At 32.8% G+C, this 51,041-nt stretch overlaps 4 protein-coding genes and 1 pseudogene across 9 annotated transcripts; all 5 read left to right on the top strand.

The window, feature by feature from the left end:
- Positions 1-1,779: 1,779 nt before the first annotated feature.
- Positions 1,780-5,156, top strand: LOC114742164 (cysteine-rich receptor-like protein kinase 29; annotated as a pseudogene).
- Positions 5,157-6,116: 960 nt separating this feature from the next.
- Positions 6,117-43,853, top strand: LOC114742166 (uncharacterized). 2 transcript variants are annotated; one of them, XM_028930432.1, is made up of 3 exons: positions 6,117-6,436; positions 6,796-6,919; positions 43,818-43,853. In XM_028930432.1, exons 1-2 carry the CDS (start codon positions 6,130-6,132, stop codon positions 6,912-6,914), a joined length of 426 nt encoding a protein of 141 aa, XP_028786265.1. In that variant the 5' UTR covers positions 6,117-6,129; the 3' UTR covers positions 6,915-6,919; positions 43,818-43,853. The 2 variants fall into 2 exon arrangements, with proteins under 2 accessions (XP_028786265.1, XP_028786264.1); XM_028930431.1 differs by lacking the exon at positions 43,818-43,853 and having other exon boundaries at positions 6,796-7,441.
- LOC114742163 (cysteine-rich receptor-like protein kinase 29) lies at positions 16,942-17,619 on the top strand. The gene has a single exon (XM_028930424.1). The coding sequence runs from the start codon at positions 16,942-16,944 to the stop codon at positions 17,617-17,619; it is 678 nt and encodes a 225-aa protein (XP_028786257.1).
- Positions 28,314-31,089, top strand: LOC114742165 (cysteine-rich receptor-like protein kinase 10). Of its 5 annotated transcripts, none has more exons than XM_028930430.1 (8): positions 28,314-28,480; positions 28,554-28,859; positions 29,025-29,138; positions 29,315-29,436; positions 29,515-29,725; positions 29,844-30,081; positions 30,204-30,354; positions 30,491-31,089. In XM_028930430.1, exons 3-8 carry the CDS (start codon positions 29,072-29,074, stop codon positions 30,836-30,838), a joined length of 1,137 nt encoding a protein of 378 aa, XP_028786263.1. In that variant the 5' UTR covers positions 28,314-28,480; positions 28,554-28,859; positions 29,025-29,071; the 3' UTR covers positions 30,839-31,089. The 5 variants fall into 5 exon arrangements, with proteins under 5 accessions (XP_028786263.1, XP_028786260.1, XP_028786259.1 ...); XM_028930427.1 differs by having other exon boundaries at positions 28,314-28,673; positions 28,773-28,859; XM_028930426.1 differs by having other exon boundaries at positions 28,314-28,688; positions 28,773-28,859.
- LOC114742162 (uncharacterized) lies at positions 33,204-41,560 on the top strand. The gene is made up of 14 exons (XM_028930423.1): positions 33,204-34,241; positions 34,400-34,513; positions 34,673-34,806; positions 34,883-35,093; positions 35,212-35,449; positions 35,573-35,723; positions 35,863-36,179; positions 38,417-39,297; positions 39,467-39,580; positions 39,738-39,871; positions 39,950-40,160; positions 40,279-40,516; positions 40,640-40,790; positions 40,935-41,560. Exons 1-14 carry the CDS (start codon positions 33,362-33,364, stop codon positions 41,253-41,255), a joined length of 4,095 nt encoding a protein of 1,364 aa, XP_028786256.1. The 5' UTR covers positions 33,204-33,361; the 3' UTR covers positions 41,256-41,560.
- Positions 43,854-51,041: the final 7,188 nt, after the last annotated feature.

Here is a 51,041-nt window from a genome sequence, read left to right as displayed (position 1 = left end):
ATCAATATATACATATTTTAATCAAACTTGTTCGTATTGACATACAAAGATATATGACTTCAAAATGTGCATTGTATGGATAATTCTAACCAAATAAGATGTTTCTAGTTTCGGGTGCTAATTTAGAGTGTAAGCGGAAGAAAAAAACAATGATATATTCATGAAGATATCCTCGGTCTTCTAGACTTTGCAAGTCTTTGCTCTTTTGAAATTTATGAACATTGCATATTGCTAACTATGGCCTCAATTGTAGTAATGCTGAGCAGTCACTTTTTCTCTCTCCCATTAGCTTCGAAACCTTCGTATTTAGTGAATACAGCAATTCAACTGAGACGCATTTGAAGGAATATACTTGATTCTTAATATAAGATCTTGTTTGACTTTTATTTTGGTCCTAAATATCTCTCATATTTATGTATTTTTTCCCAATATAGTCTTTCTGATAATGGTAGTTCTAACAAATATACTTGATTAGCAAGGATATTATAGGAAAGACAATATCTATTTATTACAAATAATTAATTTAAATTTTTTTCTTAATCTCTTCAAATTAGTCAACTAATTCTCATAATTTAGACCGGAGGTAATAGGCAACAAGATCAAGTGTTGAAGGAGAAAGCACCTCTGTTCAAGAGTCAATATATATGAGGTCTCAATTACTCAGCTTTATCCTCCATAAATTTAGCCTTGGATGTGACACATATTCACTATACGTGAATATTTTTAATCTGCAAATCGTCCGGGAAAAGAGAAAACATAAAAATAATATAAAAAAATGGATTGTAGTTCACCTAGAAATAAAAACGACTGTCTATATGTTATAGCCTAAAAGTTTTTATATACATGTAATTATACCAATTTCATAACCTATTAAAAAAAATGCAATTGTATGTATCCAATATCAAATTAACTATTTGTGTCTATTGTAACATTTATAAAAAAGTTTATGTCACTTCTATTTACCCCAAAAATAAAAATCTTTTGTAATCATTTGTCTAGGTTTAAAGTGGCATTTCTTTTTGCTATTTTTCTTCTTTTGCTTCATGTGACTACTCACATGTTACAAAAAGTTTGCAAGTAGTTTCAATCAGATGATTTAAGAAGGTATTTTAAGGAAATAACATTTTTTTAAAATAACTAATTTAACTTGTTTACTTAATTTACCTAAATTAATTAAATAGATTTTATATTAAGAAAAAGACAGTATGAACTATGAACCTTCATCCATTCATTTACTTACGTTGAAACTCATCTTTCAATTTTACCAATCCGTCTTATTTGCAATATTGTGCTACCAACCCTATATTTGTACATCTAAAAAAATAGAAATGTCTGTGAAATATATATATGTCATTTTTGTATTTGTATATGTTCCTTATTAATATATATTATATAAATTCATTTTTCAGAGCCTGAAAGATCTTGACTTATAAGAATTTATATGAAAATGCCTTCCCTTCGTTGAAGAAATTTATTGACGGTGCACCAATATTGTTGTCTTATAGACGTCATTACGTGGGGAAGGTTCCCTGCAGCCTGCATATTTCAATATTCACTTTCACAACCTGCAATTTAGGGATGACAGAGAATGACATAAGTCAATCTATCGTAGTCAATAATACCCATTGATAGATTGTTGAACCAAGAAATAGGTGCTTTTTGTCCTCGTTTTAATATTCTTTATTTCGATTTGAAGAATAAATTATAACATTTATGACTTGGAAAAAGTGTGTTATGATGCTGATGATTAGCGCAGCAGTAAGACAGAGTCATAGAAAAATTGTATCTTGGCATCAGAAAAGACCATTTACGCGTGACAAATTTCAAAGACGATAAAGCTACCTTTGAAATTTACCCATAATTAAGTCAAGTCAACTCTGGGGATGAGTCTTTTACAACAAAAACCTCATAAAGCGAAACGAAATAAGAAATGTACGAAACAGAGCTGAAGGCTTTAGACTTTAAAACTTCCCTGAATGCTATAATACTCGGACACAGTTCAATGGCCGGAGCTTATTTAGCATTGCTTCAATTTCTTTGTGTACTTATCGCTCAATTATTATATGGAGCCAGCAGCCAACCAGAATTTCGAGATTATTATTGCAGCAACAGCAGCAACACAGCAAATAGCACCTACCAGACCAACCTCAATACCTTTTATCAAATCTCGCTTCTGACAAACAAATAGATTATGGCTTCTACAATCTCTCTTATGGTATTTACCCAAATACAATGTATGCTGTTGGGTTATGCAGGGGAGATGTTATGCCAGATTTTTGCCGTAGCTGCCTCAACAATTCATCAGTCCTGCTGCCACACCTATGTCCAAATCACAAGCAAGCTTTTGGGATGTACGATGAGTGCATGTTATATTACTCAAACACTTCCATATTAGGCATGCGGGTGCCTCCTACTGATGCATTCTACATGTGGAACGTAAACTCTGCGAAAAGTTGGAATCAGTATAATCAAGTCCTTTCTGGTTTGCTGCGAAAGCTAAGTAGCAGTGCTGCATCTGGTGACTCCAGTGTAAAGTTTGCTGCAGGAAATGAAGAAGGACCTGACCTTCAAAATATATATGCTGTTGTTCAGTGCACACCTAATTTGAACGAGTCAGAATGCAATACCTGCTTGCTTTGGGCCATCTCAAAAATTCCAGATTGCTGTAATGACAGGCCAGGTGGTAGGGTTATTACACCCATTTGTAACTTTAGATATGAAAGTTACCGCTTCTATGCAATTACAGCTGATGTACCCTTATCAGCTCCGTCGCCGCTACCATCTCCCCCTCCCCGTACTCTGCTTACACCTCCATCACTTCCATACACCAACATAACATCTTCATCACCTCCTCCATACGCAGATACAACATCCTCAGAAGGTACTTTCATTAGCAGTTAAGCCACCAAAACTCCCCCTTTGTTGAGATTTCACATTCCAGCAGGGAGGAACGGGTGGTTTTTAGCAAATAAGTAAGCCTCCAAAATCAACATTTTTTTCCATTATTTCTCTTAATGAACGGGGATTTTTATTTTCCAGGAAAGAAATCACAAACTGTCATTGCCATTGTTGTGCCAACTTCTACATTTGTTGTGTTGCTTCTCTGTGTTTGGATTTGTGTAAGAGTGAGAGACCAAGGAAGAAAATTTCCAAGTGAGTACACGTTGATATATTGCTAACAGCCTGACAATGTTGAGCGAAGTCAAATTTTATTAAATTTCTTGTGGCTTTTTCAAGGCGTTTGTTCTATAGAACTTGCATCTTTGATTAAACACCATCTAAGGTAATGGCTTATAAACATATTTTGCCCAGGTGATATTGAAGCTGTTGATTCAATTGACGTCACTGAGTCAATACGGTTCGAATTTGACACCATCAAAGTTGCTACGAATAACTTCTCCGATCAAAACAAGCTTGGACAAGGAGGATTTGGACCAGTTTACAAGGTAGACATGTAACAATCACAAAATTACAAGGTCAAATTTTGATACTTGTTGTCCAACTTTCAGGGCAAGCTCTCCAGCGGAAAAGAGATTGCAGTAAAAAGGTTGTCTATGGATTCTGGGCAAGGGGACATTGAATTTAAGAATGAAGTACAAGTAATGGTCAGGCTTCGACACCGAAATTTGGTTAGACTCCTCGGGTTTTGTTTGAAAAAAAAGGAACGGCTTCTAGTGTATGAGCTTCTTCATAATAGAAGTCTTGATCACTTTATATTTGGTAAGTTAGACATTCTATTTCTACATGGAAAATGAAATTCATTACCCTTTGTCACAAGTATAAATAAGCAAATACCCTGACTCTACTTTATATGATTATGTCTTGAATTGAGATATAGATCCAATTAGACGTGCACAATTGAGATGGGAAACACGCTACAAAATTATAGAAGGAATTGCCCGAGGCCTTCTTTATCTTCATGAAGAATCTCAACAACAAATTATTCATCGTGATCTTAAAGCAAGTAACATTCTTTTAGATGAAAGGATGAATCCTCATATTTCAGATTTTGGTATGGCAAGACTATTTATTAGTGATCAAACTCAAGCCAATACAAATAGAGTTGTGGGGACCTAGTAAGTACCAAAACATATCATATCTAATTAGTTTCTAAATGTCATACACCAAACAGAAGAAAAACTTGAATATGATGGTCAAGAGAAGTGTAACATATGGTATTTGATCACTTTGACATGTAGTGGGTATATGGCACCAGAGTATGTAGGGCATGGAAGATTCTCAGCAAAGTCTGATGTCTTCAGTTTTGGTGTACTGATTCTAGAAATGGTGAGTGGCCAGAAGAATGGGGTTCATAATATGGAGGATGTAGAGCATCTACCAAGTTTGGTATGTTTTGATCCTTTTCACTATTTATTCCTCCTTGGCTTTGAAATTCTCAAGAGTTTAGGAAATTAATCATTATTGGTCCGCATGAAACTTAGAAGTTTCGAACTAATACTTACCAAAATTGAGCAATTTGTCGCAGGCGTGGAAAAGCTGGAGGAAAGGGATGGCCTCTAATATTATAGATCCCACGTTAAAAGATGGTTCAAGAAATGAAATAATGAGATGCCTTCACATTGGTTTACTGTGTGTTCAAGAAAAAGCTGCAGAAAGACCAGCCATGGCTTCCCTTGTGCTTATGCTCAGCAGCCACTCTTTCTCACTTCAAGAACCCATGAAACCTGCATTTTTTATGGATGACACAAGTTTATCAGGCAGACAATCCGGGAATTACAGATATAGTAAATCTGCAAAATCATTGTCAGTAAACGAGGCCTCAATAACTGATATACATCCTCGGTAATTTGACTTGTAGAGGTGACACTCTCAATCATAATTGCTGCCAATATAACCGAGTGCTTTAAGTGCTTTAATTTTTTTTCCAATGAGAACGATAGAGTGTTTTGAATTGCATAAACAGGAAAGGATGCAATGTATTTTAATTCAAAAGTTCCCTATCATAAGTAGAGAATTTCATATCACGAGAACAATGCAGGTAAAAACAGTAGTGATTCTGATTATTCAAGGTTAGTTGATAGTTGACTTGCAGAAATTGTCGCTTTTTGTATGAATGCTTATGCTTAATAGAATCTCACCTGTTTCAAGCATTATTTTTCAACAGACCTGGCAATTGTTACTCGTTCCACAAGCTATCTGCATCCCATTTATCCAGCAATTCAGAGTTATAGAAAACGTTTAGTAAAGATTTATTGTTTGTTGGAAGGCCATTTGAATCTGCCAAAGTCAATGAAGTGCTCATACAAACTATCGATGGTTATTGAGTTCTCCGATGTTATAGTACTAGCTAAAATAAGCTGGTTAGTTCATCTCATCTAAACAAAATATTAGCACCAAAATTTCCTTTACTATTTTTTAAGGCTAAATTGAAATCTTGTATAAAATTAAAAGACTAAAAATATATCTTAGTCTAAATTTTTTTGCGGTTCCTCTATATCCAATTGACAGCTGAAGGATTTAACTTTTTATTGTTGATTTGATATACGCTTCTCTATTTCATTCTTTTCTAATAATATCCCCCAATCTCAACTTCGTTTCTTACCTGGTGTTTTTTTTTTTTTTTTATCTTGTATTAATTTCTTTTTTTTTTATTTCTTTACCATATACATTGAATTTAACAGTATATTCGTTGCGCCACAAGTGTTCTGCAGAAAGCCGGAGCAAGAAGACGACTGCAAACATGATTAAGAAGGTAGAAACTTCGACACCCTATGCTCAAAGAAACTTCACTGCCGAGAAACTATTCAGTGAATGATGGTGACGATCCCTGTCAAGTCTCCGGGAAAATTCTGCAACAGAGAAGCAACTACACATTTCCCCATTGAAGTTGTCATGAAAGCTCACTTTTTTCCCACCTGTCATCTCTCTATACGGCAATTTCTATCATTTCTTTTACCCTCGTTTCTCTCCTTTCTCATCTCCCCTTTCTCACCGCCTTCGACCCTAACGATTTCCAACATAGCCACTGTTTCGATTTGAAAAGTCACTACACATAGAAGCAAGTATCAAACTAACCTTCATATGCTTCTTTCGCGCCTCAATTCGAACGCAAAAGTCAGCAACTATGGCTTCGTCAATATCTCTCATGGCTAAAATGCTGACGGGTTAATGCGGTTGGGCTCTGCAGAGGCCGGGTTGAGCAAGACGAATGCCGTAGTTGCCTCAAGAATGCCTCAACTCTTCTCCCAAAGTTGTGTCCAAATCAGAAGGGGGCAGTGGGAAACTATGGTACTCAGATTGTTCGATATCAGAGACGGCGGAATCCGATTCTCCGTCCCATTTAACAGCCGCTATGAATCTTCTGTCTCTTATTCTCTCATATTGAGAATGCCAGGGAGGCAGTATCACATTACCCCTTTTATGATCCCGCAACTGATGGCTCGCCAAAACCTTCTTCCAGCGTCAGCCTCTGGAGGTACGTACCAGTCAAACTATTCTAAGAAAATTTGGTCCCATCACTAGGTGATGAAGTTTGATGGAGAAATTGTGATGTAATTTGAAAATTTGTGAAAATTTATTCTCTTTTTTTATGGACAACTTACAAGAATATAGAGATAGGAGAAGCTTTGGGTTCTGCTTCTTTGAGTCGGCTTTGAACTCTCTGTTTCTCTGTAATCTTCGTCTCCTCAAACGATAACTTTCTGGTGGGGCTTCCCTTTCCATATATGGAAGGAAAGGAAGGAAAGGATGCAAATTTTCAAAGATACCAGCATGTCATATTAGGCTTCAAGATTTAATGTACTTGGGGATGTTTTCATGGAAACTTCTTTTCAGGAAAGACCAAGACATTACTAACAGGTTGTCCCTATAGTTGTGCCAATTCTTGCCTCTATTGTGCTGCTTTATATTGTTTGGATCGTTGTACGAGCGAGAATGAACCGGAGAAGACATAATCAAAGTAAGTTTACATATTCTGTTATCGCAAACCATATAAATGTGAATCAAAACATGGTTAAATTTCTTGCAGCTTTTGAAAAGAGATAGAAAAAAAATAAGGAAAGTGAGACACTGAGACCTACTTGACGTTCTATGTCAAAGCAAGTTGTTGTCACTATGAAGCTTCTGGAGATGGGATTCACCTTTTCTCTTATGCTTGTGCCTTCCATTTTTCCTGCTGGACATCTGGGAATTCAAATCCATTATTCATTAGGATCCTACTTGGGAAGGAGTAGAAAGAAGAGAAAGAATTGAGTCACACTTTCCTCTCTTTTTTTTCTCTATTTCATTTATTCTCTCATGCAAAAGTTAATCTTGATACATTATGAACAATTATAAGCCCATTTAAATTTTATATAAGGAACTAGCTTAAATTCTATTTTCTAGATGAATCTGAAAGTTGACAGTGCAATCGAACTTGCTGAATCAATATAATGTGCACTTGAGACCATCAAAGCTGCTACGTACTGATAACTTCTCAAATGAAATGAGAAGGCGGATTTGGACAAGTTTACGGGGTGAAGAGAGAAATAAAACTCATGTTGAAGGGTCCGTTCGTGTGTGTATTGTCTAACATTAAATAGTGATGCGCCCTGGTTGACTTCAAGTTAGGCTCTCCAATGGACAAGACATTAACTGCAGTGAAAAGATTGTCTGGGAATTCTGGCCAAAGGCTATATTGAGTTCAAGAATGAGGCGTTATTAATGGTCCAACTTCTGCATCGAAATTTAGATAGACTCATTGGTTTTTGGTTGAAACAAAATGAGCGGCTATTAATATATGAGTTTCTTCCTCATAAAGTCTTGATTACTTTTTATTTGGAAAGTCTTGAATGAGAAATTCATTACTTCCTTGCTTTCTTACATGACTGAATTCGTGATTTGTTATGCTCACTGCACTTTAAACTACGTTATTTCAAGGGAAGATTATCCATAAATCCAGATAAAAAAGATTAAATGTAAAGAGTTCATGTGAAATTCAATTTTTAACAAGTTATATAAGTTTGATTTGTGCATGATGCAATTTGACATGTAAATATACAACTTTAACTTGTAAATATAAATTGTTGAGTTTGTCTTGGAAATATGAATTTGTTCTTGGAACCTCCTTATATTTAATTTTTTTTACCTAAGAGCTATGGATAATTTTCCCTTATTTCAAATTAACATGCATAGGTCCTACCAGACGTTTACAATTAGGTTGGGAAACTCACTACAAAATAATAGAAGGCCTTGCTCAGGGTCTTTTTTATCTTCATGAGAAATCTCAACAATGAATTATTCATCATGATCTTAAGGCAAGTAACATTCTCTTAGATGCAAAAATGAATCTTAATTAAAATATCTGATTTTGACATGGTACAATTATTTGTCTCAGATCACACTCAAGTCAATACAAATAGAATAGTAGAAACATGGTGAGTATCAAATTATAGCATGAATACATAAATGTTATGTATGCCAAACCAAAGAAGGTTTAATATAGTTGTCAAGAGATATATTGATGATTATATTATATTAATGGCAATGATTTGCCGTAGATATATGGTACCAGAATATATAAAATGTGGACAATTTTTAGTAAATTAGATGTTTTTAGTTATAGTGTGTTGATTCTTGAGATAATAGGCGGCCAAAAGAATGGAAGCTTTTACTACAACGAGAATGTAGAGCATCTGCTAAGTTTTGTACGCCTTCCGCCTTATTGTCATGATTTCTCAACCTTCCATTAGAACTATCGGTTTAGAAAATCAGTCATTATAAAAAGCCGGATGAAAGAGACTCTTTGATGTTGTAGATTCCACATTAAACGATGTTTCAAGACATTTTTTTTCCCGATAAATTTATGAACTTTATTGATATATTAACATTGTTTTTCTTATGGTATTCCGGTTGATATATTTTTGGATTATATATATTAATTAATTAATTACAGTGCATGTCAATTATTTGATTATGCTCAAAACTGTCAAAAGAAATTAATTGAATAAATTATTAATGAATCTTTCATCCATTTTTTTAGCTGAATCTTTCATCCATTTTTAAAACCTACATTTTGTTCAATTTTTAATATCATGAAAAATGTTCTGCTAAAAATTTTAATGGACATGGATTTTGGGCTTTTGGGTTTGTTTTGAGCTTGGGGCCCAAGATCAACCTTAAAGTATTGAAATGTTTAGAGTATTGAAATGATGCATACCATGATAGTAGCTCTTCAAGGTTTAAGTGTGCATTCAAAGGTTTAGATTGTTTTAGGGATAAAAGTAGAAATTGAAGAAGATAATTGATTCTTTAAATTAAGGAATAAAAAGGACTTAGTACTATTCATCCCTTGTATATCATAATCTTCAATTTATCTCGTTTCATAGGTTTTTTTTAATGAAAATATGTGCTAATGATTTAAAAAGTAATCATAAAATTTTTCTCAAGTCAACAAGTGTTTAATTTCATTAATTGCTCAATCTCTTGTTGTAATTAATAAAACAGAATTTATCTAACCCTCTTAAGCATCAATCAAGAGAACCTAATAATCTCATCGGTGCAATCAATAAGAAGCATTAAGCAAAAAGTAAAATAAACATATATGTGTCACTAATCAAAAATAGAGATAAACAATCAAGAGTCAATCTATACAAAGGTTCAAAATAATCTTACAGCAAATTGTTTACCTACTCATAGTCAGCCAGTAGCCAAAAATACATGAGAAAATTATAGCCATAGCATATTACAAAAGAGGAAAGGAATAAATAGCAAAAAAAAAAAAAAAAAACCAAGAAGAAGGAGCTCCAAATCTCTTCCATAGCTCGATCTCTCGCTTCAAGGCCTTTAAGCACCTAAAACCTTAGCATAGTAGCTCCTACGGATGACTAAGAGGTCTGGAATGAGTGAAAATATCGCTTCCCTTTGATTTACACAACATATGGAGTCGCAGGATGCATGTTGTCTTTAAAATGCAGAATTTTAATAAAGGGAAAATTTCAATCAAAGACCTCAGTAAGACAGTCATTTCAAACAGCCCCCAAAATATTCTGAAATGCCACTGTTGGACCAAAGGAGCAAACTGAAATTAATTTAGTAAAAGAAAAGACATTTTTACCCCTCAAAACTTTGTGACCTGAAGCTTTTCCCCCTCTCTCTAGAAACATTCAATAGCTCCAACTCTTCTCTCCGCTACAAAAAAACAGTTGATTAGTGACGGAATTTGTGATGGAAACAAGTTTCGTCGCTAATTTCTGACAGAATTTGAGACAGAAACAAATTCTGTTGCTATTTTTTTTTTGACAGATTAGGGACAGAATTTTTCCATCGCTAATATTAGTGACGGATTAGCGATGAAATTTCTGTCTATCGCTAAATTCTGTCACTAATCCGTTAAAAATCAGTCAATAAATATTTAGTGATGGAATTTTTTCCGTCAGAAATTTTTGTTGCTAAATTGTTTGTTACAGAAGTTTTTGTCGCTAATTCTATTCCGTCACAATTCCGTTGCTAATCCGTCACTAATTTTAAATTTCATTATTTTAAATTATAATATGACAAAAATTTATATAATAACAATTAAGAATATAATGATTTAAAAACATTTTAATTATAAAATAAATTGATATATTTGTGGAGTTGGTGTTAATGAGGATATCATTATCATTCATGTCATAATTATGTATATACTGAAAATAGAAAGACAATTTCTTAGAAAACTTATTTATATTTTGTTTAAATAAATTCCTCTCAAATATTAATAATAATTTAAAAATATAATAAGAAATTAATAACTTTCTTATACAAACTGATATAAGAAAGAAATAATTTTATCATATGTACAATATATTGAAATATATAATATATGATAGAAATTCAAAACCAAAAAATAAATTTTATATGAACGCAAACTAATATTGAAGTGGATTTTGAATTTCAATCATTAAATAATAAAATTTAATCACGATATAATTAATACCCATGATATAGATTGATTTTGGTCTTCAATAAAAAAAATGGTGTGTACAAAGAATTTTAAGAAAATAAATTACATAGGATATATATACAAGTAGGAGAATATTGTTTATCTTAATCTATTCAAATCATTTAATTTTTTATATAGAATAATTTATTAGATTTTATTATAGTAGTTATTTTTGAATAACAAGATTTTTTGACTAATTGTAAATGATTTTCTTCAAACATATAAAACACATATAGATAATATAATATAATGTAATATAATACATATATAATTAAATTGTATATATTATTAATGTTAATTAAAAATAAATTTAAAAATATTTATAAAAAATTATTTATGATTTAAAATTCAAAATTAGTGTCGTTAGAAACTAAAATTATATTAAAAATATTTTTTAAAAAAAAAAATATTATAAAAAAATAGTAAAAATTATTTTTTCATTAAAGTAGTTATGATTAAAATTATCATATAGTATGTTTTTAGTTTTAATAATATATATAATTGTTTGTGTAAAATAATATTATATATATTTAATTTTACATAATAAGTCAACAGGTTCATTGCAGCTCAGCTGGTAAAGCTGTACGAGCGCACAAAGGAGTTCAAAAGTGACATGTGATGTGGCAGGCAACGGTGAGTTGGCAGCACAAATGGCAAGCAGAGGTGAGATGGTAGTACACGTGGAGGTGGTCACTGGTGATGACATGGTGATTAGTAGAGGTGCCACATGGCATTTTAATTTTGTTTTCAAAAATAAGGTTATTCCATCGCTAATTTGTGACGGAAATTTCTGTCAAGAATTAGCGACGGAAAAATTCCGTCATAATTAGCCCATCGCTAATCAATTAGTGATAAAGGAATTAGCGACGGAACAAATTCCGTCACTAATCCGTTTCTGTCACTAATCCGTCACTAATTCTATTGCTAATTTAAAAATTCCATCCTAAATTCCGTCATTAAAAGCATGTCTTTTTGTAGTGCTCTCACACTCTCTAAAAAATCCGCTATTGCGTTGAGAGAGATCATTTTTTGTCTTCATAGTTTGGGTAAGGAGAGCCTTCATCGTTTCTAGTATGGAGGTCAGTGCTATTTTGGTGATAAGAGCCTTCGTTGTCCTCATAGTCTCTCTCTCCCCCCATACATGACCTCTTTCACTGCCTTTCCATTCAAAAATTTCTGCATATAATATTGCAAATCTTTCTCCATTTCTTCTATTATAGATTATGTGCCTGTTTGGCATCACTTATTTTGAGCTTATAAGTAGCTTATAAACTCTATAAGCTCTATAAGCTCGATTGACACAATTAGGTCTGTTTGGATCAGCTTTTCTGTAATCGGACTTTTGTCTGAAAAGCTACAATAAGCTATAAGCTAAAATTAACAGCTTATGACTTATAGCTTATGGCTTATGGCTTTTGAAATATGAAGAGAGAAAAAGTTAAGAAATTTATTACCTCTTTTGGTTCTTATTATAAGCCTCAAATAACTAATTTGTAGATAATAAAAAATCAGTTAAAATTAGTTGAAAGTAATGAATAAGTTAAAAATATATTTTTATTTTTAAATATGCTCCTAAAAATATACTTTTATTTTTTTATGTTTCACTTTATATTTAAAATATTTTTTATGACTTCTTCATATTAAATTATTTTAATTTCATTGTATTATGTGAAATTATTTTTTTAATCATGTTTCATTATTTATTAAAACTCATATATTTTGGTCATTTTACAACCAAACTTACTTTTACTCAATCATAATCCAAACAACCTTTTACCAATCTCATTTTTGCAATCTAGCTTTTCTGAACTCTAATCCAAACACAATTCAGCTTATCCAATTTAGCTTTTATCCAATTTCACTTCTTTAGAAGCTACTTTTTCAATAAGCTACTTTTCCTATCACTGATCCAAATGGACCCTATATGGGTTTGGTTTAGGCTGTCATGAAGTTCTAAATCAGCAAGAAATTTTTTTACTGCTCAGATTTGAGATAAAATTATATAGTGGGTTGATTTCAGATTCACACCGTTGAGTATTGAGAGTAAGCCATTCAATTCTTATCGTGAATTGTATTATGAATTTGCAAATTCCACTTCTCCAGAAAAATAGTGATTTTGTATTATGAAAACTCATATTTTTGTTGTGAATTCGTAAATTTCTATTATAAATGTATACTGTGTTTAATTATTAAAAATTGATAGAAATTAATACTTGAATGATGTGCAGCAACATATTATATATGACTAGCGACAGTAGAATTAAATGTTTATGAGTTCATTGATTATTTTGAGTTTTTATTATTACACCTGTGCGAATGTACTAATGGGTTTTATCCTTTTGCCATAGAAACAACACACCATACTAAAGTCTGAGTTGTTGTGGTGGCTCATTACTTACAAAAAAAATACAAAGTCAAGTACTGTTGTGAAACTATTTCCACAGATAAAGACACAACAACAAAAAAGGCAATGACATAGCGATTGTTATATTTCTATCCAAGATATAATTTAACCTACTTTAGAATGTGTTCAAATTTGTGTATAGAGAATTTGTGCAATTTCAATTTTAAGGGACATATATTATGAGTATGTTTTATGTCAATTAATTCTAATCTTCTACTTATCCCTACTAGTTTATAAGTATGCGATGTGCTATTGACAAATGAAATTAGGGAATTGGCAACAATGATACATTGCTTAACAATTTCATGTTTTGTAAATATGGCTGTCATATTGACAATTGAAATTAGAAAATTTGCAAACAAGATACGTTTATTAACAACAAGAATATATCTATTTGCAAGTGAATTAGTTGAATTGAAGAAGATGAACATGATAATTCACAAGTCTATGCAGGGATTATTTACAAGTGGAATTAGGCAATTTGCAACACGGATACGCCCCTTAACAATTGGAATCTGTCTATTTGCAAGTGAATTTATTTAATTCATGAACACGACAATTTAGGAGCAATAGTTCACAAGTGGAATTAGAAGATTTGTGACACGATTACGCCCATTAACAACATAAATACGTCTATTCATAAGTGGATTTATTTCATTCATAAAGTTGAACAGAGCAATTCACAGGTCTGAAAGCGATGGTTCCCAATTAGGATCAGGACATATGCAACATAGATACACCTATTAATAGCATAAATACGTCCATTTACAAATGGAATTATTTTATTCATAAAGTTAAACAAAATAATTTTCAAATTTGAGACCAACAATTTACAAGTGAAGTTAGAACATTTGCAAGACGGATATGCACATTGACAATGTATACATGTCTACTTGCAAATAGATTTATTTCATTCATAGAGTTGCACAAAACAGTTCATAACTCTGGGAGTGACAGCTCAAAAGTAGAATTAGGATATTTGCAAAATGGATATGCCCATTAACAATATAAATACATCCATTTGCAAGTAGATTAATTTATTTTACATTTGCATAGTTGCCAGCCAATTTCAGTGTAGTACTTCATCTATCATTTTACTTTCTAAGGTCTTCACAGATTCGCCTCCCACATGGAAGAAGCAAAATAATTGGTTTCCACTACCACTTGCCATATATAATATGTTGTTGCACATCATTCAAGTATTAATTTCAATTAATTTTTAATAATTAAATATAGTATACGTTTATAACAAGAATTTGCGAATTCACAACAAAAATATGAGTTTTCACCACACAAAATCACCATTTTTCTAGAGAAGTGGAATTTGCAAATTCATAATACAATCCATGATAAGAGCTGAATGGCTTACTTTCAACACTTAGCGGTGTGAATCTAAAATCAACCAATTGTATAATTTTATCTCAAATCTGAGTAGTCTAAAAATTTCTCGCTAATTTAGAACTTCACGACAGCCCAAACCAAACCCATAAAATCTACAATAGAAGAAATGGAGAAAGATTTACAATATTATATGCAAAAAAATTTGAATGGAAAGGTAGTGAAAGAGGTCACGCGTAGAGAGAGAGCGAGAGACTATGATGACAGCAAAGGCTTTTATTACCAAAACAGCACTGACCTCCATGCTAGAATAGTAGTGACGGCAAATGCTCTCCTTACTGGAACAATGACAATGGCGAATGATCTCTCTCAACGTAATGGCAGATTTTTTAGAGAGTGCGAGAGAGAAGAGCTAGAGCTATCAAATGTTTCTGGAGAGTGGGGTAAGTGCTTCAGGTCATAGAGTTTTGAGGGGGTAAAAACGTCTTTTTCTTTCCTAAATTAATTTCAGTTTACTCTTTTGGTCTTGCAGTCACATTTCAGAATGTTTTGAGAGCTGTTTGAAATAATTTTTTTACTGTGGTCCTTGATTGAAATTTTCCCTTTAATAATCTTCGTTAGCTATAGCCAAGAATAACGAAGATTTTTCTTGGCTATGGCCAATGACTTTTCTTGGCTATGGCCAATGACTCTCTGTCTTTTTGTTGGCTAAGGCCAATAAATCATTATTTTAGTTTCTTCTTTACTTGATTTTTGCATTATGTAATAGCTTCCTAAATAAAATTCCAACTTCCTGAGCAATGATATCTGCTTCAAATGGCTCCATAAATAAACCCAATAACAAGTTTCAACTACCTAACAAAACAAAACAATTTATGAAAGCCAATATTGATAAAATAGGGGCAAAATATTCACGATTAACTAAAAATCCATAACTTTTGCCTAAATATCAACTAAACATATTTTCCTATCATAAATACTTCTAAATATGTATTAATTCACCAAAAAACATACTAACTAAAAAATTGTGCTGAAATAGTATGAATTTTACAAGGTTAACAATATATACACGTATACAAATATGTCAACGTCAGACTCGAGCATGGATCTAATTCTGTTGACAAATCCATTATTTTTTGTGTTGCCACTTGGCGAGAGCTAGCAGCATAATTTATTATTTAGTTTGTCAAAAGTAAGGCTCAATAATACCCACTACGAGTCCATGCATGGACACCTCAATGTAACGTGCATGCCCCACTTTGTAGAAAAATAATGTAACGTGCATGCCCCACTTGGTGGAAAAAAGCCCACCAGAATATAATCTCTTGAATTATTTTCTTTCGTTGACTGAAGACTCTGGAATGAAGTAATTCACAAGCCTGCCTAATGAGATCAAGCTTCATCATGGATGATGAAATTAAAGCATATACAGTACAAAACCGAACTCAGCCAAGCTACTTGATATAGATGGATAGCCAGAAAAAGGAAGAGAATTTTTTCTTGTACTGATTTTTAGAAATAGAAATAACATAAAAAATGATGAATTAGTCATATGAAGATGGACTTTCATATTCTTCTTCTCAGCGTCCTCGCATTCTTCTTCTCTAATTTTTTCTGAACCAAAATAAACGCAAGGAAAAAGAATGGATCCTCTCCCCTTTTTCTTTCACACTATTGAATTAAAATTTTACTCGTACAGATGTAACATTTTATAAAAATATTATTATAATTTTACATGCATTAATATATAAATAAATTTAGGATGTTAAAATTTGATTTGGACGGACAATTATTATAAAATAGATTTTTTTTAACTACATTTTTGTTTAGATCAAATTTTCAGAGTTTAAACTTGCTTATGCTTTTTTAAGTATAATTATCATAATGCTTTTATAAAATGTTAAAATGAAATGTGAAATAATATCTTTTGATTAGCATGATTATGATTGAAAATATAATATTATTCTCCCCTCTTGTCTTTTTTTTTTTTTGGGAGCAACTTCTCCCCTCCTATCTAATTTCGTAAAACAAAATATAAAAAAGATGTTCTGACTTTTTTTTCTTTTTTAAAAATAAATTTTAACTTTTTTATTTTTAACACAACCAAAAATACATTTTCGAACATGTTTTATTTTTATTTTTTTGTTTAGTTTTTTAAAACGAAAAGCTGTCTTGAAAACTGAAAGCGAAACGAGCTTTATATATCTCCTTCCGTTGAGACTCTTCCATTTCATACGCTGACTAACACAGTCTCCTCAGCCAAGTTACAGACCACCCAATGGCTATTGATTCTGTGAGACCCATTTCCTTTCATGCTCTTCTTCTTCTCCATTCTCATTTCTCTGATTACTGCTTCACTTCCTTTGGAACCTATGCGCCAAACAGCACCTACCAGTTCAACCTCAACATCCTACTATCCAAAATCACTTCAAGCCCTAACGTCCATTACGGCTTCTACAATCTCTCTTACGGTCGATCCCCAGACACAGTCAACGCAATCGGACTCTGCCGAGCAGACGTTACTCCGACCACCTGCCGTAACTGCATCAGAAACTCCACCACCGCCACGCATTCCTGTTATAATTACAGCACCGCAATTTCAATACACGACGAGTGCCTATTGTTCTACTCAGGATATTTTATATTCGGTCTCGTCCCCACTCTGGATTTCACTATCTACAATAGGAGCGTGAGGGAAAATATAAAAAATTGGGATGAGTATAAGCTAGTTGTGAATGGCTTACTTGGAAGTCTGAGTGGGAAAGCAGCGTCCGGTGATTTTCGCCGGAAATTCGCCGCCGGGAACACTGAAGCAGGATCCAGTGGGAGGAAGATATACGGCGTTGTTCAGTGCATGCCTGATTTGGATGACTCGGAGTGTCGTAATTGCTTGGACGGGGCTATCCCGAAAATCCCAGAATGTTGTAATGGTAGCGTACGAGGCCAGGGTTTTTAAACCGAGCTGCAATATCAGATTTGAAAGTTACAGATTCTATGAAGCTACGGCGGATGTACCAATTTCAGTACCTGCACCGGCACTGGCACTGCTAGTTTCTCCTCGTTCCGTCAATATGACGTCGCCACAGGGTAATTTTCAACTTTTCTTAAATTAAGAGCTTCTTGTTGTTTTTTGGGAACTTTTCAATCTTAAACTGTTAGTGCTAATTTAAAGAGATTAAAAAAGTAAGTTAAATTAATTATTTATAATAAATAAGTATTATTTTTTTAAAAATATCTTTATTAATCAAGTGTATTGGTTAGAACTATTATTATTAGAAGAAGTACCTTAAGAAAAAAATACATAAATATAAAAGATAAAGTATATTGGAATTTTATATTTATGATTAAAATAAAAGTCAAACAAAATTTTATATTAAAGACTAGAGGTAATACTTCTCATAAAAAAGGGGGGGAAAAACCATTAGTGCTATCCTTTAATTCAAAAAATAAGGAAATAAAAATATGAAAAATCCCACATTTAAATCCAACCAAAATGCTCAAATTCCAAGCTAATTGGTCCATCAAATTCAACAAACCTCTAACTGAATCATGAGGATCAATTTGGAATTTGAGAATCTTGTACTTTTATTTTTCAACGTTGCTCCTCGCCCTTTCTTGTATTTGGGGGGGGGGGGGGGACAAAAAAAAAAGGCTACCCTACTTGCGGTCAAAGTTTCAGTGAACTAATGATGGCAGGAGCTCTAGTGACCGAAACTCCAACATCGGCGGATTGTCGGGACTTCGATTATTGGTGGTGGCAGTGGCGCCGGATTGCCAATAGAGGCAATTTAGAAAGAAAACTAAAGGAAAAGTAATTTGGTAAAAGACACAATATTTAAAAATCCTATGATCTTATTAGAGATTTGTTAAGTTTATACGACCAAATTGAAATTTAGGTAATTTATCTTGATTAAAAATTGTCATTTCTATAAAAATATGCAAAGACATAAATACCATCTAATCCTCATCCATAGAATAAATTTCCTTATAATTTTTTCAATTTCGTTGCAACAAGAAGCAAGAAGCAAAGTACTTTGCAAGCATAGAAAAGAACAGAAGAAAGAATGAACTTGGCCAAAGTGATGCGACCAGCGAGAGAGAGGGATTGACTTCTCCATCCAACAAGCTTGGAATGAACTCTTTCAAGAATATATCTATAAGTGCTTAAAGAACTCCCAGTAATCAAAGGTACACCTAGATACTTGCCAAGTGATTCGGTTTGATTATAGCCTAGTTTGGTACAAATATGCCTTCTGATGCTTTAATGAACATTATTAGAGAAATATATTTTAGTCTTGGATTGACTAATCTTATGCCCAGAAGACTCACAAAAATCTTGTAGAATTTGTTTAATTACAACCAATTGAGTAGATGTGGTGTGACCAAAAATGATTAAGTCATCGATAAAGAATAAGTGTGAAAGAGGCACGCCATTACGCCCCATTTTGATAGTTTTCCATACCCTTTGTTCACTTCAGCTGTGATAGCTTGTGAAAGACGTTCCATGCAAAGCACAAAGATATAGGGTGACAAAGAATCACCTTATCTAATTCCCCTCATAGGAACAAAAGGGGTTGAAGGTTTACCATTCCAAAAGACCTGCATGGTAGGAGATGTGATACAATTCATAATTAGCTTAACCATAGCATCAGGCAAACCAACATCCCGCAGTGTGTCCTCAATGAAATCCCATCTTAATCTGTCAAAAGCATTTTCGAGATCTATTTTTGTGGCCATCCACCCTTCTTTACCTCGCTTTTTTCTCATGGAGTGAACAGTTTCTTGAGCTATAATGATATTATCAATAACGCTTTGCCCTTGAATGAAAATGGAAGGGTCCAACATACCACTTTGGTTCTTATTATTTGTCACTTGTATCTTTTTTAATGCTTTATTTTTAATTTTGTCCATATTGATTAATTGTAAAGATGAAGAGAGAGGAAATATGTGAGAGAGAAAATACTACCTATTTAATAAGAGAAAAAGTGAAAGATTTTATCTATTTAATACTCTCCTTAGTATATAAGAAACTCCTACAAATAACAAATAAAAAAGATCACAGTGGTATATAAATGGAATGAAGTTAGAAGTAGAATCCAAATTAATCCAACGACCATAGTCATCAAATAACAATTAAGCCATCAAGACTTTTATTGAGAAGCATGAGCCAGTGGCTATTATTATCTTTATGTCCGGGAGAAAAGAATTGGCAATGTTTAGTTTTCCAATTTTGATGTGAAAAACGTGCCAAACCATATTACTTGGGTTGGAATTCGTACCTTCTAAGGAAGATGACGCTTTTGGTGAGTCAGCATGCGCACTTCCTACATACGACATCAAAAATTGATTTATTATTGATAATATAATATTAATAACTAATAATTAATCAGCAATGTCATAGACATTATTAATTATAGAACTATACGTTGAGTTCTTAAGTTTTCATATCATCCCTTTAAGCTTCCTGAAAATGCAAGCACGCTCATAGTGTTGAAGAACATATGCTCTTTGATCCAAGACAACCTTAAAAACAATGTTACTAATGTTAAATTTTTCTTCTTAATAATTTTTTTTCATGTCAGTGGCACGTTGTTTCAATTAGTAATATCTCCCACCATGCGTGGATAATGAGACCATAATGGTCTCGTGTTTAAATCTAGTGTTAACATATTTATGTGTATGTTAAATTGTATAAAATATTTTTTTTTTCAACTTATTTTGATGTCTATAGTAGAAAAAAACATATCAAACCATAATGCTTAGATAGCAGTACCTTCTGAGGATGGTGAAGCTTTTAATTTGGTGAATCAGCAACCCCTATGATACTTAGAAAATTTATATATTATTTATAATATAAGGAAATACACTTATAATATAAGGAAATACACTTCGTCATAGAGATATTTAAAAGTTGAATTATTCATGGGAGTGGAGAAATTTATAGACGCTACTTCAAAATTATCACATTTCCTTCATTCTCTGTTACTGCTTCAGTAACACTACGGTGCTTGCTATAACATTATAAAAATATAAGTTGTCTATATTCAATCTACGAGGTCAAAGCTTAATTTACATGACTAATTAATCGTCACATTTTACAATTTTACCGTCCGAAATTGTTTTTATTGTGTGTAATAGCGTTTATTTTAAGATGGAAGACACCAAAAAAAAGTGAATCAAAACACGAGGCCTAATACATTTGGCACTTAGTAGGATTCCTTAAGTATCTAGTTAGAAGTTTGATCACTGAAGGTGTGTTGAATGCATTCAAAAAGTCTATAGTATGAAATGACTAGTAACTGCTATGAGACTACTGGAAATTGAAAAGCAAGAGCGTACTAAGGGAAGCATCTCGTTGGAGACTAATTAATTACCTTTGGGAGGAGATGCTTGTCATGGCGAATCCCCAGCCACCACGAGATTGCAGAACCGATAATTCTCATCCCTAATATTGCAGCTGCGTTTGATAATCCTACCACCTGTCTTCGACGAACAACAACTTGGAACTTCTGAAATAGCCAACGTCAAGCAGTTTGAGCAATCTCGCTGAGACAAATCAGGAGTGCACTGAGCTGCACCAAACACAGTTTGGAAGTTTGCAGCAGATTCATTTGCTGCAGCAAATTTACGAAGTGAATCTCCACTCTCAGCTTCTACCTGCCTTAAGCAATGGGACGAGTTTTTTTTTTTTGGGGCCAAGTCAACCCAATTGCCCGGCTGGACCCGTTCAAACCCTTAGTTTGAAATGTTAGACCAGACGAATGCCGTAGTTGCCTTAAGAGTGCCTCAATTCTTGTCCCAGAATCATGTCCGAATCAGAAGGAGGCAATGGGAGGCTATGATGAATGCTTTCTACGATATTCGAACCGCATATCGTGTCATGTCAGAATCAAGCTGCGAGAGGAGATTCACTTCATAAGTTTGCTGTTGAGCACCATTTACAAAACTATTGAAGATGTGAATTCTCAAAACAAGTAATATTTTTTTAGATGAAAAGTTGAATATCAAGATATCCCATTTTGGCATGACAAAATTATTTGTTGTGGATCAAACTCAAAATAACGCTAATAGAATTGTTAGAACCTATTAAGTATGGTAGCTAGATGTCAAACAAGTTATCAATAAGAAAGAAACTTGGAGATCATCAATAAGATAAGAAGAAGAGCTCATTTGTAATTAAAGTTGCTGATATTGATGACATGCAATGGGTGTATGACTCAGAGTACGTAATGCATGACCAATTCTCAATTAAATCAGATGTCTTTAGTTTTAGTGTGCTAATACTAGAGATTGTAAGTGGGAAGAAGAACAACAGCATCTTTGATGGAGAAAATGTACAAAATCTAACACACATGCACTGCTGGGCTCACACATACACACACACACATCATGAAATAGCAAAATTGCGTACTAAAATTACTTACTTTTGATGATGATGAAATTCCTGCAGGCATGGGAAAATTGGAGGGAAGGGACAGACTCAAATATAATAGATCCTATGTTAAACATCACATCAATCAATGAAATAATGAGATGCATCTGCATTGTTCAAGAAAATGTAACTGACAGGCCAACAATGGCCTCAGTTGCACTAATGCCGTCGGAACCTCCATTTATGATTAACAGAAGCTTACCAGAGATGAACACGTCGGATTATAGTCCATCAGAGGCGACAAGATCAGCTGAAAGAGGAAGAAACTCTGCTGAACCCTCAATAAATGAAGCCCGCGTGCATAGCTGAGCTTCATCCTCGGTAAATTTGGCCTTCGCCAGAAGAATACCAAGTGAAAGCTTCCATTTCAACTAGACTGTATCTATATATATTGGCGTAACGTGTCAAGTTTATAGAGATTTGAATAACTACGCTCAGAATTTAATATAAAAGCTACTTAGAATTAGATTTAATCTTAAATATAAGACCTAAACCTGTTTTGTCCTCCTTAAATTTATAATTTTCTGTCTCAAAGTATCCATATTAATTGTACATATCAAGGGAGTTACTATCAAGAAATAGTTCCAATGTACATGACTGAATATAGTAGTTTAGGAGAATCTCAACACATATTTGTACACTAATTTAATTAATTTTTATAAATCCATAAATTAATTATCTACATATGCTAAGGATAGGAGTTAATATTTATATGTCATGAACGTCTGGCTTCTCTTGCCCAGTGTATCAGCTTGAATATACTACGACTATCGGTAGTTTGTTAGAGAAACCTTGATATAAATTTACATTATATTCATGATCTTGAGGACCAAACCCCATTGACGAGACGTTAAATATCAAAGTGGTAGGAAAAAAAACTAAAGCCGTATTAATTAATTAATTCAACAAAGGAATTTTTTGAATTATCTTCTCTATCTTTTAGCTTAATTAATTTTGTTGGTACATAATTTTTTACTAAATTTTTAACAAATATACATATAAAATTTACAAATCCCAATTTACTGTATCATATGTTCTGTCACAAATTTACATGTATTCATATGTAAGTTTTCAAATGCACATACATTTTAATAATTAAGAATAACAAAATTTGCAAGTATAATGGATTTCTTAATAGATTTATCAGAAAATTTTATTCAAAGTGACTTTTTCTCGATATCTTTAATTAATTTGGCGTGTTCTCTTATGAATCAACAAAAAGCCTCAGGTCTGATACATATTAAACTGTTTATGATTTTTTCTAAACAGATGAATTGGTTTGATATTCAATATTTCTTTTTTCATCAATTCCGTATTTTTATTCAATATATATGTAAATTTACAAAAATAAATTACAAGTGATAAGTAAATTTTTTGCAGTGGTAACAATTAGCAATAATAAAATTTGCAAAAGTCTGTATCAATAAATGATATTTTGATCATTTAGCATCAAAACATCATTTCACTTTCGTCCTAATACTGCAATGAAACTTCATAATCTTTTCGAGCTGAATTGAATTGAAATAAAATCACAAAAATTGTCCTGTAATGAAATTTTCCATGAAAAGCAATGCGGCTTCTGGCAAGATGACATTACCGTACGTAATGCCAAAAAGGCCTGCAAGACATTTTCTCTTCCTCTTGTAAACTAGGCAGGCGTATTATTGCTTGACTAGGACACATGTCCTTGTGCAGTATGAAACGGTCGACGAAAAGCGATCTGATATTTAATAAAAAAATAAAAAAGAAAAAAGAATCATTATATTTTATAATGGGTTAATATAATTTTTTATTTTTTAAAATTTGTTCTCATTTTAATTTTATTCTCTCAAATTTCTCTTTATTTAAAATATTGATCCTTATAACATAATAAAAATATGAACTATCTTACTTCTAAAAAGTCTAAATGGTTTAAAATTTAAAAAATTAAAATTAAAATAAAGATAAATTTGAGAAATTAAAGTATTAATCTGACTATTATTTGTGTCAAACTAAAGGAAAAGGACAAATTGGTACGTATACGTCGGGCGTACCGTAATTCAGGGTCTTCAACAATGGAGTCGGTCTTCAACAGCTTCTGTCGCATTTAACCTTCCCTGAAGTAGAAGATTGACCACCAGATGTCTCAATACTCGTTAGTCTCCGGTAGCTGTGATGGGTTTGAGAAGAGGGTGCGAGAGGAAAAGTAGAAAGAACGACACTAGGGTCTCATTGAATATAAAATATTGTAAAAAATCCTCAAAAACTTGATAATGAATCTGAAATCAATTTAGTGAGGTGTGAAAAGACATCTCTACCCCGAGTTAGGTGCACTCAACGCTATTGAAAATTGCCTTATTTTTCAATCTGAAAATTGACACTATATGTAGGAAGACGAGAAAAGTCCAAACTTAATTATGTTTCTTTTCCAATTCATATATGAAAATCTCATCCACTCCATTCATGTCAACTATTGGCAAAAATTGCTTATATTTTTAGTTGATGTGTGTTTGGTCATTTAAGTTGAGATTTTATTATGAGTAGATAAGGTGATGATCGGTGTTTTGTTTCTAAGCATATTGTGGGGGTTGAAGGTAGACTTGCTTTGTCTAGGCATGGTTCAATGAAAATTGATGTGAAATATAAAAGTTAGTGTGGCTAGAAACTGTTACTGCAAAATAGAAAAATATGCTGTCAATATAAGTTGCGATAGTTATTAATATAACTCTTCTCAGTGATAAATGTGTTGTGCAAATTTATATTAACTGGTTTTGTTAAATTTTTGACACAAGAGCCATGACTTTCTATGCTCTTGACTCATTGGTGGACATTATAAACGGAGGAAGAGGAGGCAATGAAGTAGAGTGAGTAGCCACATGAGGCAAAAGAAGAAAAATAGCAACAAAAAAAAACAACAGCCACTTTGAATCTACACAAATGATGGCAAAAGAATTTTTTTTTTTTTGTAAATAGAAGTGACATAATTTTTTTTTGGTAAATGTCACACAATAGTTTGATATTAGATACATGAAATTGTATTTTTTTTAGTGAATTGTGAAATTAGTGTAATTATATATGTATGAAGTTGTAAATAAAATATATGTATGATGTTGTAAATAAAAGTTGACTATATATTACATTCTGATGCATAATTAGTTGTCATTGTTTGTACCCTTCATTATCAATACATCTTTTATCACTTGTCACTCATTACAGTATTAGTTTTCAATTTATGTCCTAATATAAATTTGAAAAAATGTGATTTCAAGTTATATAATATCATACGACATCGTATAATATCATCAGTTCTTTTCAATTAATACATTCCGGTTATAATGTAATATAAAATTGTTATTAAAAGTTAATAATCACTTAGATGAAATTATGAAATTACTTGTCATGAACAACATATTCACTTGTTTACAGTTTCAGTATGACTTGTTGATGATTGCTCTATCAGTTGTTAATTTATTTACTGATATAAATTTTTAAAAAAATGTGAGGTCAAGTTATATAATATCTATATTGATACATGAGTTTTTTTTTTTTTTTGCTGGCCTAAGTTACTTTGCTTGCTGTGGTTTATGATAAGAACTACTTGATCCTAACATATTGAATTTTTTTCAAAATAATTCTTGTGATGTTCATGTCCTCTTGGGGTTATATTGTTTATTTTTAATATATTAGCAGAAAAATTGTCAAGTTATAGTATCATTATTAACAAGTTAAGATACGGATATTGACAATTAACACAAGGAACATTGACTCACATTTGCAATTCTATTATATTTCATTTAAAATAGAATTATTATATCATCTTATATCACATAATAATCAGAATATATTACTAAAATTTATGTTAATTAAATGACATTTTCTTCAAAACTTAAGAGGATTCACAATGATGTCATTGATAAATATAATGTCACCAGCAACAAGTGAATGTGTCATTAATGATAAATGATTTCATAATTTTATATTAGTGATGATTGACTTTTAATAACGATTCTATATCACATTATAAAAACATGAATTAGTTTTGAGGAATTAGTAACACTGTATGACATTGTACAATATTATGTAATGTAAAATCACATTTTTTTTCAAATTTATATCAGTATTAATTAACAACTAATAGTGCAACGAGTAAGAAGTGATGAAGGGTATATTGACAATGAAGGGTACAGATAATGACAATTAATTATGCATTAGAATGTAATATACAGATAATTTTTATTTATAAATTTATATACATATAATTACACTAATTTCATAACCCATTGAAAAAACACAAAATTGTAGATATCCAATATCAGGCTAGCTGTTGGTGTGTATTGTAACATTACAAAAAAAATTCATGTCACTTCTATTTACCCAAAAAAAAAAAAAGAAATTCTTTTGCCATCATTTGTCTATGTTCAAAGTGGCTATTTTTCTCCATTTTTCTTCTTTTGCCTCACGTGGCTGCTTATCTTTCTTCATTACCTCTTATTCCTCCTTTTGTAAACCCCTACCAATGAGTTAAGGGCATAGAATTTGTGTTAAAATTTTAAAAAAAAACCAATTAATGTAAACCTGTATAGCATAGTTATCATTGACAAGTTAAAAAGCTATATTGACAACTATCGCAACCCATACTGAAAGCATATTTTTCTAGTTTGTAATAAAGGTTTCTAGCCACACTAACTTTCATCTTTCTCATTAATTCTCATTGAATTATGCCCACACAGAGCAAGCTCACCTTCAACCCACCTACAATATACCTAGAAACAAAACACCCATCATCACCTTGCCTATCCATAATAAAACTCTAATTTAAATGACCAAACACACACCAAACAAAAAATACGAGCGATTTTTGCTAATGATTGACACATGAGTAGAGTGGATGAGATTTTCATATCGGAATGGGGAAGAAATATAATGAAGTTTAGATTTTTTTTTTTTTTTTCTCTTGCTTTCTGTATATAGAGTGTCAATTTTCAAATTAAAAAATAGGGCAACTTTTAGTAACTTTGACACTTTATTAAATTGCACTTAAGTCTATTTGAAACTTTAGGTTCATTACTAAGTTTTTTGAGATCTTTTTATAGTATTTTGTGTTCAATGAGACTTCAGTATCATTTTTCTCAGGAAATTATTTCCTCTCCTTGTTTGGTTAGAAACTTTGGAACAAATGGGAGCCGGAATTTCTCCTTTCCTCTCCTCCTCTATCTTTATTTTGGTTACTATCAAATTGAGAGTTTTTAGGGAGAAGCCAAATGTATTGACTAATTTACGGCATGGACTTTATGATACTCTATAAATGTCATTGGAGGAAAAAATAAAATAAATACTCAAATGCTTCACTTCATATGCTTTCATGGTAAAAGTGTTGAAGATGATAAATCACTTGATTTTTTAATTTGATTATTAATAAAGCACTTGGTAAAGATGAACGAAATTTGTTAATTTGATTTTTTTAAATATATTATTATATCAATTAGAGATTAAAAATTTTATTATAACATGTTAAAATAAGAGTGAATTTTATAAATTACACACTTTGAACTAAGCTGTAGATTAATTTATATAGCATGGAAGTGTAAAATAAAATATTTAAGGGTTTGATGGTAAATTCACCACCTCCCAGAAACCAAACAAAGCATTGTTAAATATCCCTCCCCTGCCCCTTCTACAATCCAAACGCACCCTTAATTTCATCCATGAAAAAAAAATGTTTTTGTTAAATAGCGTGTTACAGTGTAAAGATTGAGATGATTAGACACGCACACGCCGCTTCTTGCTTGACCGGGACATTTTATGCAGTAAGACAGTCATGGAAAAGAAAACCGTGTTTTGCCATCAGAAAATGTCACAGAGTGAAACAAGCTAAGAAATCTATGGAACAGATCTGCAGAGTTTAAACTTTAAACCTTCCCAGAATGCTACAATACTCTGACAAATTTCAATGGTTAGAGCTTATTTAGCATTGCTTCAATTTCTGTGTGTTCTTACAAGTCAATTATATGAAGCCACCAGCCAGCCAGAATTACAAAAGTATTATTGCAATAACAGCAGCAAAACAGCAAATAGCACCTACCAGACCAACCGCAATACCCTTTTATCAAATCTCACTTCCAACAAACAAATAGATTATGGCTTTTACAATCTATCTTATGGTAATTACCCAAACACGGTCTATTGAGTTGGGTTATGCAGGGGAGATGTTACGCCAGACTTTTGCCGTAGCTGCCTCAAAATTTCATCATTCCTGCTGCCACAGCTTTGTCCAGATCAGAAGCAAGCTTTTGGGATGTTAGACGAGTGCATGTTATCTTACTCAAACACTTCAATATTAGACAACGCGGTAGTCTTCTATATGTGGGACGAACACTTGGCAAGAAATTGGAATCAGTACAATCAGGTTCTTATGAGTTTGCTGCGGACTTTAAGTAGCATAGCTGCTTCTGGTGACTCCAGTCTAAAATTTGCTGCAGGACATGAAGAAGGACCTAACCTTCAAACCATATATGCTGTTGTTCAGTGCACGCCTAATTTGAGCGAGTCAGAATGCAAAAGCTGCTTGCTTTGGGCCATCTCAAAAATTCCAGAGCGCGGTAAAGATAGGCTAGGTGGTAGAGTTATTGTACCCAATTGTAACTTAAGATATGAAAGTGGCCGCTTCTATGCAATTACAGCTGATGTAACTTTTTCAGCTCCGCCGACCCTACTGTCTCCTCCCCCATCCACCAACACAACCTTTTCATCACCTCCTCCATCTGCCGCCACAAGATCCTCGAAAGGTACTTTCAGTAGCAGTTAAACATCCAAAACTTCCCCTTTGTTGGGATTTCCCATTCCATCTGGGAGGAATAGGTCGTTTTTAGCAGATGACTAGAGGATAAGGCTTCAAAATCAACATTCTTTTCTATTATCTCTCTTAATGAACAGGGATTTTCTTTTTCCAGGAAAGAAATCACAAACTATCATTGCCCTTGTTGTGTCAACTTCTGCAATGGTTATGCTGCTTATCTTTGCTTGGATCTGTGTAAGAGTGAGAAAGCAAGGAAGGAAATCTCCAAGTAAGTACACGACTGAATTATTGCTAACAGCATGACAAAGTTGAGCAAAGTGAGAATTTATTAAATTTCTTGTCACTTTTCTAAGGAGTCTGTTCTGCAGAACTTACTTACAGCTTAATTAAATACCAGCAAACGAAATGGCTTAAACTCATTTTGCCTTGGTGAGACTGAAGCAGATGATTCAACCGAACTTACTGAGGAGTCAATACAATTTGAATTTGACACCATCAAAGTTGCTACAAATAACTTCTCTGATGAAAACAAGCTTGGACAAGGAGGATTTGGACCAGTTTACAAGGTAGACAGATACAACACTCACAAAATTATGAACACAGCACCCGTGGTCAAATCTTGATACTTGTTGTCCAACTTTCAGGGCATGCTCTTCGAAGGGAAAGAGATAGCAGTAAAAAGGTTGTCTAGTAATTCTGGACAAGGGGATATTGAATTTAAGAATGAAGTACAATTAATGGTCAGGCTTCAACACCGAAATTTAGTTAGACTCCTTGGTTTTTGTTTGAAACAAAAGGAACGACTTCTAGTATATGAGCTTCTTCCTAATAAAAGTCTCGATCACTTTTTATTTGGTAAGTTAGACATTCTATTTCTACATGAAAAATGAAATTCATTACCCTATGTTGCAAAAATAAATGAGTAAATACTCTGACTCTACTTTATATGATTATGTCTTGGATTGAGATATAGATCCTATTAGACGTGCACAACTAAGATGGAAAACACGTTACAAAATTATTGGAGGAATTGCAAGTGGCCTTCTTTACCTTCATGAAGAATCTCAACAACGAATTGTTCATCGTGATCTTAAAACAAGTAATATTCTCTTAGATGCGGATATGAATCCTAAGATTTCAGATTTTGGCATGGCAAGATTATTTGTTACAGATCAAACTCAAGCCAACACAGACAGAGTTGCGGGAACCTAGTAAGTATCAAAACATGGCATGTCTAATTAGTTTCTAACTGTCCTAGACCAAACAGAAGAAAACTTGAATATGACAGTCAAGAGAAATGTTACATACTGTATTTGATTACTTTGACATGCAGTGGGTATATGGCGCCAGAGTATGCAAGACATGGAAGATTCTCAACAAAGTCTGATGTCTTCAGTTTTGGTGTATTGATTCTAGAGATTGTGAGTGGCCAGAAGAATGGTGGCTTTCATAATTTGGAGAATGTAGAGCATCTACCAAGTTTGGTACGTTTTCAGCCTTTTCACTATTTATCCTCCTTGGCTTTGAAAGAGTTTAGGAAATTAGTCATTATTGGTCTGCATGAAACATAAATTAAAAGTTTCGGACTAATACTTACCAAAATTGAGCAATTTGTTGCAGGCATGGAAAAGCTGGAGGAAAGGCAAAGCCTCTAACATTATAGATCCCACGTTAAGAGATGGTTCAAGAAATGAAATAATGAGATGCCTTCACATTGGTTTACTATGTGTTCAAGAAAAAGCTGCAGACAGACCAACCTTGGCTTCCCTTGTGCTTATGCTCAGCAGCCACTCCTTCTCACTTCAAGAACCCATGAAACCTGCATTTTTTATGAATGACACAAGTTTATCTGGCAGAAACTCAAGGGATTACAGAGCTGTGTCAACAAGCTCCAGCAAGAAAAATAGTAAATCTGCAGAATCATTATCAGTGAATGAGGCCTCAATAACTGATATATATCCTCGATAACTTGAGCTGTAGAGGTGACACTCTTGATCATAATTGCTAGCGTATGAGTTATTCTGCCAATATAACTAAGTGCTTTTTTTGTTGAAGAAAATGATAGAATTTTTTGAATTGCATAAACAGGAAAACAATTGCAATGTATTTTAATTCGGAAGTTCTCTGTATTGTAAGTAGGGAATGTCACATCATGGGACCAATACGGATAAAAACAGTAGTGATTCTGATTAATAAGAAACACAGAGTCTTCTGAAAAATCTACCTCTGTGTCATCTCAGCAACCTACTCATCTCACTTGTTTCAAGCATTGATTTCCAATGGTGTTTGTTCCACGAGCTATCTGCATCCCATTTATACATCAATTCAGAACTGTAGCTAATGTTTAGTAGAGATTTATTGTTTGTTGGAAGGCCAGTTGAACCTGCCAAAGTCAATGAAAAGCCCATACGAGACATTGAGTTCCCTTGTGTTATAGTATTATTTCTTATCTTTAATATAAGAGCTAGTTAACCAATTTGATTAAATTAACAAAATTAATTTAGTTATTTGTAATAATATGTGTTATTTTTTAAAAAATATTCTTACTAATCATGTGTATTAGCTAGAATTAGTATTTGATAAAAACTCTAACATGTGTAAGTATTATAAGGATTATTTTGAAAAAAAAATGGATAAATATAAGAGAAAGAGTAAAATGATGGTCTTATATTTAAAACTAAATTGAATGTCATATTAGTTTTTATATTAAAAACCGGAAATAGTAGTAGTTAAAATCTCATCTCAGCTAACCAAAATATTAGTGCAGAAGTTTTCACTACAATCCTTTAAGAGTGGGCCAAGAGGGGAGACCAATTACATTAAATCAGTTCGCTTGCAAATGGGGAAATGGGGATTTTCATAGAATGAGTCATACTCTCATGTACTCGTGAGCTAAACTAACAATAAAAGCTGAAGAGGTTACTGAAGATATAAAGGGCAACGTGTGCTGATGACACTTTAATTTATACCCGAAAGAGATGACCGATGATAGATGTAGCCCCAGCAAATGCCCAGCAAGTCTTTCAATGATAAAGTATTCATGACATGCTTTTCAAAATATTACAGTTGCCATAAAATCTAGTTGGAAAGTTAAATTTGGCCCTAAATATATGACTATAAAACTTAACTTATAAACTGATATATAATTTAATATTGTTGAGAGGTATTTTAAAGAGATTATGTGACACTTGTTATAATTAATTAATTTTCATACAATTAATTTTTTTAAGTCATTCAAATTTATTCAATAGTACTTATATTAAGAATAAAACAGAGTATTTTACTTATACATATATAATATCCTACTAATGAAACAGAGTATTTTTTACAGAATAAGAGGATTCCGAGTAGCCGATTAACATATATTACTTTCGGTCCCTAGCAATCTAGCATAAGAGGTGGTTGAAATTGAAATTGGTTCATAATATGAAATCTTAATCTATTTTATTTTTCATACTTATCATTTTTTAAAATATATCTACTAATTACACATGTTAAAAAAGTTTGCAAGTAGTTTCAATCCAGATAATTTAAGAAGATATTTTAAGGAAATAACATATATTTTTTTTGACAAATAACTAATTTAACTTGTTTACTTAATTTACCTAAATTAATTAAACATATTTTATATTAAAGAAAAAGGTAGTATGAACTGTGAACCTTCATCCATTCATCTACTTACGTTGAAACTCATCTTTCAATTTTACCAATCCGTCTTATTTGCAATATTGTGTCTACCAGCTCTTTATTTATACATTTTAAAAAATAGAAATGTCTGTGAAATATATAGATGTCATTTTTGTATTTGTATATATTCCTTATTAATATATATTATATAAATTCATTTTTTAGAGTATGAAAGATCTTGACTGGTCAAACTTATATGAAAATGCCTGCCCTGCGTTGAAGAAATTTTATTGACGGTGCACCAAAATTTTTCGTTTTATAGACGTCATTACGCAGGGAAGGTTCCCTGCAGCCTGCATATTTCAATATTCACTTTCACAACCTGCAATTTAGGGATGACAGAGAACTAGAGAAGTCAATCTACCACAGTCAATAATACCCATTAATAGATTGTTGAACCAAGAAATAGGTACTTTTTGTCCCCCTTTTAATATTCTTTATTTCGAGTTTGAAGAATAAATTATAACATTTATGACTTGGAAATAAGTGTGTTATGATGCTAATGGTTGGCGCTGCAGTAAGACAGAGTCATTGAAAAATTGTATCTTGGCATCAGAAAATGTCAAAATGTGGCTCTAATAAGAAAAGACCATTAACGCGTGACAAATTTCAAAGACAACAACTTTCAAAGACAATAAATCTACCTTTGAAATTTACCCATAATTAAGTCAAGTCAACTCTGGGGATGAGTACTTTACAACAAAAACCTCACAGAGCAAAACAAAATAAGAAACGTACGAAACAGAGCTGAAGGCTTTAGACTTTAAACCTTCCCTGAATGCTATAATACCCCGACAAAGTTCAATGGCTGGAGCTTATTTAGCATTGCTTCAATTTCTCTTTGTACTTATCACTCAATTATTATGTGGAGCCAGCAGCCAACCAGAATTTCAGGATTATTATTGTAGCAACAGCAGCAACACAGCAAATAGCACCTACCAGAACAACCTCAATACCCTTTTATCAAACCTCACTTCCAACAAACAAATAGATTATGGCTTCTACAATCTCTCTTATGGTAGTTACCCAAATACAATATATGCAGTTGGGTTATGCAGGGGAGATGTTATGCCAGACTTTTGCCGTGGCTGCCTCAAAAATTCATCAGTTCTGCTGCCACAGCTATGTCCAAATCAGAAGCAAGCTTTTGGGATGTACGATGAGTGCATGTTATCTTATTCAGACACTTCCATAGTAGGCAATCGGGTGGATCTTACTGTTACAGTCTACATGTGGAACGTAAACTCTGCGAAAAGTTGGAATCAGTATAATCAGGTCCTTACTGGTTTGCTGCGAAATCTAAGTAGCAGAGCTGCATCTGGTGACTCCAGTCTGAAGTTTGCTGCAGGAAATGAAGAAGGACCTGACCTTCAACATATATATGCTGTTGTTCAGTGCACACCTAATTTGAACGAGTCAGAATGCAATGCCTGCCTGCTTTGGGCCATCTCAAAAATTCCAGATTGCTGTAAGGATAGGCCAGGAGGTAGGGTTATTACACCCATTTGTAACTTTAGATATGAAAGTAGCCGCTTCTATGCAATTACAGCTGATGTACCCTTATCAGCTCCGTCACCGCTACCGTCTCCCCCTCTCCCTCCTCTGCTTACACCTCCATCACTTCCATCCACCAACACAACATCTTCATCACCTCCTCCATATGCAGATACAACATCCTCAGAAGGTACTTTCATTAACATTTAAGCCCCCAAAACTTCCCCTTTGTTGAGATTTCACATTCTAGCTGGGAGGAACGGGTGGTTTTTAGCAGATAAGTAAGGCTTCAAAATCAACATTCTTTTCTATTATCTCTCTTAATGAACGGGGATTTTATTTTTCCAGGAAAGAAATCACAAACTGTCATTGCCATTGTTGTGCCAACTTCTGCATTTGTTGTGTTGCTTATCTGTGTTTGGATTTGTGTGAGAGTGAGAAACCAAGGAAGAAAATTACCAAGTAAGTACACGTTGACATATTGCTAACAGCCTGACAATGTTGAGCGAAGTCAAAATTTATTAAATTTCTTGTGGCTTTTTCAAGGCCTTTGTTCGGTAGAACTTACATCTTTGATTAAACACCATCTAAGGTAATGGCTTATAAACATATTTTGCCCAGGTGAGATTGACGCTGATGATTCAATTGACGTCACTGAGTCAATACAGTTCGAATTTGACACCATCAAAGTTGCTACAAATAACTTCTCTGATGAAAACAAGCTTGGACAAGGAGGATTTGGACCAGTTTACGAGGTAGATAGATATAACACTCAGTATTATGAACATAGCACCCCCGGTCAAATTTTGATACTTGTTGTTCAATTTTCAGGGCAAGCTCTCCAGTGGAAAAGAGGTTGCTGTAAAAAGGTTGTCTACGAATTCTGGGCAAGGGGACGTTGAATTTAAGAATGAAGTACAAGTAATGGTCAAGCTTCAACACCGAAATTTGGTTAGACTCCTCGGTTTTTGTTTGAAAGAAAAGGAACGGCTTCTAGTATATGAGCTTCTTCCTAATAAAAGTCTTGATCACTTTATATTTGGTAAGTTAGACATTCTATTTCTGCATAGAAAATGAAATTCATTACGCTTTGTTGCAAGAATAAATGAGCAAATATCCTGACTCTACTTTATTTGATTATATCTTGCATTGTGATATAAATCCAATTAGACGTGCACAATTGAGATGGGAAACACGCTATAAAATTATAGAAGGAATTGCTCGAGGCCTTCTTTACCTTCATGAAGAATCTCAACAACGAATTATTCATCGTGACCTTAAAGCAAGTAATATTCTCTTAGATACGGAGATGAATCTTAAAATATCAGATTTTGGTATCGCAAGACTAGTTATTATTGATCAAACCCAAGCCAATACAAATAGAGTTGTGGGGACCTAGTAAGTATCAAAACATGTCATATTTAATTAGTTTCTAATTGTCCTAGACCAAGCAAAAGAAACACTTGAATATGATAGTCAAGAGAAGTGTTACATATTGTATTTGATTACTTTGACATGTAGTGGGTATATGGCACCAGAGTATGCAAGACATGGGAGATTCTCAACAAAGTCCGATGTTTTTAGTTTTGGTGTACTAATTCTAGAGATTGTGAGTGGCCAGAAGAATGGTGGCATTCATAACATGGAGAATGTAGAGCATCTACCAAGTTTGGTACATTTTCAGGCTTTTCACTATTTATTCCTCCTTGGCTTTGAAATTCTTAAGAGTTTAGGAAATTAATCTTTATTGGTCTGCATGAAACATAGAAGTTTCGAACTAATACTTACCAAAATTGAGCAATTTGTTGCAGGCATGGAAAAGCTGGAGGAAAGGGATAGCCTCTAAGATTATAGATCCCATGTTAAAAAGTGGTTCAAGAAATGAAATAATGAGATGCCTTCACATTGGTTTACTGTGTGTTCAAGAAAAAGCTGCTGAGAGACCACCCCTGGCTTCCCTTGTGCTTATGCTGAGCAGCCACTCTTTCTCACTTCACGAACCCATGAAACCTGCATTTTTTATGAATGACACAAGTTTATCAGACAGACAATCTGGGGATTACAGATATAATAAATCTGCAAAATCATTATCAATAAATGAGGCTTCAATAACTGATATATATCCCCGGTAATTTGACTTGTAGAGGTGATACTCTCAATCATAATTGCTGCCAATATAACTGAGTGCATTAAACCCCCCCCCCCAAAAAAAAAAGAGAATGATAGAGCTTTTTGAATTGCATAAACAGGAAAGGATGCAATGTATTTTAGTTCAAAAGTTTTCTGTATTGTAAGTAGAGAATTTCATATCATGGGAACAATGCGGATAAAAACAGCATTGATTCTGGTTATTCAAGGTTAGTTGACTTGCAGAAATTGTCGCTTTTTGTATGAATGCTTATGCTTAATAGAATCTTACTTGTTTCAAGCATTAATTTTCAACAAACCTAGCAATTGTTATTCGTTCCACAAGCTATCTGCGTCCCATTTGTCCAGCAATTCAGAGTTATAGAAAACATTTAGTAAAGATTTATTATTTGTTGTAAGGCCATTTGAATCTGCCAAAGTCAATGAAGTGCTCATACAGACTATCGATAGATATTGAGTTCTCCTGTGTCGACTGGCTCCTTCCCTGGCAAAGCATTCAGGTCATGCTTTTCAAAATATTACAGTTGCTATAAGATCTAATTAAAAAGTTAAATTTAGTCCTAAATATATGTCTATAAAATTTAATTTACAAACTGATATATAATGTTATATTGTTGAGAGGTATTTTAAAGAGATTATGTTACATTTGTTATAGTTAACTAATTTATTTAATTTTTTTTATACAATTGTTTTTTTAATTTATTCAAATTTATTCAATAGTACGTATATTAAGAATAAAACAGAGTATTTTGCTTATACATATATACATATATAACATCCTACTAATGAAACAGAGTATTTTTTATAGAATAAGAGGATTCCGAGTGGTCGATTAACATATATTACTTTCGTCCCTGGAAATCGGGCACACGAGGTTATTGAAATTGGAATTAGTTCTAAACATGAGTTCTTAATCTATTTTATTTTCTATACTTATCAAATTTATTTAATAGCACGCATATTAAGAATAAAACAGAGTATTACTTATACACACACACACAGATATATATATATATATAAAATACTACTAATGAAACAGGATTTTTTTTAATAGAATAAGAGGATTTCATCTTAACTATTTTGTTCTTCATACTTGTCATTTTTAAAAAAATGTCTCTACTAATTTCACATGTTAAAAGAGTTTGCAAGTAGTTTCAATCCAGATGATTTAAGAGGGTATTTTAAGTAAACAACTTATTTTTTTGACAAATAACTAAGTTAACTTGTTTACTTAATTTATCTAAATTAATTAAATAGATTTTATATTAAAGAAAAAGGTATTATGAACTATGAACCTTCATCCTTTCATTTACTTACATAGAAAATCATCTTTCAATTTTACCAATCCGTCTTATTGGCAATATTGCGTCTACTAACCCTATATTTATACATTTAAAAACTAGAAACGTCTGTGAAATATATATGTTTGTCATTTTTGTATTTGTATGTATTCCTTATTAATATATATTATATAAATTCATTTTTTAGAGTGCAAAAGATGTTTATTGGTAAAATTTATATGAAAATGCCTGCCCTGCGTTGAAGAAATTTTACCGACGGCGCACCAAAATTTTTCGTTTTATAGACGTTATTACGCAGGGAAGGTTCCCTGCAGCCTGGATATTCCAATATTCACTTTCACAACCTGCACTTTGGGGATGACGGACAACTAGAGAAGTCAATCTACAATAGTCAATAATACCCATTAATAGATTGTTGACCCAAAAACTACGTACTTTCTGTCCCCCTTTTAATATCTTTTATCTCGAGTTTGATAAATAAATTATACTCTTCTGGTCTTAAATATAAAACTCATTTTATAGTGTAAATTACACTACAAAATAGGTTTTGTATTTAGGACCGGAGTAGAACATTTATGACTTGTTAAATAGTGTGTTATGATGCTGATGATTGGCGCTGCAGTAAGACAGAGTCATAGAAAAATTGTACCTTGGCATCAGAAAATCTCAAAAATGTGGCTCTAATAAGAAAAGACCATTTACGCGTGACAAATTTCAAAGACGATAAAGCTGACTTTGAAATTTACCCATATCTAAGTCAAGTCAACTCTGTGGATGATATTGATATTATTAATGAGATTGATGAGTACTTTACAACAACAACCTCACAGAGCGAAACGGGATAAGAAACCCATGAAGCAGAGCTGAAGGCTTTAGACTTCAAACCTTCTCCGAATGCTATAACACCTTGACAAAGTTCAATGGCCAGAGCTTATTTAGCATTGCTTCAATTTCTCTGTGTTCTTATCACTCAATTTTTATATGAAGCCATCAGCCAGCCAGAATTACGATACCATTATTGCAGCAGCAGCAAAACAGCAAGTAGCACCTACCAGACCAACCTCAATACCCTTTTATCAAACCTCACTTCCAACAAACAAATAGATTATGGCTTCTACAATCTCTCTTATGGTAGTTACCCAAATACAATATATGCAGTTGGGTTATGCAGGGGAGATGTTATGCCAGAACTTTGCCGTAGCTGCCTCAAAAATTCATCAGTTCTGCTGCCACAGCTATGTCCAAATCAGAAGCAAGCTTTTGGGATGTACGATGAGTGCATGTTATCTTATTCAGACACTTCCATACTAGGCAATCGGGTGGATCCTATTGTTACAGTCTACATGTGGAACGTAAACTTTGCAAAAAGTTGGAATCAGTATAATCAGGTCCTTACTGGTTTGCTGCGAAATCTAAGTAGCAGAGCTGCATCTGGTGACTCCAGTCTGAAGTTTGCTGCAGGAAATGAAGAAGGACCTGACCTTCAAAATATATATGCTGTTGTTCAGTGCACACCTAATCTGAACGAGTCAGAATGCAATAACTGCTTGCTTTGGGCCATCTCACAGATTCCAGTTTGCTGTAATGACAGGCCGGGTGGTAGGGTTGTTACACCCATTTGTAACTTTAGATATGAAAGTAGCCGCTTCTATGCAATTACAGCTGATGTACCTTTATCAGCTCCGTCACCACTATTGTCTCCCCCTCCCCCTCCTCTGCTTACGCCTCCATCACTTCCATCCACCAACACAACATCTTCATCACCTCCTCCATATGCAGATACAACATCCTCAGAAGGTACTTTCATTAGGAGTTAAGCCTCCAAAACTTCCCCTTTCTTGGGATTTCCCATTCCAGCTGGGAGGAATAGGTTGTTTTTAGCAGATAGCTAGAGGGTGAGCGAGGCTTCAAAATCAACATTCTTTTCCATTATCTCTCTTGATAAACAGGGATTTTCTTTTTCCAGGAAAGGAATCACAAACCATCATTGCCATTGTTGTGCCAACTTCTGCATTGGTTGGGTTGCTTATCTGTGTTTGGATCTGTGTAAGAGTGAGAAGGCAAGGAAGGAAATTTCCAAGTAAGTACACGTAGGAATATTGCTAACGGCCTAACAAGGTCGAGCAAATACAAACTTATTAAATTTCTTGTGACTTTTTTAAGGCATTTGTTCTGTAGAAGTTACAGCTTTGATTCAACACCATCTTAAGGAAATGGCTTAAACTCATTTTGCCCAGGTGAGATTGGGGATCATGATTCAATTGATGTTACTGAGTCAATACAATTCGAATTTGACACCATCAAAGTTGCTACAAATAACTTCTCTGATGAAAACAAGCTTGGACAAGGAGGATTTGGACCAGTTTACAAGGTAGACAGATATAAAACTCACAGTATTTCTAACACAGCACCCCTGGTCAAATTTTGATGCTTGTTGTCCAACTTTCAGGGCAAACTCTCCAGTGGAAAAGAGATTGCAGTAAAAAGGTTGGCTGGGGATTCTGGGCAAGGAGACATTGAATTTAAGAATGAAGTGCAAGTAATGGTCAGGCTTCAACACCGAAATTTGGTTAGACTCCTCGGTTTTTGTTTGAAACAAAAGGAACGGCTTCTCGTATATGAGCTTCTTCCTAATAAAAGTCTTGATCACTTTATATTTGGTAAGTTAGACATTCTATTTCTGCATAGAAAATGAAATTCATTACGCTTTGTTGCAAGAATAAATGAGCAAATATCCTGACTCTACTTTATTTGATTATATCTTGGATTGTGATATAGATCCAATTAGACGTGCACAATTGAGATGGGAAACACGCTATAAAATTATAGAAGGAATTGCTCGAGGCCTTCTTTACCTTCATGAAGAATCTCAACAACGAATTATTCACCGTGACCTTAAAGCAAGTAATATTCTCTTAGATATGGAGATGAATCCTAAAATATCAGATTTTGGTATGGCAAGACTAGTTATTATTGATCAAACCCAAGCCAATACAAACAGAGTTGTGGGGACCTAGTAAGTATCAAAACATGTCATATTTAATTAGTTTCTAATTGTCCTAGACCAAGCAAAAGAAACACTTGAATATGATAGTCAAGAGAAGTGTTACATATTGTATTTGATTACTTTGACATGTAGTGGGTATATGGCACCAGAGTATGCAAGACATGGGAGATTCTCAACAAAGTCCGATGTTTTTAGTTTTGGTGTACTAATTCTAGAGATTGTGAGTGGCCAGAAGAATGGTGGCATTCATAACATGGAGAATGTAGAGCATCTACCAAGTTTGGTATATTTTCAGGCTTTTCACTATTTATTCCTCCTTGGCTTTGAAATTCTTAAGAGTTTAGGAAATTAATCTTTATTGGTCTGCATGAAACATAAATTAAGAGTTTCGGACTAACACTTACCAAAATTGAGCAATTTGTTGCAGGCATGGAAAAGCTGGAGGAAAGGGATAGCCTCTAACATTATAGATCCCACGTTAAAAGATGGTTCAAGAAATGAAATAATGAGATGCCTTCAGATTGGTTTACTGTGTGTTCAAGAAAAAGCTGCTGACAGACCAACCTTGGCTTCCCTTGTGCTTATGCTTAGCAGCCACTCTTTCTCACTTCAAGAACCCATGAAACCTGCATTTTTCATGAATGACATAAGTTTATCAGGCGGACAATCCGGGGATTACAGATATAGTAAATCTTCAAAATCATTATCGGTAAATGAGGCCTCAATAACTGATATATATCCTCGTTAATTTGAGTTGTAGAGGTGATACTCTCAATCATAATTGCTGCCAATATAACTGAGTGCCTTAAATTTTTTTTTTTCCAAAGAGAACGATAGAGTTTTTAAAATTGCATAAACAGGAAAGGATGCAGTGTATTTTAGTTCAAAAGTTCTCTGTATTGTAAGTAGAGAATTTCATATCATGGGAACAATGCGGATAAAAACAGCGTTGATTCTGATTATTCAAGGTTAGTTGGCTTGCAGAAATTGTCGCTTTTTGTATGAATGCTCATGCTTAATAGAATCTCACTTGTTTCAAGCATTAGTTTTCAACAAACCTGGCAATTGTTATTCGTTCCACCAGCTATCTGCATCCCATTTATCCATCAATTCAGAGTTATAGAAAATGTTTAGTAAAGATTTATTGTTTGTTGGAAGGCCATTTGAATCTGCTAAAGTCAATGAGATGCTCATACAAACTATCGATGAATATTGAGTTCTCGTGTTATGGTAGTAGCTAAAATAAACTGGTTAGTTCATCTCATCTAAACAAAATATTAGCACCCAAGTTTCCTTTAATATTCTTTAATGTCTAAATTGAAATCTTGTATAAAATTAAAAGACTAAAACTTAGTCTAAATTTTTTGCGGTTCCTCTATATGCAATTGACAGCTGAAGGATTTAACTTTTATTCTTGATTTGAGATACGCTTTTCTATTTCCTCCTTTTCTAATAATATCCCCCAGTCTCAACTTCGTTTCTTATCGGGTTTTTTTTTTCATCTTGTATTAATTTCATTTTTGTATTTCTTTATATATACCCACAAACATGCACAATTTTGAATTTTCATAAAAAATAATAAAATATCAACCATATACACTAAATTTAACAGTATATTCGTTGCGCCACAATTGTTCTGCAGAAAAACAGAGCAAGAAGACGACTGCAAACATGATTAAGAAGTTAGAAACTTCGACACCCTAAGCTCAAAGAAACTTCACTGCCGAGAAACCACTCAGTGAATGATGGTGACGATCCCTACGAAGTCCCCGGGAAAATTCTACAAGAGAGAAGCAACTACACATTTCTCCATTGAAGTTGCTATGACAACTTTTTTTTTTCCCACCAGTCATCTCTCTAGATGGCAATTTATATAGTTTCTTTTACCCTCTTTTTTCTCCTTTCTCATCTTCCCTTTCTCAGTGCCTTCGACCCACGCGATTTCCAACACAGCCACTGTTACGATTCGAAAAGTCACTGCACAAATAGGAAACACAAATCAAACTAACCTTCATATCCTTCCTTCGCGCCTCAATTCGAACGCAAAAATCAGCAACTCTGGCTTCGTCAATATCTCTCATGGCCAAAATGCTGACAGGGTTGATGCGGTTGGGCTCTGCAGCGGTGGGTTTAAGCAAGACGAATGCCGTAGTTGCCTCAAGAATGCCTCAATTCTTCTCCCAAAGTTGTGTCCAAATCAGAAGGGAGCAATGGGAAACTATGGTACTCAAATTGTTCGATGTCAAAGATGGCGGAGTCCGATTCTCCGTTCCTTTTAACAGCCGCTAGATTTATTTTTGTTTTGATATTAACTTCTTTTATTTTTTATATTTATTATTTTTTATAAAAAATATTTGGGAAAATTAAAAAAAAGATTATCGAAATAAAAATAATAATAAATAAAGACCTATAGTAGTATTAATATGAGTTTTGACAACAATAACATAGGTTTTGACAGCAGTTTCTATAAACTGGTTCCTATATGTAATTTTTATATTTTAACGTCTTTTTTATAATTTTTTCAAAATATTTTTTGTAATAATAATAATTGTTACTAATATAAGAGTACTTAATTAACAAAAATATTTTAAAAAAAATAATGTGAATAATTAATTTAATTAATTTTTTTAATTCACGCGTTCAAATAAATCTTCTGTCTCTTATTCTCTTACACTGAGAATCCGAGGGAGGCATCATGACATTACCTGTTTTATGATCCCGCAACTGTTGGCTCGCCAACACCTTCTTATACAGCGTCAGCCTCTCGAGGTGCGTGCCAGTCAAATTATTCTGCGAAAATTTGGTCCCATCGCCATGTGATGAAGTTTGATGGAGAAATTGTGATGTAATTTGAAAACTCGTGAAAAATTATTCTCTTTTTTATGCATTTCCTAGAAGGATATAGAGATAAGGGAAGATTTGGGTTCTGCTTCTTTAAGTCGGCTTTCAACTCTCTGTTTCTCTTTAATCTCCGTCTCCTCAAACGATAACTTTCTGGTGGGGCTTCTCTTTCCATCTATGGAAGGAAAGGATGCATATTTTAAAAGATACCAGTATATCATACCAGGCTTTAAGATTTAATGTTCTTAGGGACTTTTCATGGAAACTTCTTTTCAGGAAAGATCAAGACATTACTAACAGGTTGTCACCATAGTTGTGCCAATTCTTGCCTCTATTGTGCTGCTTTATATTGTTTGGATCTTTGTACGAGCAAGAATGAACCGAAGAAGACGTAATCAAAGTAAGCTTGCATATTCTGTGATCGCAAACCATCTAAATGTAAATCAAAACATGGTTAAATTTCTTGCAGCTTTTGAAAAGAGATAGAAAGAGGAGGAAAGTGAGAGCTACTCGACGTTCTATGTCAAAGTAAGCTATTGTAACTATGAAGCTTCTGGAGATGGGATTCACCTTTTCTTTTATGCTTGTGCCTTCCATTTTTCCTGCTGGACATCTGGGAACTCAAATCCATTATTCACTTTCCCCTCTTTGTTTTTTCTGTATTTTGCCTTCCGTTTTTCCTGCTGGACATCTGGGAACTCAAATCCATTATTCACTTTCCCCCCTTTTTTTTCTGTATTTCATTTATTCTCTCATGCAAAAGTTGATCTTGATACATTACGAACAATTATTAGCCCATTTAAATTTTATCTAAGGAACTAGCTTAAATTCTTTTTCTAGATGAATCTGAAAGTTGACAGTGCAATTGAACTTGCTGAATCAATACAATGTGCACTTGAGACCATCAAAGCTGCTGCGTAATGATAACTTCTCAAATGAAATGAGAAGGTGGATTTGGGCAAGTTTACGGGGTAAAGAGAGAGATAAAGCTCATGTTGAAGGGTCCGTTCGTGTGTGTATTGTCTAACATTGAATACTGATGCGTCCTGGTGACTTCAGGGTAGGCACTCCAATGGACAAGACATCAACTGCAGTGAAAAGATTGCCTGGGAATTCTGGGCAAGGAGACAGAGTTCAAGAATGACGTGTTATTAGTGGCCCAACTTCTGCGTCGAAATGTAGATGGACTCGTTGGTTTTTGCTTGAAACAAAAAGAACGGCTATTAATATATGAGTTTCTTCCTCGTAGAAGTCTTGATTACTTTATATCATTACAAAAAAACAGCTAATTACTGACAAAAATTTTATCACTAAATTTGGTAATGGATTAGCGATAGAAATTTTTCATCGCTTTCCGTTGCTAAAATTAGCCACGTATTAGTGACGAAAAAAAATTCTATCTCTAAATTCTATCACTAATCTGTTGATAAATTTATCAGTAAATATTTAGTCATGGAATTAGCAACAGAATTTTTTCCGTCAAAAATTTTCGTCACTAATTTCGTGGCTAAAATTGTATAATTAAAATTTGTGACGAAATTAGTGATGAAAATTTCTAACAGAAAAAATTCTGTCGCTAATTCCGTCACAAATTTTAATTATAAAATTTTAGCCATGGAATTAGCGATAGAAATTTCTGACGAAAAAAATTCCATCATAAATTTTAATTACAAAATTTTAGTCATGGAATTAACCACAGAAATTTCTGATGGAAAAAATTCCGTCCCTAAATTGTTTGTCAATAAAAATTTCATGGCTAATTCTGTCTCTAATCCGTTACTAATTTTAAATTTCATTATTTTAGATTATAATCTTACAACAGTTTATATAATAATATAATTAAGAATATAATAATTTAAATATATTTTCAATTATAAAATAAATTGATATAGTGTTAATGAAGATATCATTATCATTTATCTTTTCATTAAATATATACTGAGAATTGGAAGACAATTTCTTAAAAAATTTCTTTATATTTCATTAAAATCAATTCCTTTTTATTATTATTAATAATTAAACAAATATGATAAGAATATTAATAACTTTCTTATGCAAATTGATACAAGAAAGAAATAATTCTATTATATGTACAATATATTGAAAGATAAAATATATGATAGAAATTCAAAACCAAAAAATAAATTTATATGAATATCTCAATTTATGATTATAAATTAAACTAATGTTGAAGTGAACTTTGAATTTCAATCATTAAACAATGAAATTTGATCATGACATAATTAATACTCATAATATAGATTGATTTTAATCTTCAACGCAAAAAAAAATGGTGTATAGAAAAAATTTTAAGAAAATAAATTATGTGAAATACATATATAAATAGGATAATATTGTTTACATAATCCATTCAAATCATTTAATTTTTTTATATAGAATAATCTATTAGATTTTATTGTGGTAGCTTTTTTTTTAATAAAAAGATTTTTTTACTGATTATAAAATTATTTTCATCAAATATATAAAACAAATATAGATAATAAAATATAATATTATATAATAAATGTATAATTAAATTATATATCTTATGAATGTTAAATAAAAAATTAAATTTAAAAAATATATTTATGAAAAAATTATTTACGATTTAAAATTCAAAATTAGTGTCACTAGAAATTAATATTATATTAAAAATATTTTTTTAAAAAAATAAAGCATTATAAAATAAATAGTAAAACAAATATCTAAAAATTATTTTGTCAAAAAATGGTTATGATTAAAATTATCGTATAGTTTATTTTTAGTTTCTAATAATATATATGTGTATATATAATTCTTTGTGTAAGAGAATATTATATATATATATTTAATTTTACATAATAAGTCAATAAGTTCATTGTAGCTCAACTGGTAAAACCGCACACATCACAGACGAGGTCCTTGGTTCAAGCCGTGGCGATATAAGGTGGCATGCGAGATGGCAACACCACTCAGGTAGAGGTGAGGTGGCAGCGACACTTGGAGATGAGGTAGTGACACATGGAGGTGGCTGACGATTGTTGCCAGTGATGAGGTGGCAGTTGGTAGAGGCACCACGTGGCATTTTAATTTTTTAAAAAAATCATATTAGCGATGGTGGCAGCGACACTTGGAGATGAGGTGGTAACACATGGAGGTGGCCGATGATTGTTGCTAGTGATGAGGTAGTAGTTGATAGAGGCACCACGTGACATTTTAATTTTTTTAAAAAAAATCATATTAGCAATGGAATTTCTGGCAAAAATTTTCTGTCACTAATTACTGACGGAATATTTTTGTCGCTAATTACCGACAGAAAAGTTTTGTCAGTAATTAGAGACAGAAAAATTCTGTCGCAAATCTATCAATAATTAGTGACGGAAAATTATTCCTTCGCTAATTCCATCAGTAATTAGCGACAAAATTTCTAATCCAATTAGTGACAGAAGATTTAGCAACAAAACAAATTCCATCACTAATACGATTCCGTCGCTACTCTGTCACTAATCCGTTGCTAGTTCCGTCGTTAAATAAAAATTCTGTCACTAATCGCATGTTTTTTGGTAGTGTATTTGGTGAGTCTTGAACGAAAAATTCATTACTTCCTTGCTTTCTTACATGACTAAATTCGTGAATTGTTATGCTCCATCACTACACTTTAAACTATGTTATTTCAAGGGGAAGATTGTCTATAAATCCACATGAAAAAGATTAAATGTAAAGAGGTCATGTGAAATTCAATTTTTAACAAGTTATACAAGTTTGATTTGTAAATGACGCAATTTGACCCATAAATATACAAGTTTAACTTGTAAACATAAATTGTTGAGTTTGTCTTGTAAATATGAATTTGCTGTTGGGACCTTCTTATATTTAATTTTCTTACCTAAGAGCTATGGATAATTTTCCCTTATTTCAACTTGTGAGCATAGATCCTACCAAGCGTTCACAATTAAGTTGGGAAACTCACTACAAAATAATAGAAAGGCATTGCTCAATGTTTTCTTTACCTTCATGAGGAATCTCAACAACAAATTATTTATCATGATCTTAAACTGAGTAACATTCTCTTAAGTGTGGATATGAATCTTAAGATATCTGATTTTGGCATGGCACAATTATTTGTCTTAGATTACGCTTAAGTCAATACAAATAGAATAGCAGGAACGCGGGTGAGTATCAAATTATAGCATGAATAAATAAATGTTTATCCATAAAAAACCAAAAAAAGGTTTAACATAGTTGTCAAGAGATATAATGATAATTTTATTGATGGCAATGATATGCAATGGATAGATAGCGCCAGAATATCTAAAATGTGGGCAATTTTCACTAAAATCAGATGTTTTCAGTTATCGTGTGTTGATTGATCCGGAGATGATAAGTAGCCAAAAGAAGGGAAGCTTTTACCACAAAGAGAATGTAGCATCTGCTAGGTTTTGTACGCTTTCCACCTTATTGGCATGATTTCTCAGCCTTCCATTAGAACTATCAGTTTAGAAAATCAGTCATTATAAATTTATGTTGAAGGAATTGAACAGCTTTGAACTAACTGAGCACGCAGCTTCATGCGGGTATGGAAAGGCTGGATGAAAGATACTGTCTTTGATATTGTAGATTCCACATTAAAAGATGGTTCAAGAAATGAAATAATGAGATGCATTCACATTGGCTGACTTTGTGTCCAAGAAAAGGCTGCTTGCAGACCAACCATGGCTTCCAACTGTTCTCATGCTTAGCAGCAATTCTTTCTGTCTTCCATCTCCCATGCAACCTGGATTTTAATTAATCACAGAAACTTCCCAGAAATCCAAAATGGGGAGTATAGTTTTGATTCAACAAGCTCCGGGAAAACAAGAAAACAAATCCGTTGAAATATTATCAGCTAATGAAGTCTCCATAACTGATCTATATATCCTCGATAAAGGAGGATATAGAAATGGTTGTCAGAGATACTGTTCATCATTTTTCTAGAAATTTTACAGATCTGGATATAAGTATTGAGGATATTTATTTTTCTCCATATCTTTGGGAAATCTTCCTTCTACAATTGAATATGTGTTGATATAAACGATTTTTTTGATCTGATTATCAAAAGGTTTTATCGGAAAGCTTCATCAATCCAGATCATGCCAATTGCATCTCTGGCTGAATTTTTCAATCACCTTTTGCCAACAATTTGCCAAACATATTTATGCTTCTATTTCATTTAATTCAATTATGAACTTTTTTTTAAAATAAATTTATTAACTTTATTGATATTAAACACTGTCTTTATGGTATTCCGGTTGTTATATTTTGGATGATATATATAGTTAATTAACTAATTACAGTGCATATCAATTATTTGATTATGCTCAAAACTGTCAAAAGAAATTAACTGAATTTAAGTTATTAATGAAGCTTTCATCAATTTTTAAAACCTACATTTTGTCCAATTCTCAACATCATTAAAAATATTCTGCCAAAAATTTTAATGGAAATGGATTTTGGGCTTTTGGGTTAGTTTGTTTTGAGCTTGGTGCCCGGAGATCGACCTTAGAATATTGAAATGTTTAGAGTATTGAAATAGTGTATACCATGATAGTAGCTCTTCATGTCCATTCAAAGGTTTTAGATTGTAAGTAGAAATTGACGAAGATAATAACATAAAAGGGACTTAACATTATTATCCCCCTGGTATATTATAATCTTTAAGCTAAGGTACTGTTTAGTAGTATGTGAGAAATAGAAAGGAGGGGAGGCCAAGGAAGGGAGAAAAAATTTTAATGAGCTTGATTTGAAAAGGTAGAGAATTGGGGTTTCAAAATTTTAACCAAAAAAAAAATAAAAATTAACTAAAAGCTTTTAACCTCACTTCTCTAATTTTTCAAATCAAGCTCATCATTAAAATTTTTCCTCCTCCCCTCCCCTCTTTTCTATTTCTCTCGCACCAAACGAATCCTAATTTATCTCGTGTCATAGGTGCTTTTAATTAATGAAAATATGTGTTAGTTTATTATTCAAAAAGTACTCATAAAAGCTTTATCAAGTCAACAAGTGTTTAATTTCATTAATTGTTCAATCATTTGTTCCAACTAATAAAACCGATCAAGCATCAATAAAGAGAACCTAATAATCTTATTGGTGGTCAATGAACAAAATGCATTAAACAAAGAATAAAATAAACATGTATACATCATCAATCACAAAAAGAGATGAGCAATCAAGAGTTAATCTATACAAGGATTCAAAATAATCTTAGAGCAAATTGTTTAGCTACTCATATTCAGCCACAAGCCACAACTATAGAAGAAAATTATAGCCATACCAAGTTACGAGAGAGAAAAGGGGAAAAAAGCAACAAAGTAAAAAAAAAAAACCAAAAAGAAGGAGCTCCAAATCTCTTCCATTGCTCAATCTCTTGCTCCAAGCCCTTCAAGCACCTAAAACCTCTGGAATGAGTGAAAACATCGCTTCCCTTGATTTACACAGCATAAAGAGTTCTAGGATGGGTGTTGTCTTCAAAATGCAGAATTTTAATAAATATCTACAGCCGAGAAAAGCCAAGATTTTTCTTAGCTATGGCCAATTACTCTCTGCTTTTTGTTGGCTAAGGCTAATAGATCATTGTTTTGTCTCTTGGCTTCTTTACTTGATTTTTGCATCATGTCATGGTTTCTTAAGTATCTTTCCAACTTCCTAAGCAATAACATCTGCTTCAAATGACTTCATAAATAATTCCATTGCAAGTTTCAACCACTTAACAAAACAATTATGAAAGCCAAAATCGATGAACTAGGGCAAAATATTTACAATTAACTAAAGATTCATAGCTTTTGCCCAAATATCAACTATACACATTTTCCTATCATAAGTAATCCTCTGGTCCTATTATAGGATAGGGAGAGAAGACATTTTTTGGTTCTATTTATACAGCACTGAAAGAAATTTTTTATATAGATGTACAGTTTGACCCTTCAGTTATTATTATATTGATTTATTTACATGAAATATAATGTATATTAAATAAGGATAAAGTTGGAAAGTTATAAATTTTAAATGAAAATTAATGAAATTTAAGGTTTTTCTTAATCTGTGTGGAACATATTGAAAATAAATTATAAATAAGACTAGAGAAGTACTTCCAAATATGCTTTAATTCACCCAAAAAAACATAATAACTAAAAAAATGTGCTAAAATAACATGAATTTACAAGGTTAACATATGCAAACATGTGGAATGCTAGACACGAGCTTAGATCTAATTCTGTTAACAAATCCATTATTTGTTGTGTTGCCACTAGGCAAGAGCTAGCAGCAGAATTTATTATTTAGTTGTCAAAAGTAAGGCTCAATAATACACACTAAAAGTCCATGCATGGACACCTTAGATCTCGTTTGATACGAAACATTAAAAATAAGAGATAGATTATAATTTTAATTGAAAAAAAATTATTAAAAAAGTCTTTGGCATGAGTAATTACTTGTTACATGAGATTAAGCAAAAGCATGTAATTGCCCTATCATGTAAACTCTCACATTAATAACTAAATTAACCCTGTATAGTATAGAAGTCAATAAGTCGTCTCTCTTTATGAGGAGCTTTGTTAAAATTTTTAAAACCTTTTTATTAAGAAAAACGTGATATAGAGAGGAAGGAATGGGAAAGAAAATTGATTGATTTGATTTAAGAAAATAAATTAACAAAAATAAAAAAGAAAATAACAATAAG

This window comes from Neltuma alba, unplaced genomic scaffold, assembly GCF_004799145.2.
Source record: "Neltuma alba isolate B1F8T4 unplaced genomic scaffold, ASM479914v2 tig00003671_pilon, whole genome shotgun sequence".
Taxonomy (NCBI): Eukaryota; Viridiplantae; Streptophyta; class Magnoliopsida; order Fabales; family Fabaceae; genus Neltuma; species Neltuma alba.
This window is presented reverse-complemented; position numbering and strand designations above follow the sequence as displayed.

Bases quoted from the DNA above. Each gene is read 5' to 3' on its own strand.
- LOC114742162 (XM_028930423.1), top strand. From the start codon at position 33,362: ATGGCTGGAGCTTATTTAGCATTGCTTCAATTTCTCTTTGTACTTATC. The intron at 40,161-40,278 runs GTAAGTTAGACA...ATTGTGATATAG, and splicing joins TCTTGATCACTTTATATTTG to ATCCAATTAGACGTGCACAA. The intron at 40,791-40,934 runs GTATATTTTCAG...AATTTGTTGCAG, and splicing joins TAGAGCATCTACCAAGTTTG to GCATGGAAAAGCTGGAGGAA.
- LOC114742166 (XM_028930432.1), top strand. From the start codon at position 6,130: ATGCGGTTGGGCTCTGCAGAGGCCGGGTTGAGCAAGACGAATGCCGTA. The intron at 6,437-6,795 runs GTACGTACCAGT...ACTTCTTTTCAG, and splicing joins TCCAGCGTCAGCCTCTGGAG to GAAAGACCAAGACATTACTA.
- LOC114742165 (XM_028930426.1), top strand. From the start codon at position 28,370: ATGTTAGACGAGTGCATGTTATCTTACTCAAACACTTCAATATTAGAC. The intron at 29,437-29,514 runs GTAGACAGATAC...TCCAACTTTCAG, and splicing joins GATTTGGACCAGTTTACAAG to GGCATGCTCTTCGAAGGGAA. The intron at 30,355-30,490 runs GTACGTTTTCAG...AATTTGTTGCAG, and splicing joins TAGAGCATCTACCAAGTTTG to GCATGGAAAAGCTGGAGGAA.
- LOC114742163 (XM_028930424.1), top strand. From the start codon at position 16,942: ATGGCTATTGATTCTGTGAGACCCATTTCCTTTCATGCTCTTCTTCTT.